Source organism: Lynx rufus, unplaced genomic scaffold (genome assembly GCF_022079265.1).
Source record: "Lynx rufus isolate CCGP_SWC_20201006 ecotype Redwood Valley unplaced genomic scaffold, mLynRuf1.p SCAF_3, whole genome shotgun sequence".
NCBI lineage: Eukaryota > Metazoa > Chordata > Mammalia > Carnivora > Felidae > Lynx > Lynx rufus.
Window position 1 is genome coordinate 161,742,053 of NW_025814845.1, and position 72,089 is coordinate 161,814,141.

General features: G+C 47.0%; 1 long non-coding RNA gene across 1 annotated transcript; it reads left to right on the top strand.

Annotated features, from left to right (window-relative positions):
- The first annotated feature begins 708 nt into the window (after nt 1-708).
- LOC124520150 (uncharacterized) lies at nt 709-9,578 on the top strand. The gene is made up of 3 exons (XR_006964261.1): nt 709-1,040; nt 2,079-2,211; nt 9,249-9,578. It is a non-coding gene; the product is annotated as an uncharacterized LOC124520150 (long non-coding RNA).
- Nucleotides 9,579-72,089: the final 62,511 nt, after the last annotated feature.

Here is a 72,089-nt window from a genome sequence, read left to right on the forward strand (position 1 = left end):
AAGCTTCTAGAATCTCAATAGACCAAAGAAGGAATATAATCTGAAGATTATTCTTCCCAACCCCTAATGCGGGCAGAACATAATTCAGAGAACCAGGTAGGTGGAACTCAATTTGACAGCAAATCTCGGGCTGTAAAACATATGAACTGGACTAACTGAGTCAAGCAGAGGCCACCTGACACCATCAGCAACCAAGCAAATGAGTGCTGACGCTCTTACAAAGCCTGGAGCCCAGGGGGTGCCCGTAGATGAGCACACAGACGGCTCTGCTCTCTGGCACCCCCTGGCCGGCTCCTCGCCCTTCCCGAGCACCACTCCTCCCTTTCGAGCTGCGGCACTCACTTTGAGGAAGCCTCTCGTTAAGGACATGCCGGTCCCTAACCAGGATCCCTCCGGGGGTCCGTCGCGGTCGGCTGTGGGAACAGCTGGGGCTTCGGGACGCGCCGTGCCTGTGCCGGGCCTGGGCCGTCTGGAGCCAGGTGGCCGCAGAGCGCGGCCCTCCGACGGCCTTATCGGCAGCAGAGGCTCCCTATCGGGCTGCCCCGGAGCTCAGCTCTCGGGCGGAGGGGAGGAGCCCGCCTGGGGCTCACAGATTACGGCAGCACCCTCGCCGGCTCCCGCTCCCCCACCCTGGGCGCCGGGCCCAGCTCACCAGGCCGCGAGCGGGGACGGCCAGCCCCTTCCGAAAGGTGCGCCGGAGGGAGGAGGCGAAGGGAGGATCTGCTCGCCACCTCTCCCTCACGGGCCGGCCAGCGGGCCGCGCGGGTCCTCCAGAGGCAAGGCCTCCCAGAGGAGGCTCCAGGAGACAAAAACCCCAGGAGGGGGCAGCGTTCCGTGCATGGGCAGAGGACTTTGGGGGAGCCGCTGGCCTTCTGTGCTAACCAGCCCCTGGTGGGCAGGGGCCTGCGGCTGTGGCCCTCTGTTTTTAACATGCTTTCACTGGACGGCCCCGGTGTTCCTGAATTGCTGATTTGCAGGGAATCTGGGCACAACCTTAATAATATCAGGGCCCAAAATAACAAGGTTCCTGGGAACCAGAGGTGAGTCACCACAAACAGCCGCTTAGAGGGAAGGGGGGCCAAGGCAGCTCCCCACACCACAGCTTCCAAGAGGCGGGGCTGCCCACAGAGCCGGTGCGGGGCCCATCTCAGGCCAAGCTGCTGCAGGCGACGCTTGGGAAGGCTTCTTTTGCAGCATCCGTCCATCACACAGTGGGATGAGGTGGCATCGTCCCAGAGTGGCTTTATTCGTGAGAACACTGTGCCCTGGAGTAGCAGTTGGTGGCTGGCAGAGGGGACAGATGACCCAAAGGATCGGAGCTGAGCTGTAAGGCCTGGAGAATGGCAGTCTCCCTGGGGCCTGGGAGTGGCTTCACCTAGATGGGGCTGCCATGTATGTGAGATGTATCCTGGTTTTCCTCTCAAAAGCATATTGACACCTCTGTGGTCGTCCTGCCCAGGAAGGCTCACTCTGTCCTCGCTCACATGCCTCTCAGCCTCCCACTAGACTGAGGCTGGTCCAGGTCCCCTGACAGGCAACCATCTGGCTTAGGAGCTTTTCTGCAGATCCAAACGGTCCTGTTGTGAGGGCACAGCTGCCGTGGAAAACGTGACCGAGGGCCACTCCATGACCCTCTGTTTTCCACAGCAGCTGGAAAGCACCCCAGTGCAGGCTGGTCTCCAAGCAGACCAGCACCTGACGTGGTGTGGGGAGGGCAGAGCAGGTTCTGGGCCACATTTTGACTAAAAATAACCACCACAATCATTATAGAACAAGTCCTTACAGATGTCTTTTGAAGCATATAATAAGAAACAATGGCTTTTGTTTTTTAAGGGGCCCAGAAGCCTAAAAGATGTGAAAGAAGCCGGTCATGTTAGGCATGACTTCAACCAACTCTACCACAGGACAAATGGTCTTACTTGCCAACAAATATTGGGCTAGCCTAGTCCACCATGCAGAGTGTTGCCCCGCACCTCACTTAGGTGTAGGAATGGGTTTGGAATCGATCATGTGTTGATTGGTACATTGCACATTCTCAGTAAAGGTTTCTGGAATTAATCCATGGTTGTCACCAGCAGCATGATAAGAGCAAGAAGCCATTTCACCATCCAGAGAAGAGGAAAGACTGTTTTTCTCTTCAGAGTTTCCAGTCCCTGAGGAAAAAAGGCCAGCAAGGAAGCATGGAGTATAACACAATTTAGAAAATGCCCTGTAAGTAGAAACAAATGTCAAATCTTTGGCAAGGGTAGACCGTCAGGCAGGCTTGATGCTTTGTGTGAGGTCCTCGTGTGTTACTTCCTGTGGCAAGACAGTCCCCCACAGGTCCCTGAGCCCTACACTCCAGCAGCTGACTGACTCGGGGAGCTGGGGCACCTCAGAATTTAATCCCAGAACCACATCCGCCCCAGGCAACCCAAGGTTCTTCTCTCGTGGATACATCAAGGGCTGGGGGGAAGGCCAGGCACATGTGGGGCAAACTAACAACCAGGCTCAAGGGATCAGGACCCGCCACGCCAGCAGCTGGGTCTCAAAGAAGTGGACCCACGACATGCGTGATCCCCCCGAATTCATCCCTGGAGCAGCGTTCCCTGGGTCAGTCAGGCAGGGATGGGTGCTTTTTGTGAGATGGGCTGAAGTGACATTGTCACTCCCTTGTCAGCAGACTTCTCTCAAGAACTTTCACAAGCTCTCTGCCATGTAATACCTTTTTCTTTCTTCAGTCTCTCAAAGGGAGCCACAAAGCTGTTCCAGCGCGTGATGTGCAAGCCCAGGCTATTTCGAGATTGGGAGGATGCCTTGAAAATTCAGCACCGCCCCCCCCCGACCCCGGGTCTTTCACAAGCCCCTCTTCTCTTTGGTTTATATATTTACATACGACTTTATATCCAGTGCTTACTGTGTGGCAGGCACTGTTCCAAGCACTTGACATTCATTTACATAATTCTTACAATTCATTTGTGAAGAATTATTTACTATCAGTAGGCCCAGTTTATAGATGAGGAAACTGAGGCATGGAGCAATCAAAAAACCCACTTAAGAACAGGCAGAGCCAGCTTCCAGCCCAGGCAGTCTGAATGTAGGGTCTGGAGCCCAACTGGGTTATTGTGCTTTAGGATCAACACTTTAATTTTGTTCATGGTTTGCCAATCCATTTTCCTTCATACTAGTCAACATTAATATATTTTGTTCATTAATTATCAATTAATTAATTTTTCTTAATACTAATATATTCATTCCATTACTAATAAGTATATACTATAAAAATTCAACAACTGTTGGATGTTGCAAGTATTGTTTTGCAAGTATTTTTTTAATGTTTATTTTTTTTAAATTTTTTAAAAATGTGTATTTATTCTTGAGACAGAAACAGAGCGTGAACAGGGGACGGGCAGAGAGAGAGGGAGACACAGAATCTGAAACAGGCTCCAGGCTCTGAGCTGTCGGCACAGAGTCCAACGCAGGGCTCTAACCCACGAACTGTGAGATCATGACCTGAGCCGAAGTCAGACGCCCAACCGACTGAGCCACCCAGGCTCCCCAGTAATGTTTATTTTTGAGAGAGAGAGAACGCAAGAGCGGGGCAGGGGCAGAGAGAGACTGAGAAATCCTAAGCAGTCTCTGCGCTGTTAGTGCAAAGCCTGAGGCAGGGCTCGAAAACACGAACCGTGAGCTCACGACCTGAGCCAAACAAAGTAGGATGTTCAACCGACTGAGCGACCCAGGCGTCCTTCTTGTGTTGGTGTTCTATTTTTCAAAGATGATAAATAAGTCAATAGAAAAAGGTTTTAATAGGTTTTTATTATGAAACCAATAAGACATCCTCATTGAAAAACATACAGTCTTTCATCATCTGGTTCCTTTTACCTCATGTCCCCACCACTCCCCAGACAGTTGTCAACACCATCCCAAACTTTGTGTTCATCAGTCCCTTGCTCCTCTTTCTAGTTTTGCCACCTCTGTATGTATCCTTCTGAACAATGTATTGTTTAATTTTGCATGTTTTCTGACTTTGAATAAGTGGAATTATGGAATAGCTTCTCCAGCTATTTTCATTTCTTATGCAACATGATGTTCCTGAGATTCAGCCAGGAGTGGTTTATTAATTTTCACTGCTGTACAGTATTCCATTGTATGCAAACACCAGGAATTATTTATCCATTTTACTGCTAATGGAATCTGAACTGTCTTCAGCTTTTCGCTATTAAAACATTACCGCCACAAGCATCCTTGTAAGAGCTTCGTGCTGCACGTGTGCAAGATTTGTCTTGCGCACATGGGCGGGAGCAGAATCCCTTCCCTGTAATGTACATACATCTTCACTTTTACTGGATAACGCCGAGCTGTTTTTGAAACTGGCTGCTCAATTTGTACTCCTAATAGCAGGTGGTGCCGTTGCTCCTAAAGTTTGTCGGACTTTTAAACTTTTGTGAAACTGGCAGGTGTAAAATGGTATGTCGTTACAGTTTTAATTTGCATTTCCCTAATTACTAAGGTGGTTGGGCAGCTTTGCACATGTGTATTGGCCACTTATTTTCCTCTTCTGCAAAATTACTGTTAAGCAGCCCTTTGCCCATTTTTCTGTTCTGTTGTTTGTCTTTCTCTTATTGACGTGGAGGAGTTCTTTCTATAGTCTGGATAGGAATCATTTATTAATCACATGCATACAAATATCTTCTCCCAGTGTGTGGCTCATCTTTTTACTTTTTAAAATAGTATCTTTTAATGAACAGAAGTTGTCAATTTTAATGTAATTAAATATAACAATCATTTCCTTTGTGACTGGTGCTTTTTCTGTCATGTTTAAGAAATCCAACCCTGGGGGCAGCTAAGTGGCTCAGTCATGTTGAGTGTCCGACTTCAGCTCAGGTCACAATCTCACAGTTCGTGAGTTGGAGCCCCGCATCGTGCTCTGCCATCGGCACAGGGCCTGCTTTGGATCTTCTGCCCCCCTCTCTCTCTGCCCCTCCCCTGCTTGTGCTCTCTCTCTCAAAAATAAATAAACATTAAAAAAGAGAGAGAGAGAGAACTCCATCCCGAACCTGAGCTCATAAGCACATTTTCCTGTATTGTAAATATTTTAGTTTTGATTGTTACATTTAGATCTTTCAATCCATATGGCTTATTTTTTTTTTTAATTTTTAACATGTACTTATTTTTGAGAGACAGAGCACGAGCAGGGGAGGGGCCGAGAGAGAGGGAGACACAGAATCCAAACCAGACTCCAGGCTCTGAGCTGTCAGCACAGAGCCCCATGCAGGGCTTGAACTCACAAACCATGAGATCATGGCCTGAGCAGAAGTTGGATGCTTAACCAACTGAGCCACCCAGGCGTCCCTCACATGGCTTATTTTTGTGCATAATATGAATTAAGAGTTCTATTTTTTCCCTATAGAGCCTTGATTATCCTAGCACCGTTTATTGAATAACCTGTCCTTTCTCCACTGAAGTACATTGCCCATTATGGTGGTGTCTCCACGTACATGGGTCTGTTGGGGGCTCTCTCCTATTACCCTCTGGCCTGTGCATCTATCTCATTGCCAGTATCATGCTGTCTGCATTGCTATTGCTTTATCTTAAGTTTAATATTGTTCGTAATAAGTCTTAATGTCATCTTGCTTTAGTCCTCTTTAAAAGTATCAAAGCTTCTCTTGGCCCTTTGCTCTTCTACATACATTTAGGAAAATGCCACACACACACACACACACACACACACACACACAAACTCTCTAGGGATTTTGACTTCAACTACATAGAATTTGTTTATCAATGTCAAGAGAAGTGACTTTATGATATTGAATCTTTCAATTCTGTATACTGTGTATCTATATACACATTCAAGTCTTTAATGTCTTATAATTTTCTCCATAAAATATGTTTCCCATTTTTTTAGGTTTATTCCCTGGGATCTGGTCATTTTAATGCTGTTAAAAGTGAGATCTCTTATTCTATTTTTATTTTATTATTACAGTGTATAGGAATATTATCAATTTGTATCTTGAACTTGTAACCAGCAGTTTTGTTGAGTTCTTTTATTAGTTCTAATAGTTTCTGTCCATAATTCTCTTTGATTTTTCTCTATAGACAGTTATTATTCATAAATGAGGACATTTTGGTCCCTTTTGCTCTTTTTATACCCCTTATTTTCTTTTCTTGTCTTATTACATTGGGTAAGACATCCAGTACACTGTTGAACAGAAGCAGCGATGGCAGATGGCAGCATATTTATCTAGTCACTGACTTAAATGTGGCTGGTTTTAAAGCTTCACCATTAAGCATGATGATGTGTAGGTTTTTATGGATACCATTTATTAGTTAAGGAGGGTACTTTCTAGTTCCAGTTTATTAAAAGCTTTTAATCAGGATTGAATGTTGAAATTAAAGTTTTTGTTTTCCTTTTCTGTGAAGGTGTTGCATTGCATTAATAGATTTTTCTAATGCTAAACTATCCTTGTATTCCTGAGTTAAACTCCTCTTGGCCATAATATATTACTTTTAATATAGCACCACTGATTAGAGTTGTGACTTTTTTTTTAAATTTTTTTTTAACGTTTATTTATTTTTGGGACAGAGAGAGACAGAGCATGAATGGGGGAGGGGCAGAGAGAGAGGGAGACACAGAATCGGAAGCAGGCTCCAGGCTCTGAGCCATCAGCCCAGAGCCTGACGCGGGGCTCGAACTCACGGACCGCAAGATCGTGACCTGAGCTGAAGTCGGACGCTTAACCGACTGAGCCACCCAGGCGCCCCGAGTTGTGACTTTTATATAGGATTTTTGCATTCATAAATCATACTGGTTGTATTAATTTGGTACTGCTGCATGACAAATTACTCCAATCTTTTAGAAATGTAAAATCACACAAATTTCGTACTTCACAGCTTCTGGGGGTCAGCAATTCAGGACCAGCTTATCTGAGTCTTTCACGAAATTGCAGTCAACCTGTAGCTAGGGTTGCAGTCATCTGCTCGCTTCACTGGGACTGCAGACTCCACTTCCACAGTCCTCAGATGGCTCACTCAAATGGCTATTGGCAAAAAGCTTCAATTCCTCATCTCGTGGACCTATCCATAGGGCTACTTACGTGTCTTCATAACATGGCAGCTGGCCTCCCCCAGAGTGATTCAAGAGAGCACGACAGAAGCCACAAGCCTATTGATGATCTAGTCTGGAAGCCATCACACATCATCACTTCTACCATATTCTGTTTCCTAGAAGCAAATCACTAAAATCCAGCCCACACTTGAGGGCATGGGCATTGGTCAAAGGAAGCAGATCAAAGAATCTGTGGACGTATTTTAAAACTATGGCATTGGCCTATTATTTTATTTTCTTATATTGTCTTTGGTTGTCTTACCATCTACACTAAACTCATAAATGAGCTGGGGGTGGGGAGCTTTTCTTTCTTTTGTGTCCTCTGCAATGGTTTGTCTAGGAGAGGCATTCATTGCTGCCTACAAAATCATCTAGTTCTCATGTCTTTTTCAAAGAGATAGTGACTATCGGGGAGGGAGGTTGCTGATTTGCTGGATTTAATGTTATACATGTATTCAGGCTACAAGCTTGTTAAGAGATCAATATCTGGGGAACATATTCCAGACTAGGAAAACTTTGTTCTCACTCTCTTAAACCTCACACATCTTTATGTACTCAGCACTGGCCTAAAGTGCTGAAAATTCTCACATTCAGGCAAAATGTAAAATAGAGAAGCAACCTCATTATTTTAAACAAGCACTTCAGGATGAAGAGTTGGGGGAATTGAAAGGTGAAAGAGGTTAAATAATAAGCACTTAGTTAATAAAAGATAACCCAATGGTAGACTCCCACCTATTCTGGTAAATTTAGGATAGTAGCTCTCAAACGTTTTGGTCTTAGGAGCCCTTTACCTCTTAAACATAATTGAGGACCCCACAGAGCTTTTTGTAAATGTGGGCTATGTTTATCAATATTTACTATATTAGAAATTAAAATGGGCAGGCAGCTGGCTGGCTCAGTGGGTAGAACATAGGACTCTTGATCTTAGGATAGTGAATTCGAGCCCCATGTGGGACATGGAGCCTACTTAAAAAAAAAAAAAAAGAACCACTCTTTTGGGGTGCCTGGGTGGCTCAGTGGGTTGAGTGTCTGACTCTGTTTCAGTTCAGGTCGTGATCTCACAGTTCATGGGATCAAGCCCCGTGTCAGACTCTGCACTGTCAGTGCTTGGGATTCTCTCTCCCTCTCTCTCTGCCCCTCCCCTGCCCGCATGTGCATGTGCACTCTCTCTCTCTCTCTCTCTCAAAATAAACATTACAAAGATATATAGATATAAAGAAGTTAAAATTGAGAGTTTTAAAAACTAATATTTACTAATTCATTTGGACATAGCATTTCACATAGCCCATTTCACATTAACATAGATAAAATTTTTATGAAAAAAACTACATTTTCCAAAGCAAAACAGAAATTTACTAAGAAGGGGATTATTGCTTTACATTTTTGCAAATCTGTTTAATGCCTACCTTAAGAAAAGACAGCTAAATTCTCATATCTGCTTCTGCATTTAAGGTGTTGCAATATGTTGTTTTGGTTGAGGTACCGGAAGGACCTGGCCTCACTCAGATATGTAGTCAGGGAAGGGCAGGGTGTTTTCACAGTGTTTTCTATTAATCGTGTACATTCTTGTTAGTACACCAAAACTCAGTCTTCTCTTAAGGTTAGTTGCAATGTGAATCGCATCGAATATCAATGAACTTTTTTTTTTAAGTTTATTTATTTTCAGAGGGAGAGAGAGAGAGTACGCGTGCACACATGCACACAAATCAGGGGAGGGGCAGAGAAAGAGGGAGAGAGAGAGAATCCCAAGCAGGCTCCATGGTCTCAGCACAGAGACCCACATGGGGCTTGATCTCAGGAACTGTGAGTTCATGACCCGAGCCAAGTTGGACGCTTAACCGACTGAACTTTTTATGTTCTTTCCACCATGAGAGAATGAACGGGAAAGGCCAAATGACATCTTAGTAAGAGTGAGGACAATCTTAGCCTCAGGACCTCTGGAAAGACCTGGGGGTGCTCCCTGAGTCCTTTGAAACTGCAGATTTCGGCACTCAAATATTCTCTGATGCTGAGACTCACGGCCCCAGAGGATGAGAGACTGGACGAGGACTCCTGTGTCCTCACTGTGGAAGGGAAACTGCAGCCCCCGACAGAATGGGATTTGTCCAGGGTTGTTGCAGAGCAACGTTCCTTGAGTCCCCTGCTCTTTCCACTACAGGGGGAAAAACCAGAAGGAAGATCAAGAAAAGGAAGAGGAAGAGCAGCAAGTCAATGTTCTAAGGTAGCAGGCCACCACCGACTCCACTTCTGTTGGTTTTATGTGCTGGTGATCCAACTGATTGCTCTTCCAGGCCTTTCTTTGCCTCAGAAGTCCCTTGTTTATGCCTGCATTTGACCTTTGTCTTAGTCGGACAGTCTCACCACCAAGAGACATGAGAAAAAGCCATCAAATTCAAATCAATAAAACTGTACTTCTTATCCTTTTAAGAGGAGGGCTGGAAGAATTAAATACTTGACCATAATAATAATAGCATTTATTAAGCACTTACTACGCACTTGTGTATGCATTCATTCATTCACTCTTTATTTCTTTCCTTCTTCCTTCTTTCCTCCTTCCCTCTTTAGTCTCTCCCCTCCTTCTCTCTCTCTCTCCTTCCTTCCTCCCTCCCTTCCTCCCTCCTTCCCTTTCTTTCTTCTTTCTTTCTTTCCTTCACTACTCACCAAGTACCTGTTATGTGCCAGGCATGTTACAACGTACACAATGGTAGAGAAAACAGACACAGTCCAAACACTTCACATCCATTATTCACTTATTAATCCAACAACAGGTGCGGTAGGCACTGTCAGAATGCCCATTTTAGTGATGAAGTCACTGAGGCAGGAGCGGTGCTTACCGAGGTCACAGAGCTAGTGAATGAATCTGGGTCTAACTCTGCAGCTGTTCCCTGTAAGCACAATAGTATATTGCCTCCAGAATGGCTGTGAGCCACTGGTAGTTTGTCTGAATTTATGCCTCCTGGAGTCCAGCATGGAAGATTGAGTCATTATTGCGCCACCCCTTTTGACTCTCTCACCTTCCTTCCCTGACCCCCTAACCCAACACTGTAACCTTACATCCAAGAGCCAGGATGTGGCTACACAACTTGACAGGAATGGCAGGTTAGAGTCAGCTGTGTGCTAGACCTGGTCGAGTGGTGATGGTGGCGGTGGTGATGAGGACAATGACAGCCTGGGGGAGGGGAAGGGCCAGTAACATCTCTGATCATCTCTAAAAGACTCTGAGGTAAGAGGTGGAAATCTAAGGACATTAACTTCCTCTTATATTTAAATTTGAGGGTAAAACACTGGTCTTCCAGGGGCCCTAGCCAAGGAAAGTCAGATTTGCATCATTGGATTTCCTTCTCTACAAGGGGGAGGAGAAAAAAGGGAGCACTGGTTCTCTTTCTAGGAGAAGGTGGGGTGGAGTGAAAGGGGAGAAGGTGGAGAAAGGAGGGGAAAGGAGAGGGGGAGAGAAGAAGGAGGGAGGGGGAATGGAGCCCTTTTCTGGAGAAGGAGCTTGTTGGGGCCGCTTCCCAGGTCAGCAGCATCTACCCTGAGGCCAGACCATAAAGGGTTTTCTGCAGGGGAGGATCAGTGCAGGGGAGGATGAGTGCCTGCTCTGAGCACAGTGCTCTGTGGCTCTCTGCTACCCACCCACCCTGCACCCTGCACCTTCCAGTCCCACCCAAACTCCCATGAGGTCGTTTCAGTGCTGGAACAACTTTCCTGAAAGCCCCTTGTCATGAAGAAAATACTGGACTAGGAGTCAGACCGTCTCAATTTGAACTGAGCCTTTGTTACCTCAGGCTACAGAACCCGGAACCTGCTGCTTACTCTTTCTTGGCCTCAGTCCTCCTCATCCGTAAAATGGTACAAAAATACCTTCTCTGCCTGCTGCCCGGGATATTTATGAGGATCTCAATAAGTGCTCCATCTAAACGCACTTTATCATCATCAACCTACACCATAATCATGCTTCTAGATAATACATGCCAAAAGTGACAAATGACCTAATTTATGTATTCCCCTGTTCCTGACACTTCACGAAGATGGGGGCTTTTCTGGCAGTGTCCAAAATTGCAGTAGCCTCTCATGCCCACTCACCTCCTTGGGCATCCATGGATTTCCCCAGGTTGACTTCCCCACCCTAGCCAATTGGGGGGAACACACTTATTTCTTTAAATACACAGGAAATGGGAATTTATCATAAGATAAAAGGGTTTGTTTTTTTTATAATCAGATAGTTTGGAAAAATGATAAAATAACTTGTCATCTTACTGTCTGAATATAACCACTATTGCAAATGGAAGATTATATCGAAGCAGGGTCATGAACCCAGGCTTTGGAGTCAGACAGACCTGTGTTCTGCCACTTAGCAGCTATATGACCTTGGGGCACCTTACTAATTTCTCTCAGTCCCAGAGAGAGTATGAATGCTCCCTCCAGTGGGAGATGTGGGAGTTGGGGGGGGGGCGGGAGGAGTAACTGGGGGTAACACATGTGTAAAGCCCTGCCCCACAACAAGTGCTCAGGAAGTGTTAGCTGCTGTTATTTTTCTAGTGATTATCTCTGCAGACTTTTAAAAATGCATACATAATACACATAAGAATACCTATGGTTTCAAAAATAGGAGTCATGACATTTTATAACCTGCTTTTGTTAACAGCATATCATGTTTTTTCACGTGAGAAAAATTCACATCTGTGACATCTCTTAGTGCCTGCAGAAGGCGTCCTGAGGGTGTTTGCTATTTCATTTAACCTGTTCCCTATCGCTAAACACTTAGTTTCTTCCCAATTTTGGGGGGGTGATTTGAATAATGTTACAATTAATATTGTAAATGTTAATATTGTAATTATTAATATTATTAATAATATTAATGTTATTAATATTGTTATTATTTCCTTAGGTTCTTTCCCAGATACTTTTCTAGACTGGCTAACATCCAAGTTCATAAACATTTTTGAGGTTTCATGGGCACTTCCAATTTTCCTCCAGAAAAATACAACTTCCCGCACCTGGCTAGCCATGGGTATTTGTTATTATTATTTTTTTAACTCTTTGATAAGCAGACTTTTTACTGTAGGATTACCATCCCACACCACTCACCCAGCTATGCCTGTCCTGTGAGTCTCCTGCCTTGGCGGTCTGGGGGCCTGACATCAGACCACCTCAACGTGGCTCCATCCGGGGCCTGCACTCCCCTGATGACACCCTTTCAAGAACTGTCCTTAGCTGGACAGTTCTTAGTCCCCACTGTGATCTCCTCCCTTACAGCTTATATCTTCTTTGTGCATATTGAGAGTTAAAGACACGACCACCTGGTTTGGTCGTTCCATATGCTGGCTTAGCAGAGATTTATTTACCTAATTATCCCAGTCCTTCGAGGATCCATAAAACAAACAGTGCATTTACACCAAATACGCAGCTCGGTAAAAAACCTTCAAACCAGCAGGAGGTTTCCGTCTTATGATAATCATGGTAATAATGTACATTTGTAGAGCGATTTGCAACTTGCAAACATAATGACATACACTATATGTGTAATACTCAAAACAATCCTGAGATTTTTATTACCATTAAAAATTATTATTTCTGGGGTACCTGGGTGGCTCAGTCGGTTAAGCATCCAACTTTGGCTCAGGTCATGATCTCACAGTTCACAGGTTCGAGCCCTGGGTCAGGCTCTGTGCTGACAGCTCAGAGCCTGGAGCCTGCTTCAGATTCTGTATCTCCCTCTCTCTCTCTGCCCCTCCCCCCACTTGCTCATGCTCTTTCTCTCTCTCTCTCTCTCTCTCTCTCAAAAATGAGTAAAATTAAAATATTTATTACTATTTCTGTTTTACAAAGGGAGAAACTGCAACTCAGAAAATCATACTGAGTTGCCCATGACTAAAGCTGGAGTCTGTTCTTCTGACTAAATCCTAGATTCTCATTCCACTTTGTGAACATAAATTAACCATGTTATTGAGGGTGAATTGATCACTAGAGTTCTCCTACCGGGTATCCGATGGATGTGTGGGTAGAAGGGTGGTAGTTGGAAGAGAAGAGGAGGAGAAAGAGGGAAACAGAGAGAGGGAGAGGGAGAGAGAATTTGGCTTTGGGTTTCCTAACATTCTAGCTTTACTGCCTATCTGATAATAATGTTTGGGGCCCCTGGGTGGCTCAGTCGGTTGAGCGTCCGACTTCGGCTCAGGTCAGGATCTCACAGTTTGTGAGTTCGAGCCCTGCGTTTGGCTCTGTGCTGACAGCTCAGGGCCTGGAGCCTGCTTCGGATTCTGTGTCTCCCTCTCTCTCTGCCTCTCCCCCACTTGTGCTCTCTCTCTCTCTCTAAAATAAATAAAATGTAGAAAAAAAATCCCGAAATTTAATGATAATGTTTAAAGTTGAATACTCTGTCTCAGGGTCATTCTGCAGCCCAGAAGGCATTTTAGACTCGTAAACTCTTCAGCTTATGCTTTCAGATGCGGCACAGACAGTCTGATTATTTATAGTCTGGCATTTCCTAAACGAGGCAGTGTTTGGGGAGGAAGTCAGCCATCCTGACAAATGCTGAATGTTCAAAATTCAGCTGAATAATCAACGAATCTAAAGTTTCACGTTAGAAGGTATGAAGGTGGAAGGCTGGTTTTTATTCTCCTCTGAAAGGTAAGTCCCAGGCTGTAGCCGCTCAGACTTGCTCCGCCCTTCCCTCGGGGCGCGGATCTGGCCTCTCTGGAAAGGAACTGGCTTTCCACAGGGAAGCCATCTGTAGCTCCTCCACGGAGGCCACCCTGAAGCCAGATCAGTGTCCCTCTTAATGGCCCTCAAACCCGCCGTCTGCATGCAAACGGACTACAGGCCCTTCGTTTCACACAGGATCATAGAACTCAAAGTGGGAATGGACCTCAAAGGTCATCTAGTGCCGGAGTCCTTCTGACATCCCTGGCGGGTAGTGGGGCTGCCTCCCCTTGACCTTCCAGAACAACATTGTCCCAGAGGCTCAGAAGGTCCTTCCTCGCACACAAGAGCTCCCTCCCTTTGGTCCCGGTTCTGCCCACCACCACCTTCCTCTTGGCTTCAATCCCCACAGAGGGCGGTGGCTGCCCCACATCCCTCAGATGGCCTCCCTTCCAGACCAAGAGCCCAGGCCCTGCCCAGGGTGGGTATTCCCACCTGGAGGACGAAAGGAGATCATGCATGGACAGTGCTCACCATGGTGCCTGCACATAGTATGTGCTCAGTAAACCTGGCTGTCTTTATTATCTATTCTCATTTCTCCAAGCAGACTTTTAGCGTGTCCACATTTCTCACGGTCTTTCATCAGGACATCCTGACGCAACACTCCAGATACGTGCTAACACCAGACAGAACACAGTTATGATCTCCGTGTCTGAATACATTTAATGTTCTACCCCCACACACATAGTTAAATAAATATGCTGTGTCTGCAAGCAAGCAGTAAACTGGAAGGTTAACTAGTCCATGGCTGCAGAGGGGCTCAGCAGCACATTACTGGAACCCTCTGTGGGTTGATACGGGCCCATGCACCACGGTGGGTATAGGTGTCCAACTAGTTAGTTGTTCAAGTCACTTAACTATTATCGCCCAACCCAAATGTCTTCAACTTATTTTTCATGTTGTCTACAAAGACATTATGAGAGACTCTGCCAATATAAGACATATACAAAATAGAAAATCAAAATTTTATATTAAAAGATAACTATAAGTAGAGCTCTCGTGTTTTCTTTCCTTGCTAAATGGACGGTAGTTCTGTCAGGAGTCCCTGTCCCTACAGTAGTCTCCTTTTGCTGAATGCTGGGCCATTTGTTTGTAATATAGTCACTCTGTTTATAATATAACCACCATGTGGCACTTAAGAAATACTTTATTTTATTGTTATCTGTGTACATGTTTGTCTCCTTTATTAAAAGGAGAGCTCTTTGGAGACAGAGACTGCGATACGTTCATCGCTAGATGTCATCCAAGCACAGAGCTCTAAGCATAATAGATCCTCAGTAATTACTGGTCAAGTGGACCATGAATGTATGCATGCACACCCAAAAAATGAATGAATGAATGATTTCTCTCAATAAATTATTGTCAGGCATTATAAAGTAAATGAGTTTATTTTGGCATGACTCATTCCTGGTGAACCCATGCTAGGTGCCAGAGACCATCTGTTTAATAATCCATTCTAAATTTTTGTCAGGAATTTGGCATTGTGAAATCTGCTTTCTTGAAGAGACACCTAACCTGCTTCCAATCTCCTCAGCAGTTCTTTAGGACTTTGCCAATAGTTCCAAGAGTGTCTCTGCAGCCACGTGCCCAAGTTTACCAGGCACCGGGAAGGACATGGTCTGGACAAGGAGACCTGAGCCCATTCAACACTTGCGTACTAACACAATGGCTGGTCTGAAACAAGGTGGATCAGTTCAGCTGAGCGGAGTCTGCAAAATCTCCAAACTTTTTTTAAACTGCACACTCCCATCAATAAAAATATTTTTGAGCATACACCTTCAATATATGCATCATTTATCTATAAATCATATACAAGTAATACTGTGAACATACTATGTACATTATAAAGCATATGATGAAATAGAAAATCTTAAAAAGATGAGATATCATCTTGCTACCTCTTCTTGCACACCGCTGGGGTACATGGATCCCACTTTGGAGACCACAGGACCAAAGCTTACCATCAGGGTAATGAGCCAATTCCCCTACAGGGAACCACCATGGGCTTGTATCTTTAGCTCCCCAGACACCTCCCAAATGTGTGCCACTGGTCACACATTTATCAGAAGCACAGAGAAAGAGCATGGGAGGACAGGGCCATCTGGGTGTGAGCCCCTTTCTGCCATGGACTGTGATTGGGGATCCCCCTCCCACGGGCACCCAATCCTGGGCAAGTTGCTGAGCACCGCAGAGCCTCCATTGCTCATATAAAACAGGAAAGCTGATACCTATATCTCAGGCCGTTATGAGGATTACATGAGGTGATATGTGTAATGAGTGTAATGAGGCACAGAACTGGTGCCCAACCAACGTCCGTCTCCTCTCCCGTAGGGTGCCTTCTCTTTTACTTAGAAGATGGTGACTACATGAAATAACGCCACTTGGATCTCATCAAGAGCCTCCATATTGATGCATGGAAGTATTTTTCTTCTAGCAGGTAGTTGAAGATATAATTACTTAGAAACGCTGGAAGGGACAATCTAGGGAGAGAGAATGGTTGGTATAGATAAGAAAGGGAGTGGGCGTTAATGAGCAAGATGAGAAAAAAAGCATCCAACTTAGGGAAGAAACAGACATATTAACTCAACTTTTCCGCCCTCTACTTTTTCCTACAGTGAAGCGATCTTTATATCTGAGATATTTTTAAATGTAGTTTTATTTATATTTAAAATGTATCATGCAATATTTAAGACATACAGAAAAGGACAAAGAAAAATACAATACACAGCTATGTAGCTAGCACTCAGCTCAAGAAATAAAACATTGCAAACTGTTAAATCTGCCTTCTGCACCTCCCTCCCCACCCAATTATATTGTGTACTTATCACTCCACACCCTTCTATACACCTTTATAACATATGTATATAACGTATCCCTCAGCAGAATAAAGTATCATTTTGAGTATTTTTTATTAAATTATTTTAATGTTTATTTATTTTTGAGAGAGAGAGACAGAGCATGAGTGGGGGAGGGACAGAGAGAGAGGGAGACATAGAATCTGAAGCAGGACCCAGGCTCTGAGCTGTCAGCACAGAGCCCAACACGGCACTCGAACTCACAAACCTCAAGATCATGACTTGAGCTGAAGTCAGACACTTAACTGACTGAGCCACCCAGAAAGCTCTCATTTTGAGTATTTTTAAACTTAAAAACTATGTCATGTTATTACATAACTATTATCACTTTGGTTCATTAACTCATCCATGCAACATGTATTTATAAAGCACATACAATGCTTTCTGCGCAGTGATTAATTGTAATATAAAAGAAAATCCCCTCACTTCCCAGTCCTCGAAAGATGTCAGCACAAACTACATGAAAAATGATTCCTTTGCAGAATTGTTTTCAGACTTGCAAATTCTTACTGCTTTCATTTCACTATTTCCACAGAAAACTCACTGAGCTGTTAGGAGGCACAGCAACGACAGATACTGTGATTCCAGAGTGGGGCATAGTCACGAACGCCTGAGTTCTCCCCAGAGACCACGGATGGAATGTGTTGGAAAGGCGGGAAGTTCAACACCACCTTCATAGGTCTTATTTTCTAGACAACAGCGTTCAGAACAGAGCCCTTGAGTCCCATCCAAGGGAGTTTAGTTATGGAGGCATCCGCGTAGGAGTTCATGCTAAAGAGACTGCAAGCCTTCACGTTTCTGTCCACACACAGCCGCTGGCGGGGAAGGCTGGCTTCAGACCGCTCCATCTGGCTCCAGGGCCTGCGTTCCCCACACAGGCTGTCTACTCAAGGGTGAGGGCTTCTTGCTGCCCACTGGTTATGGTGGGTGCAGCAAGAAAGTGAGGCAAATTTCACAAATTACAGGCAGAGTAACCCAATGTGACATTTCAGCCATTCCAATTTTCTGTCACACAGGCTTCTGGCTAAAAAGATTTTCCAGTTCACGGTGTTCTTGTCCTTTGGATTAGGTAAATAAAAACACTTCTATGAATATGAATGATCAATACTCCATTATTCTTTCATTGCAGCTGCTGGTAAGTTGTGGAGCTCCCTCAGCCTCTGCCCTTCCCCTAGAATTAGCCTCTGGGTCACGCCTTCCCGTTGATCACGCTCATGGCAGTGATGCTCATTGATCGAGCCTCCATTCTGGGTGGGAGAACCACCCTTCAGCACCCACTGTACATGGGTCAGAGTAATTTTTACCTGTTAAAATGCAGTGTTTTATTAGGCCTTTAGATGGATGCATCTTGGTAGAGCAAACGTGTCCCAGTCAGGTGAGCAGTGGTGTTAGTACTGATTCTGTCCTAAGCAAAATGTGGCCGTGGTACCCCTTTCATACCTGGAAATAGCCATGTGATGCCCAAGAGGGCCCTCTCTGGATGCAGCCCCCCATGCCCAGTGTCACGGTGTGGCAGCTGCCCTGAGAACCAGCTCCTGTCGGCCGAGGCAAGCTTCCCAGAGAGCCACTAGGCACACGCTCAGCACTAGAGAACAACCCCACCTTTACAGGTGGAGATTTTGGACAGGGCAATGGGATCTCACGTCCACCTCACCCCTTATCCTATCCACTAGTGAGTATACACAGGAGATCACCAGCTCATCCCTCGAAGTCCCAATCCAAAGAAACCTGCCAACTTGAGAACTGCGTGCTGATGAGGGCATCCAATCCTAGAGATAGGAAAGGTCATTTCAGGGCCTCTCAGGGCCCCTGATATGTCCCTTGGTAGATTCTTTATCCTCCCTTTCCTGCCTGTGAGATTGTCCTAGTTTTCCAGGCAGGTTTCTCTGGCCCATCTCACCATCTGTGACCCTGCTGGGGCCCAGGGTTGGAGCCCCACCCTGGAGTCTGAACCATTCACTCTTGTCAGAGCCTCGGAGCAAGCCCTTTCCTCCCCAGCTCTCCCTGCTCACTAGTGCTGAACAGGGCTCCACCGAGGAACCCACCCGCCCACTGGCCTATCTTCCCGCTGCCTGCAGCTGGCCTTTCCAGGCCCCAAAGTGCCCGGTGCTGGGCTGAGTATCTCCCCAGGCACACCCTCCCCAGGGCGGCTGCGTACTCACTGCTCCACCGGCACCCGAGCCCATCCCTTTCTTAATAATGAGCAATGGCTTTGTTTTTTTTTTGTCATTATACTAATAAATCATTTCACTGGAAACAGAAGATACCAAGCAAAAGAAAACTGAAAATTACCCGTAAATCCCTCCACCATGTGATAAACATTATTTATATTTTGATACATTTGCTTACAGTCTTTTTTCGTGGCATATGAATAAAACATATTTTTTCAAAATTGGATTTACACCATGTATAATAGTGTGTATTCTGTCATTTTTTTCAAGCCTCACTACAACAGTAAACACATCCCTCTTATTCTCGTTTCTGTATCTCAGGCATGCCATTCTTCTCATATTGTTCCGTCCTCTCTACCACCTAAACCTTCCCCCCACCCTCAATTCCCTGTCCTGATAGCCTTGCTTAATAATCTCAGTCTGTACTAATTTTGTTCCTGTCAATATGTTCAGCCTTCATTATACAGATTGCATAATTCGGTGCTTGATATATTGTCTTGTCTTTTCTAATAACTTGGAGAATTGGTCTTATGTCCCTAGAATTAATGGAAGCCCCTAAAGGTCAGCAACCATGTCTCACACGGTACTTGCTGATTTTCAGATCATTTCTTATTTTGCAGAGTCCATGACCTCCTCCCGCCCCCACAACCCTCCACCTCCACACCCCCACCCTTTGGTGTTGGTGTTTCTATGCTAAAGTGGAAATTCTCAGAACCGCCAGAAGCTGGAATAAAGACCAAGCTCATGGTGCACTTTTGTCAAGTGCTTCCTAGAAAAGCATGAGTCTCACATCTTGTAACTTCATAATTCAACCCTTCCCTTGGCTAGTGTAGACATAGTGCGGTTCCCTAAGGAGCATTGATGGAAGGCCAGAACCGCCCTGGACCCGGGCTGGACTTGTATCACGGCTGGGCCACCCTGGAGCCGAAGGATTCGAGAGTCAATAAAAGAAGTAAGAGGCAAACTCTCCTCACACCCTTCACAACTTAAAAATAAATAAAAGTAAAAGGTCTTTAAAAGAAAATGTAGGTTAGAAAGGATTGCAAATTCATGACAGTTATTTTCTAGCATTAAAGTGGCATTTTTCTGGCCCCATTTTACAAAGGCGATTCCCTCTGCTCCCAAACATAAATGCACACACACACACACACACACTCACACACACGCACACACATGCACTCACACACACATACACACAAACCATCCCCCCACACACACCAGCTGGAGTAAGAAAGAGTGGCTTCCTATTATTATTAATAGCTTAGTGAGATCATTCACGAATCCAGTTCAGTCCCAAGGTCCCAGAAACTGAAAAGGACACTTTCTCCCTCTCTTGCTGGGGACATTCCAATCCCAGCCCCTGGCCATCCATTTGGAGTTACCAGTCCTCTGTCACCTCCTGTTTAATGCTTCACTGCATATCAAAGGCTGTGGTGCTGGAGGAGGAAGAGGGGACAGGAAGTGTGGATGCCTCTCCCTCTCCCTCTTCCTTCCAGAGCCCCCACCATCCCCCCACCCCCCCCCACCCCCGGCAAACTGCTCCCCAGCCCTGACCCTGCACTTGCTTAGCTATGTGACTTTGACAAGTCACTTTACCTCTCTGGGCCACTTTTCCTCATTTGCACATGCACTGTGGCCTCCTTTTAGCTCACGGTCCAACATTCTGTGAAATACCTTCTTAACCTTCACCATCTCCATATTCCAAATTTGAAAGTTCCAATCTAAGGTGTGCGATGGGGGTGGGGGATGGCAGGTTCCATCTGTGCGGCCATCAGCCTCTATTTCCTGCCTGACCTCCCTTCTCTTAAACAGCTCTGGCGTCACTTCTTCCATGAAGCCTGTCTTTCCTTGTAATTCTCATCAGCATCAGCACCATCAACACCACCAGATAAATGAGTCTTCTCCTCTGTGCTCCAAGTACATTTTGTCTATTCCTCTGTGGTGAGTCTGATACAGAGGGCACTTGTGTCCTTGAAACAGTAGCACAGTATGCCCTTGGGTGCCACCATTAATTGGATTATTCCTGCTCACACTGCAGTGACAGAGCCGGGGAGAGGGCACTTGTAACAAAAATAGGCATTGTTTCTCCTGCACGCTTCACAGTCCTTTACATCTTTGCTGGGGGAGTTACTTTTCATTTCCCTGAAGTTGTTCCACAAAAGGTTGGAGAAAACCATGCATAAGAGCATCAGTGGACACTATAAAATCAGTGCAGGGGAGGGAAGGTGCTGGCAGGCTGCTAATCCCCTGGGGAACCCTGAAGACAGCAGGCAAGGACAGGCTCCAGCAGAAGCCCTATTGGCTTGGCTACCTGCCGAGACCCACAGGGACACTCCTTCCCTTCTCTGGTCCAAGGGCAGAGCCCCTGCTCACCCCGACTCTGCCTGCCCTCCCCAGAATGCCCCCTGGCGACTACTGGACCATCTGGGTCCCAGTGACCAAAAAGCTGGGGCGACTCAGTGTTTAAAATAAAATAGAATAAATTATATTCTGACCCAAATTTAGAACAGTTAGTGAGGGGTTGTGGTGGGGAGTGAGCCCTGCTCGCTGCATAGCTTGCCACTGTCTTGCTGATGTCACCTCCGAACCCTCCTTCACTTTCTATGGGAACCACCGTTTACACATCAGGGGCATTTGAGGAAGCACCTTCCTGGATCTGTGAGTCGGTTTTCAGAAGCTTCCTCCACAAGGCTTCAAGGGAAAACCTCAACTGTCTCATTTCCTAGAAAAATAAATCTGAGGTTTCTTCTTGTGGCTTTGTGATCTTAGCCAGTGTTTCTGAGGGGCTACAGATACATCACCTAATCCTCATTACAACCTCATGAGTGAAGCCAGCACTACCCCCATTTGGCAGATGCAGAAACTGAGGCTCAGAGAGGCTGTTACTTGCTCGAGGTTTCACTGCAGTGACTAGAGCTGGATTTGAACCCTGGCATTTGACTCTGGAGTCCCAATCTTCACCATGAAGCTCTACTTTCTCCTTGTCCACCCCATTCTACAAGATCTGCCACTTCCAGTTCCCTAGGATAGAGTAAACAGTCTTCCAAAATTCAGATTCTCTTTTTGGATTCTCAGTTCAATGTGCCCTGGAGGACCTGATCATTTAAAAGACTGCCGTCGCCTAAGTGGTTTTTTACAAGAAAAATCTGATGTGGCAAATTATTTTGCTTTTATAAGTGAGGTTTCCCTCTCTTTGTCTAGAGATTCCCCAGGCGATATAAATGAAAGTATCTAGTGCATTTTGCCTGGCACACCCTGGGTACTAAATATTTGTTGATTCTAATTTTGTGCCTCTACGAATCCAACCGAAAACATCCACTCAGCCATTGCCCAACTCATCTCCAGTCATGTGCCTGTCAAGCTGGGACAGCCCAATATATGCCCCCATGCCAGGCATCTAAAGACCCCTCTCTTTTTCTTCAAAATACACAAACTTCTACAAAGTACATAGGTTACCAGATAAGCATGCAGTTCCTCCCTGGGGTCATCTGCTCCTGATGAGGCTTATTAAAATAGGAAACTATTTTAAAGCAAAATCAACAATCAGAAGTATTCTCCATTCTGTATGGCTGCTTTCCACAGATAATAAAACCCCATCAACTGGCTCCAAAGAAAAAGTGACCTACATAACAATGACAGCACAAATAACAATCCTCCACTGAAAGGCTCAAAAGCTGGGATTGTGGTAAAGCCAAGATTCCCAGGGAGTCTCAGGACCCGGTGTCTTGACTGTAAACTTGGAGCAGATAAAGGAAGGCCTCTCTGAGATCAGAACTTCCAGGGATAGGACAGAAATCCCAAATGGCAGGTGCAAGGCAGATGTAGTCAGAACTGAACAAGACAAAGCAAACAGTATCCGGTGTCCAAGGAAAAACACAGAAAACCAGTGTGTGTCCGTTCTGCTTGAGAAGATCTCAGAAGAATAATTTTGTAGATGAATCAGACAAGAATAAGGTTGCAAACGACTCCATCATGTCAAATAACCAAGGCAAGGCCTGTGTCTGAAGTACTCTCATAACACCTGAAGAGTAATTCAGCTCATCGATACGGCTGTGCTTACATACTTGTTTTTCTTCACCAAATGGATCAATCCTTTTGGTCACATTCCTCATCAGTGGATGGAGAAGCTCAGTAGTGGTGCCCAGAGTGTCCCAGAAAGGGTCTCCCAAGAAAATAAAGTTGCATCAAAAGCTGCTGAAGGAAACTGTAGGTACAAAACAGGGATCTGAGAGGCAGGACACCCAGGTTCTGGCTTGGAACCTGACATTGTCTCTCTTTGAAACTCTGGACAAGTCATTTGGATCTCCATCATCCCTCTGGATCTCCATTTTCCCATCTATAAAAAATCCAAACAGCTCTCATCTGAAAAGTGTGGGAGGCTGTGGGAACCCATCAGTTCCTTCTGATAACAGTCAAGCCCAGAGTTTCTTATAACATTTAACATATACTTAGCACATAACCCGGCAATCCCACAGCTCGGTATACAACCAAGATAAATGAAAATCTATGTTCGCACAAAAACCTGTATGCAAATATTTATAACAGCTTTATTTATAAATGCCCCAAACTGGAATCAACTCAAATATCCTTGGTGGGTGAGTGAATTAACACTGACACATCCATACAGTGGGATCACCACTCAGGAACGAACCATTGATACAACAACATGAATGGATTTCTTTTCTTTTAAATTTTTAAATGTTTATTTATTTATGTAGAGAGGGAAAGAGAGAACATGAGCAGAGGAGAGGCAGAGGGAGAGGGAGAGGGAGAGTCCCAAGCAGGCTCCACGCTGTCAGCACAGAGCCTGACCTGGGGCTCAAATCACAAACTGTGAGATCATGACCTGAAATCATGATCATGATCATAAGATCATGAGCCAAAATCAAGAGTAGGACACTTAACCGACTGAGCCATCCAGGTGCCCCAACAACATGAAGGGATTTCAAATGCATTATGCTAAGCAGAAGCCAGAAACAAAGGCTACATACTGCACGATCCCTTAAATGATATTCTGGAAAAGGCAAAACTATAAGGATGGAGAACAGAACTGTAGTTGCAGGGAGGGGGTGGGGGAGAACTTGACTACAAAAGGGCGGCACAAGAGAATTTGGGAGGAGGGTGATAGGACTGTTTTGTATCTTGATTGTGGCAGTACATGATTCTAGGCATTCATCATGACACACAGGACGGAACAAAATAAGGAGTGAACTTCACTGTAATTAAATTCAAAAAATAAATATTAAAAATCATTTTAAAACTCAAGCCCAGATCCTCCAAGTCTGAAAAGAGAGGAAAACTCCCCAGTGAAGAGACAGACGGAAAAAGAGAAGTGACCCCAATGTCAACTCCAGTTTCCCAGGAGCCACCTACGCCCTTCCCATTGGCTTTACTGGGCACTGCTGCCCATGTACCAACCATGCCCTGTTTCAATGCTCCACCCATCAGACACCAGACCAGAGCATGTCATGTAATTTGTCTAAAGGCTCAGGGCCAAGAAAGGGGAAATAAACCCAGAGAGTAATGCCCAACTCACTGGCTACCTGCCTGGTTCCCGTTCCACGTCACTGAGCCAGAGGCCACTTCTCCTGTAGGAGAAGACCTGTAGACTCAAGAAAGCAAAACCAAGAGGAGCGACATTGGTACAAAGGCCCAGTTTCCCAGCCCAATCTCTTAAATGAGCCCATTCTTCTTGACTGATTGACATCAGAAATGCCCACCTCCTTCAAGGGAGACTTCTCCACCAGGGCTGCCGGAGAAAATATGAGATGCCCAATAAAGTTGAATTTCAGATAAACAAAGAAGACTGTTCTGATAGAAGTACAGTGCAATATTTGTGTGTATTTTGATTTATTCAATCTGACAATCCTGTCCTCCATCCACCGGGGTGTGGCCTCACCTACCACACATCAGAAGGAAATTTGTTACGCTTCCATCAATTTAGATTCACACACCCATATTGTTCATCTCCTAGCACATCCCCTGGGGATTAGAGACCTGGCTCTGTCAGGCAGATCTCTCTAGAAACCTGGCCCCAAAGCAGACAGAGGTGCTAAGGAAGGGGAGGGAAGGCCCGGCAAATAGCACACCCTTTCCAACTTCTACTGCCTCCCAGAAACTGGACCCCAAGGTCAAATGGGAAAAGGCAAACCTAGCCTGAGAATCTATTCATGAGCGGGCTGGAGGGAGGGCACCCAAGCCCTCCCAGGCCTCCCCCCCCCATACACATCAGATCCTCTAAAAGGATATCACAGGTCACCCCCAGAAGACTCCCACAGACGGACTCTGCAAACAGCCCACCTGTGGGTCTTCTGCAGTCACCCCTGGACAACTCACAGCGGTCTTTACACTTTCCAAAGCCCTGCGGTTATAGCAGGTGCCTGGGGGAGGTGCCACCCACAGCCTCCCCCCCCACCCCCCCCCCACAAAAGCAGGTGGCGCTGCCTTTCTGGGAGCACAAAGGAAACATCTCATCAGAATTTATGTTAGAAGCTCCAGCAGGTGCTCAGCAGCCACTCTCCAGGTGTGAGGCTGAAGTGCCAGGGCTTTGGGTGAGATCAGCTATCAGGAGGTGAGTCATGAGAAGAAAGACAGCTAAAGGTGGGCGCGGATCGTCCCCTGTTCCTGGGTGTCTAAAACATGGGTTAGCATTCTCGCCGGGGGTCCAGATGGTGTCTCAAGTCCTCATCTGGTCCCACCGTCCACCGTCCACACAGTTACCAAACATTTCTTGAACACCTCTGCGTTCCAGGCACTGTGCTAGTGCTGTGGTTACAAAGATACAAAACAGCGCTGGCACTCCAGGAGCTCACGTTCTGGGGGCAACCGCCACCACAACAAGCCAAGAGGATAATAGAGCTGAATGTGGGGGTGATGGGGGCACAGAGGGGCAGCAGCAGGCCTGTGGGCGGGGTTTTCTGGAGATCAGGTTGGAGCTGGGTCTCAAAAGAGGAGGGGCACAGCTTGGAGATTGGAGAGAGATAGCACTCTAAGCAGAGGCCGGGACAAAGGCACAGAGGCAAGAAGCTGAGAGCACACAGGGTGTATTCAACAGTATGCTGGGCCAGGAAATCAGGGGCAAGAGATAGGAATGGAGGGCCTGGGGGTGGGGGTGGGGGCGCTGGCATGACAAGTTCAGGGGTTTTCACTCTATCCTGAGCAGACATGAGGGCTTTTAACATGTCAGGGGACCATGTCCAAGGAGCATCTCACAAAGGCTACTCCAGGTACATCCAGGGTTGGGGTACCAATGTCTGGAGCAGGCCAGGGCAGTAGGAGTAGGGAGCAGGAGGCAGATTTGAAAAGCACTTAGGAGGCCATGTATCAGCAGATGTGGAGATTAATGGGACGTGGGAGGTTGAGGTGGAGGCAGAGGAAGGTGAATTCTGGGTTTCTGGATTCCATGGTTCTTCAGGTTCAAAATACCAGTCACCCGGCGATGATCACTTAAATGACCTGAATTTTGACACCAGGGTGCAGCACTGTGGTTTTGTACTAGCAAACCAGGCACACCTCCAGGCTCCCTGCTCAGACCAATCAAGCCCCATCCCCAAACCCCATGACACAAGTTCTTACAAATACAGCTCTCCAATCTGCCGCCTATTCCAACCTCTCCCTGACCATTTCAGCCTTAGTTTCATGGATGTGGCTGGGCCCATATCTATCTGCACAAACAGGTTATCAGGGTCCCGTGTGGACTTTTAGTGGCCACCATGATGATGTCCTGAAGGCATCAAAGATGTCAACCAAAGTACAAGAATATGGCTCCATCATAGAGGAAGCAATGAGGGGAATGGAGCCCCTGAGAAGGAGTCCGGAACCTGCCCCCGCCCTCTGGAGCTCCGCATCCTTGCTGTCCACTAATGAGCATGCAAAGGCCACAGTCCTCTTGGGTCTAAGATCCTGTGGAGGTTGAAACTGAGTATATACAGCTCAGTGCTGCCGCCTACTGTTCTCGTCCTGACATTACACTCATTTAGCGCCAGTGAACACCTCCACTCCGCAGAGGACTCTCCCAGGACAGGGCCGGGACCTAGGACCCCCCAGGGCGGGGAGGGGTGCTCATCCCCAACACCCGAACGTCTGAACTGAAGGCAGAGAGAATGCGGTTAGGAATTGGGTCAGCGCAGCCACAGGGGTATTAGCCAGAATGAAGGAGATGCTCTAGAGACTGCAGGGCCCGCTACCAGTGAGTCCGCACATCCAGTGGCAGGAGTGATGGGTGATGTGCGGTTGCAGAGCTGTTCAGGCTGGGGCCAGAGAACCAGCATGTCATGGGGAGGCTTGGAGGCAAGGGCGGGGAGCACAGACTAGACCCGAAGTGGGCTGCTGTGGCCCGCGAGCCAAATCCAGCCAGACTGTTTATGTACGGCTCACAAGCAAAGAATGATTTTTATATTTTAAAATGGTTGGGAAAAAAAATCAAAGGAAGAATAAGAGTTGTGACAGAAACCATATGGTCTGCAAAAATCTAAAATATCCACTATCTGGCCTTTTACAGAAGTTTGCTAACTCCTGGACTGGACAGCAGTGGAAGTCTCTCCACGCTGAGATGCTGATCGGGGGTCACGCCGTCCCCAAGTCCCACAGACGAAAGCCTCGCCTGCGCCCCGGGGACCCTCACATCCAGCACAAGACCCAGCCGGCCTCCTCATAGCCCCCACCAGGGAGAGAGGACAGGACCCACAGTCTGCCAAGGGTCAGTGAGAGTCAGAAGGAGGCAGAAGGAGAGCAGTTCGGCTCAAATGTGCTGATTCCCAAGGCTCTCTCTGGGCCTGTGCTGGCACAGCTGTTTTACAGGGGGGCTGACGCTCCCCCTTGGAACTTTGTCAGGGATTACATGACTTTCTGAGGCCTGAGAAAAATACTTCAGCAGTTCTGGTAGACCTTGATTTGCCAGAAAGTTCCCCTGTGCCCAGTGCAACTCATAGGACTTGTCAAAATGACCTCCTTTCATGCTGCAAATCCCTTCTCAACAAGGAAAACCTGCTGACGGTTCAGTTCTTTTGTTAACAACCAAAATTAAAAAAAAAAAAAAAAACGAAGAAGAAATAAAAAAAAAAAATCCTTAGTTCCTGCTCCTTCTCAGAGGAGAGGAAGTCATTCGTAACATAAATAAATGAAGCAAGATTTTCACCCTCCGGTAATTTCTTGCTCTGTCTCCTGTCTCCCACAGCAGGTACCATGTGACTGAAGAACAAGAATGCCTGATGACAAGAGTCACCACACTGTGAGCACACCTCACATGCCAGGCCCTCTACCGACATGGTGTCAGCAGGGAGGGCAGGGTTGCTGCCTTTACAGCGGTAGCGGTGGTCCCGGGAGCCTGAAGTATCATGGTGTGCTAGGCCAAGCTCTGTTCTCTGTGCCGGGAGACCACTTGGCCTGTTCTAGGGGCCACGAAGGCCGAAGCCTCCAAAAAGGAGAGTAAGAGGTAGCAGGAGCCACGGGTAGTGTGTGGGGGCCACTCACTGTCCTGACTCTGGCTTCAGCAGCTGTGTGTCAAGTCCTCCAAGACTCTATACACGGATGCAATGAAATAGCCCCGGCAAAATGTCTGCCTGCAGAACGCCCTCAATGAATGTTCGTTTTCCTTACATTTCTTTGACCCCCCAACATGGAGAACACATCACCAGCTCCTTTCTCACAGGTTAGTTTCAAGGCTCAGATGAGATAAAGGAGGCAGTGGAGCCATACAGCTATAAATCTCTATGGTCATGCAGTCACTCAGCAAACATTTCTTAAACACATTCTAGGTGCTGCTTCATGGACTAGGTTCAGGGGTGCTAGGGGACAAGAAGCAGTCCTTGCCTTCATGGAGTTTGTTTGTTTTTAATGTTTATTTATTTTTGAGAGAGAGATACAGAGTGCAAGACGGGGAAGGGCAGAGAGAGAGGAAGACACAGAATCCGAAGCAGCCTCCAGGCTCTGAGCTGTCAGCACAGAGCCCGACGCAGGGCTTAAACTCACAAACCAGGAGATCATGACCTGAGCCAAAATCGGACGCCCAACCGACTGAGCCACCCAGGTGCCCCAACCCTGATGGAGATTTAAGTAACTTTTCATTAATAAAGATGACGTGTTTTTATTACTCGAGGCCAGGATCGTTGTGCTGAAGAGGCAGGGAGCAAACATATTAACCCGGGGGCTTCCTATTCCAATGTTAACAGTCTCATGACCTCAGTCATCATTTATTTACCCGGAAAATGGGATAATGTTTGTGAAAATTGAACGAAATAATGTGCATGAAAGAAAGCACTTAGCATGGTCTACGGCAAATGGTAGACCTTAAAAATGTTAATCAGATGACACCCTGATAAACATAGTAAGGAAGCAAAAGTACATTCATCTTTAAAAAACGGTAATTTTTTTAAGCTGTAGGGGGCGCCTGGTTGGTTCAGTCAGTCAAGCGTCGGACTTTGACTCAGCTCATGATCTCACAGCTCAGCTCGTGGGTTCAAGCCCTGGGTCGGGCTCTGTGCTGACAGCTCAGAGCCTGGAGCCTACTTCTGATCCTGTGTCTCCACTCTCTGCTTCCCACCCCCCATCTCATGCTCTGTCTCTCTCTCTCTCTAAAGTAAATAAACATTAAAAAAAAAAAAAAGATTGAGGCTTCAGGGAAAGCTCAGGTAACTTGAGTCCCCAGGGAACAGGTCTGGGAAGTCAGATGTTGACTCCTTCATACATCCACCCCCTTCTGCCATTGGTCCTCCCTGAGCCCCTAAACAATGCCTTCCACAAAGGCAGTGCCCATGGATATGTTAATAACGTTAATCACTCCCCTTGATAGAGCACTTGCTATATGCTGACACCCAGAATCTCACTAAATTCTCACTGCAAGCCTATAGGGAGGCACTATTGTCATCCCCATCTTACAGATGGGGAAGACGAGGCACAGAAAGTTTTGGTAAATTGCCCAAGATCACACAGCTGGCAGTGAGAGCATCCAGGATTTGAACGCTAGTCCATCTGACTGCAGAGCCCACAGGTTCACCACTGGATAAATGACCTGAATCTCTAGGGGGGTCTGGACAAGGCAGTGAGTGCTGGTGCTACAAACGATCCTAATAGCAGCTGCTGTGTGTTACGCACTATGTGCCACACACTTCTGCACTGTGTCTTAAAGCAATCTCAAAAGTATAACAACATCCGTCCCACCTGCGTCAGCTAGGAACGGCGCTGTGGCTGAGGAACTCACCTGTCTTCTCTATGTGTCAGTGATTTCCCGAGTTATAATTGGTGCTTTTATATATAATACTAGTGCTGACTCTGGGCCAGGAATGCTCTAAGCACTTTGCAGACATTAATTAAATGGGTACTACTGTTACCCTCACTTGGAGGAAACAGGGTCTCTTGGCCAGGGTTACCTGGGCTGTAGGTGGCAGAGCTGGACGCAAACCCAGGCAGTGGGGTTCCAGAGCCTCTGTGCACAGCTCAGTATGCTCCCTCCTTGAGCTGCGCTGGGACCCTTCTCCCCAGACGACTATTAAGTGAACAGTGCTCAGCAGACAATTGCCTCGGTTCCCCCCTGTTCCCGGAGAAAGCTTTACATCTCTGGTTTGCACAGATGAGTGGAATGAGAATTCTTTGATTAAATATTGCCCAAGAAAGGGGTGTATTTCACCCCATATTCTCATCCACTGCAGGACCTCCCCAACATAATATTTGGGCACCCTTGATAGGGGCCTTGCCTTTGCCAACGACTGATAATATCCAAATTAGCCAAAATTAAACCCTAGAAAACCAGTGGATCCCAGCACTGTCAAGGTCATTGGAAACAAGGGGCCTGGGACACTGTCACAGCCAAGAGGAGCCTAAGGTCATATGATGATGAATTGTAGTATGGCATCCTGGATGGCATCCTGGAACAAAGGACATTAGGAACAGACTAAGGAAATCTTAATAAAGTACAAACTTTTAGTTAATAAAACTATCAACACTGGGTCATTAATGTACCATACTAATGTAAGATGGTAATTATAGGGGAACCTGGATGTGGGGTATATGGGAACTCTCTATACTATCTCTGTAATTTTTCTATAAATCTAAAACTGTTCTAAAAATAAAAGCGTATCATAAAAAATATATACTCATTAATGATACTACTTAATTTTACAGCTGTGACTACTTTTTCACATTTCAATTTGTCTCGGTCAGCTTGGCTTATAACAAAATCTCAAAAATCAGGTGGCTTAAAAAACAGACATTTATTTCTTACAGTTCTAAAGGGTATAAAGTCCAAGATCAAGGTGCCAGCAAATTTGATTCTTGATGAGGGCCCTCTTCCTGGCTTTCAGACAGCTACCTTCTTGCTGCTGCGTCTTCAATATGACTGATAATCTTTAGTATCCTTTCTTCTGCGTACAAGGGCACGAATCCCACAACGAAAGCCCCACTTGTTCTAAACCTATTCACCTCCCCAGAGCCTCACTTCCTAACACCATTACATTAGGGGTTATGGCTTCAATATATAGATTCTGGAAGGGCACACTCAGTCCATAACACAGCTGAATTCAACAACAGTGTATGAATGCCCCTCCACCCCCCACAAAAGCAGTCCACTCAAAATTAAAGTATTCCCTCCTATCACCTCGCACTTGTCAGGGTAGCTATCATCAAAAAGCAAAAGCACCAACAGATAGTGGTGAGGATGTGGAATCCTTAGACACTGTTGGTAGGCATGTAAAATGGTACAGCTGCTTTGGAAAACAGTGTGGGGTTTCTTCAAAAAATTAAAAATAGAACTATCTTAGGATCCAGCAATCTACTTCTAGGTGTCTCTCTAGAAAAACTGAAACTGGGATCACAGGGAGTTATTGGCACTCCCTTGTTCCTTGCAGCAGTATCCAAAATAGCCAAAGTATGGAAACAGCCTGAAACCCATCGACAGATGAATGGATAGAGAAAATGTGGTGTAGACATACAATGAAATAGATTCAGCCTTCAAAAAAGATATCCTGCCATTTGTGACCACATGGACAATCCAGAAGACATGCTGTTATGTGAAATAAGTCAGTCATAGAAGGACAAATACTGCATGATTCCACTTATATGGAGTATCTGAAACACTCAAACTTATAGAAGCAGATGCTAGAATGGTAGTTACCAGGGGCTAAGGGGAAAGGGGAGTGAGCGAGTGTTGTTTGATGGGTATAGAGTTATGGTTATACCAGATAAGTACATTCCAAGGCTCTGCTGTACAACTTTGTGCCTATAGTTAACAACACAGTACTGTGCACTTAAAAATTTGTTAAAGAACCGGGGCACCTGGGTGACTCATTTGGTTAAGCGTCCGACTTCAGCTCAGGTCATGATCTCGCGGTTCGTGGGTTCGAGCCCCGCATCGGGCTCTGTGCTGACATCTCAGAACCTGGAGCCTACTTTGGATTCTGTTTCTCCCTCTCTCTGCCCCTCCCCTGCCGTGCTCTGTCTCTGTCTCTCTCAAAAATAAAAAAAAGTTAAAAATTTTTTTTTAATTTAAGAAGGTAGATGTCACGTTAATGTTCTTACCACAAAATCAAAACAAACAAACAAACAAAAAAAAAAACAGAAGCAAAAGCCACAACAACAACAAAACCACAAAAGGACACAAGAGAACTTTTGGAGGCAATGGATATGTTTATGGCCATGATTGTGGTGATACTAAGCCTAAATTCATCTAATTATATACACCAAATGTGTGTAATGTTTTGTATATTGACTATGCTTCCGTAAAACTGTGAAAGAAAGAAAAAAGGGAGAAAGAGAATGGGATCCTTCCTGCCACACCCAGGGCCCCTGTACCCCACACAGGTACAGGGAGGCCCATCCTGTGAGACAGGGGCAGCACACATCCCTGGGCTCAGGACTCCTCCAGTCAGTCCAGCCCTGTCTTACCGGGAGCATCACTTCCAGAAGAAATACCCTTGTGTTCCCAGAGCTGAGGCTACAAGTGGTTTGTTCAAAGCCAGGGATGGTGCTGGACTGGGACAGCCTCCTTTCAGCAGGTAGGAAGCCGTTCTCTGAGCTGGGAGGAAACTAGAAGGCACTGTGCCAGTCACTAGCAAGACTACCCTGGAGGCCAGAGAATGACATTGGGGGTGATGATCTGGTGGGAGGGGGGAGCTCCAGGGGACGTGGGAGCAGACAAGCACAGCGTCACTTCTTGCACAGAGCTGCAGCTTCCAAGTAAAGTCTGCAGTCAAGCCCAGCTTGACCCTTTCCCAGCTCAAGTGACCCTGGGCAAACCACATGTCCCCTTTAAGACTCAGTTTCTTCAACTGTAAAGTGGACATAATAAGACACCTACCTCCTGTGATTGCTGTCAAGATGAAATGAAAACATGTGTTAATATTTAGATATGAAGGTAACTACTCAAAGACCTAAACGGAGAAACAGCTAAAGTAGCTGTGTTTGGGATTGGGGACAGGGGTTGGAAAGGACGAGGGGAGGGATTGTTGCTTTTATTTAACCATGTGCATCCATTATTGGGATAGAATAATGGAAAACATGTTTAAAAGTGAGATCATGCAGGGCGTGTGAGTGGCTCAGTCAGTTAAGCATCTGACTCATGGGTTTGGCTCAGGTCATGATCTCAAGGTTTGTGAGTTTGAGCCCTGCATCTGGCTCTGTACTGACAGTGCAGAGCCGGCTTGGGATTCTTTCTTTCTTTCTTTCTTTCTTTCTTTCTTTCTTTCTTTCTTTCTCTCTCTCTCTCTCTCTCTCTCTCTCTCTCCTCCTCCCCCACTAGAACTCCTCTTTCTCTGTCTTTCAAAATAAATGTTTATTTCAAATGTTTATTGCGATCGTGCAGGTAAAGCTCTCAGCCCTGTGTCAGAGCGCACAGCAAAGAGTGCAAACTGTACTCTGACCTGAGAGTCAGAAGATTCTATCTGTCGCTCAAGGCATTCCCTGGGGCTTCCTGGGAAGACTGAAGGGACGACGATGGGAGTCCAGAAAATCTCAACGAGTGAGACTGATGGACACTAATTTTACCAAGCCTTAGCACACCACAGCAAGCAGATCTCCCTTGAAGTTTGCAGGCCATCTGAGAACAAATTGACAGCAGCTTATAAGTGTATGGAGCTTGCTAAGCCAAGATATGGTGCAGGCTAGAAATCATAGCAAGGGAGGTCAGGAAGGGCTGCCATAAATCTCATATCATGAAACCATATATTTGCCACTGAGAGGAGCCCAGGAGGCTTGGGAGCGTCTGAGGCCATTTGAAGTTGAAGCCTTAAAAGGCAGCTGTGCCCTGACCTTGTCAAACCTCTTTTTGCCAGACCTTGGTACCACCTAGGGACAGCCATATGTGACCTGGTCTAATAAGGATGGCCAGACACAGGCGCAGCTTTGAAGCTGTGCTACACGGGCAGACCCAGGTCAGGAAAGTCGATGGACAAGTCCATAGGCCTCTGCACCTGCCGGCCCAGAACGAGCCGGTACAGGTGACAGTCTCCCCCACCTTCATCAGCAGGGCAACACCCCTTGCCTCACCCCAACACACACAGACACACCCCACTACAAACACCCCGCATCCCACCCCCACACACACACACGTGCACACATGTACACACACTCCCGTGGAGGGGCAAACACAGAATAATTTAGAGGCTCTGGGCTCCAGCCTCACCAGCTGTCAGTAATGACCCGGCCTCGCTATTTAACATCCCTGATCTGAGGCTTCCACAACAATACGCACAGACCTACCTCCAGAGAGCCATGGCAAAGACAGACAGGAGACAACAAGTCTGTGAAAGAGCTATATAAATTGCAAATCAGTTTATGAAATTGTGAGCTGTTATTGTTATTAATTAAGTGGTCGGTGGTGCTTTAGGTTACAGCTGACCCTTGAACAAGGGGGTTATGGGCACCAACCCTCCTGCACAGTCAAAAATCCACAAATAACTTCTGACTCCCCCAAATGTAACTACCAATGGCCTTGATTGGAAGTCTTACTGATAAACATAAATAGTTAATGACAACATATTTGTATGTCATATGTCTTACACATTGTATTCTTACAGTAATTGAAGCAAGAGAAAAGAAAATTTTATTAAGAAAAGAAGGAAGAGTGGGGCGCCTGGTGGCTCAGCCAGTTAAGCGTCTGACTTCAGCTCAGGTCATGATCTCACAGCTTGTGTGTTTGAGCCCTGCGTCAGGCTCTGTACTGACAGCTCAGAGCCCGGAGCCTGCTTCAGATTCTGTGTCTCCCTCTCTCTCTGCCCCTTCCCCGCTTGTGCTCTGTCTCTCTCTCTCTCAAAAGTAAATAAACATTTAAAAAAATAAATAAAAGAAGGAAGAGAAAATACACTTACAGTGCCATACCGTATTCATCAAAAAAATCCATGTACAATCTGACCCATGCAGGTCAAACCCATGCTGTGCAAGGGCCAGCTGTATATAAAATCTGATTTCCTCATGCAAGGAAATAAGAAGGAGTGATTGGGGGCAGGTCCAGAGTAGGAAGAGAAAAGGTCAGAAGCAAGAGCCTCGACAGTGTCCCCTGGGAAGAACTTTCTGGACCTGCCTCAGGTGGGACTAGAACCCGAAGTTTCAATCTGCACCAGCCACAGGATGCAAGGAAGGAAAAAGTTGTCTTTACTCAGCTAACTGACACAGTTGGTTTTTTATTTTTCCAGAGACACCCCACCCCCCAAACAGTTGGGCAGCCGGTGTGGTCCTACAAAGGTGTCATTCCTAAGCCCCTCATTCCCTTCCTCTCTCTTTCTTTATTGGCCTCCCAGCTGGTGCCTATGCCTGCAAAGTTCTCTCCAGGAGGTGGAGGGGAAGCTGATGGAAAGGAGTGAGGGCTTTGAGACCTGGGGGTGTTTCGATGGTGAAACAGTGAGTCACTCCCTTCCCGCTATGGGCTATGGCCCCACTCATTTCGTGAGTGAGGAAAGGAGATGCATTTAACTCTAGGAAGCAAGCTCATTTGCATGATCATTTGCATCCATGTACAGAAGCTATGCCTTCCTATGAAATAATCTGGGTATGCGTAAAGGCAAAAGGAAATGTGCCTTTCTGTTCCTCTTCCCCATCTGTTTTTCTTCTTCCCCTCTCACTACTTTCTTAAACATACCAAACGATTTTAAGCTTTCACAAGCAAAAAGTACACGTCACTGCATATATTACACAGAGATTTGCAGAATGCTTACACATTGGGGTCACCCAGAAGGCCTGCTTCCTTTCCTGTTTCCCCCCACCTCATCCACAAAATCATTTTCACTGCCTTCTCTGCAAAATGGAATGCTTCAGATTTCTGTGTTCATTGTCCACAGAATCAAAGAATTTTTGAACCAAAAGGGCATGTGAGTGGTGAAGCAGACTGAGGGTAGCGTGTTTTATGTGTCTATGGCTGGACAGACAAGACGCCCTTGACCATTGTAGAAAGGAGGAAACTGAGGCGATGGCATGGCTGTGGCGTGACTGGGTTCATGCAGCTTGCTATGGATACCACCAAAGCCCTCACCAGAGTCCAGAGCTCCTTGCACAAGACCACGTTGATGCATTATACTGGCAAACTGGCAGATTAGGCAGAGTCGCCTTTGTGCCCTAAAAGCCCCTATCTGGCAGTATTCACCCACAGAAGAGGAGCACCAGATAAGCCGGGCCTGGAGCTCGGACAGAGTTCCACCAAGGCCTCCATGGGCCTCGGTGCGAGCAGGCATGTGTCACCTGTCCCCATCTGAGCCTGCTCCTGAAGCCAGCAGCTCCGAAGGCTCTCAGGGACTGGCATTTGTCCCAGGAACAGAGGCCAAGGGCAAATCGCTTCTTAATTACTGCTTACAGTGCAAGTTTTTGCTCTGGCCTGGACAATGGCCAATCCCCCAAAACACATTGAGTCTCTTATCAACCTGCAGTGAATTGATCCTGGGAATTGATCCTTGTCTGACCCATGGATTCTACTGTAACTGGAGAAGCTGCCACAGCCACCCCCAGCCACAAGGCTCCTCTCTGCAGCTGGTCCTCTTCCACCTGCTCTGCCTGGACCCCACTTATCCCAGCCCTTCAGGTAGTCCGAGGCCAGGCCTGCCTTCCTGGGGGCCTCACCCACTAGCCTGGTCTGTGCCACATGCCCAAAGGCTCCAGAACACAACAGCTCCTAAGCCCCCCACCCCCATCTGCCACAGCCCGTTGCAGCCACAGAGCACTTTCACCACCCATCTGTCATCAGGTTTTCTACACACCCTCCGAGGCAGGCGAGAAAGGAAAAGAAAAAAGTTACTTTTCCCACCTTACAGTGAAGAAACTGAGATTTAGAGAGTAGAACAGAGTTGCAGGTTCAGAACCGAGAGAGAAGATACATTCAGATAATTAGGACACTCAGCGTTGACAACCAATAACCCCTAAATCTCAGTGCCTTGACATGATCACCTCTTGCTCATATCACAGTCTCATGTGAGCTTGGGTGGCTTTCTGGGTGGCTGTCCTCCAAGGGGACACTCAGGGATGGAGATTCCTTCCATCCTGGGACACCTCTGTTTCTACATTTACCTGGGGAGGCAAATGTGAGGAGGAGGACACAGGTGGACCTATGGCGAGGCCAATGATGGTACACATCACTTTTGCACACAGTTCACTGGCCAGAACTAGCCATGGGACTGCTAACGGTAGGGGAGCCTGGGGAATGTCGGCTTTCTGTGGGTCCAGGAAGAAGAAATGGACAGGGAGCATCCAATCACTTTCTGCCACAGAGGGGACAGTGATACTAACTCTTATCCACAGAGTTCCATGTGGTGAGCAGTGCACCAGCAGCTATATAATCGTTTCGTTCAATCGCCATGACACAGCTCAATGAATATCACTCATCTTTTCTCGCATGAGGAGATTCAGAGAATCCAAAGCCCTGAGTCCAAATCCCCTGTTCTGACATATGAATACATTCTCCTTGGACAAAGATGAACATAGAGAAAATTATAATCCCTTTTGGCCATCCTATCTCCCACCCCAGATCCCTCCCAAATTCAGCATTGTTATCAGTTTGATGCATATCCTTCTGGATCTTTTTGTACGTGCATTTATATGCATGTATGTACCCACAGTGATTATCCAATTGACTTATCATTTCCTTTAAAAAGAACTGTATTATATACATAGCAATGCAACAAAATCAAACACATACCTCCTATAAACATCTGGTGTTTTTTCCACCAGATCATACAGCCTCCCAGATTTCCACCAGAGAATAATTCTTTTGGAATATGGTAGTGTCTCTAGAAGGTCTTGGCTAAAATGCAGATACCTCACAAGGCCAGTGTAAATCATGAGGCACTAATGGTCATTTGCACCTTAGATCAACATCGTTGGTCTCTTAGAGCCAGATGCACAAAGACTATGCACACGGCTGATGCCTTCTCTTCTCCAACAGCCAGCCCTTGGCCTATTGCCCAGTTTGAGGACATGCTCATCTATACCCTAAGACTCTGTCTGATGTTGACAATTTCTCACCAAATCACCAAGGATATTGGGGGCTGAGGGAATGGATTTCTGAGGGTGAAGAAAAAACCCACCCTTTTTGAAAGTGGGACTAGATGAAAGCAACTTGAAAACAGCCTGAGTCTGGATAGTTGAATATACTGTACCCTAAGGGGTACAGTGTAATCCTGATCATGTAATCCTGATAATTGATGTATGAGGAATGCTGTGAAGAAATGTTAGTTCCACACTCCACAGTTGGATACCTCAAGTCCAAAGTGGGGAGGTAGACTGATCAAGGTCGGCATGCAAGCCATTCCTTCACTTGCCCGAGACCCCACCTTCTCAAGTCTAGGGCCATTCCCTGAGTGGGGCCTGTCCTTAAGCCCCTAAAACCCATGATTTTATTTATTAAGCTTCTACTTTCTAGTGCCAGACAGGGCACCAGGGATTTGAACCAAACCTAAAAATGATCCAAAAATCACTCAACTGTATGAACTTTGAACCAAGCTTCAACATTATTTTATTGATCTCTGAATTACATTTGTAGGGACCTGCTTTATATCTCCTACCCATCCTCAAAGACCTAATGGAAACCCCATCTTCTAGGTGAGGTTGCTCTGATGTCTTCACTTGAAGTGATCTGAACTCTCAAGCACTTAATGTCTGTACAATTAATGGATCAATCAATCAGCTTCACCTTGTGCCAACTCTTCTTTGGCACTGGGCTGTTATTCAAATAATTTGCTTTCATAATTTATCAGGAGCTTCTATCCCATATCCCCAAATAGAGAATAATCTCCTTGAAGGCAAAGGCAGGATCCTGACCATGACCGTGAGCCCCACAGAACTCAGCCGGATGTTTTACACACAGAAAGTGCTCAACACACTCTAGGGGACATATATCATTTCAGCATTTTAATACTTTCATATTCAATACTTTCTTATGTTCACCTAATGGGATAATGTGATTTCTAAATGATCTCATATCCTTTCATTAGCACACATCAATCACAATTTGTTCTTATAGGCTCTTAACTCTTTTTCACCAACTGTGAAACTTATGAGAAACTTACTTCATCACCATCATCATCTTCATCACCATCATCACCATCATCATGACCATCACTACCATCAGCATCATTATCATCATCACCATCACCATCATCTTCATCACCATCACCACCACCACCATCACCTTTATCATCACCACCACCCTTATCATCACCACCACCACCACCATCATCATCATAACCATTACCATTATCACCATCATCATCGTTGTCATTATCATCACCACCACCATCATCATCACCATCATCACCATCATCATCGTCGTCATCTAGCAAGTGTCTACTACTGGCCAGACACTTGCTATAAGCACCCAGCATAACAACAATGATCCTCATGTTCCCATCTTACTGTTTCCATCACACCATCACCATCCCACACCAAAGGCTCCCCAGAAACTCTCTCACTGAATCCTCCTAACAGCCCTATGACTGCTCACATGTCTGAGGTCTTCACCATCTTGCAGGCACTGTCTGAAGCACACTACAAGAAGTACATCATTTAATCCTCTATACTGTTCTATAAGGTAAATGCATTGGAAAAATGCATTTTGCAGCTGAAGAAACTGAAGCTTAGAGAGGTTGAGTAACTTATTTGAGATCTCACAGCAACTTCTTGAAATGCTTCATAATTATTGAAACTGAGTGATGGTTAAGTTGGGGCTTAGTGAAAACCCTTCTTCTGTGTATATTTGACATGTTTCTTAAACATTTAAAATAAACAGTTTCTTCAAGCAACAACAACAACAAAACTTTTATCAAAACAGCTTCCGGCTGTAACTCATTCATAGGTAGGTGTTCAGTGGTTATTGAATGAAAAACAATAACCATTTTTTACACAGCTAGTAAAGTCAGTGGCTGAACCCAATATGCCTCATTTCACAGACCACGCACCTATGGCCATGCCACTGAGCCCAGTATGCCTCATTTCACAGCCCACGCGCCTATGGCCATGCCACGTTGCCTTACCCTCTTTCTTAAGGAGGCGTAATGAATCACCACCACAAGGGAATCCCATTAAAGGGATTTCAATGGTCTCTGGAAGAGACATCCCTCTACAGAAATTTTGCCTGTGTCCTCCCACTAAATGCACTCCAGTATCTGAGCTGGCCAGGACACCTGGTTTCTGACAGTACGATGCCTTCCTATTCAATTTCAGTGCTTAGAGATCAATACTGGGGCTTCAGAGTTCACAGAGAGAAACTGATGAAATCTTGATCAATATGGACAGCACAGCGTGGCCATCAGCTTACTCGGCTGCTTCTCTTTCTCTCACTCCCTCTCTCTTCCTTTCTCATTCTCACTCAAAAGTTTCGCCAGGCCCGGGAATAGCAGAGAACATGGGAGAGGTGGAGCCATGGCATACTGCGGGGTCAGCTGGAAAGCCAGAGTCCACCATGCCACCACTGGATCTAGATCTAGACCCAGGGGAACCAGAGGCAGGGAAAGTGTTCTCAACACAAAGGGTCTCGCACAGTGCCTGGCACAGAGTAGGCGCTGGATAACATTCATTCCCTCCTGCCTGCTGGCCAGAGCTTTCCTCAGCACTGCTCTGCCTCTGGAGATGCCTCCTTCACATGCAAATACCCAAAACACCTGCTAAACTGCAAATGTGTTAACTGGCTCTGCTATTCCATTCTTCTGCCATTGGCCCCCAATCCTACATTCAAACTTCACAATAATAACCTATGACAAGGGGCTTTCTGCACATTATCCTTGATCGCCAAAACTTTTTCAGTCAGATATCATCATCCCCATTTTATAGCTAAGGAAACAGAGGCTTTAGGATGAAAAGCAGTGTCTAAAGATCATACAGCTAGTAGGTGGTTGAGCCCTGGCCACCTACCTGGGAGCAAAAATTCGGGTGGGGGGAAGGAGAGCAAAGTTAGGGGTTCTGAGCCTTAAAGGGGAAGCGGGAAGGCACAGGGTGCCTTGGGGAGGCTTCTAGGGTAGAAGGGAGGAGGCAGAACTGCACAAGGAGGCCAGGGGCTGTTGAAGTCATTAGCCAAGAAACAGAAAATGGATCAGTACAAGGGAACAGCCCACCCTGAGATTCTGCCCTTGTCTGGGTGTTTGGTGGCAGGGACCATGGGGCAGTAGCTTGGTATGAAAACTAGATGGCAGCTGTGACATTTAGGTGTCACCACTTGCTAATTGGTCATGGTGTTCTCTACAGTTAATTGGAAAAAATATCACCTGTAGTAGTCTATGAGAGCATCCCAATATAGGGTCAGGAATGGGAAACACAGAAAAACCACACACAGGATGTTCCAGTTTGATCAAAGGGCTCTGCACCAAAAGCCCCCAACCCCACACTGTGGCTACTCTTTATTGAGCAGCTCCCATTTGCCCGGCACAATCTTGTTTCATTCCTCAAGCACTTTCTAGGGGAACAGCCTCAGCCTTATCACAGAGCGGAGGAATGGCTACACGCTGAGGTCCAATGACTTACAGCAGAAACGTGTCCGGTGGGGGGAGGGAACCGGGAGCCCAACCCAGGTCAGTCTGGGCCCAAAGCATCCATCTTTCCTTTCCTCATGCCCTGGCCATTGCAGCACGTGGATTTTTCCTGCTCCTGAAGGTCTATCAAGAAGGACATTCTAAGGCTTCCCCACACTTGGCCCAAGTCTCAGAAATGTTCTCCCAGCCCTCAGCCTGAACCCTGCAGTCTGTGATCGGGACTAATTATCCTTCCTTCCCTTCTCTTGGTCAGCAGGTGGTCCCTGCTTTAAGCAGACTAAGTATACAAAAATCCAGACTTAGAAAAAAATCTTTAAAATTGTGAAACGGAAGAGAGAGAAAGCATTCGCTTAACCAAAAGTCTTCTTTGTTTTTATGGGATTCCCTTAGTACATTCAAAAATAAGACTCAATTTACAAAATTCATTTGACACTCAACTTTTCAGGAACATGACTATTGTCAATTTAGAAGAGAACAAAACAGTTCTCTTTCCTGGCTTTCCTCCTGGTACTGACATGCCAAAGAGAATCAGGGTTTGCTAAAAAATGATTTACTCTATAAAAATGTTCTGGCAACTTTGCTTACAATGTCTCTTTAGTGCAATGTTCAAATAAACTTTTGGAATTTCTGCATCGCAAAGGCAAAATAGGGAGGGAAAACCAGCAAACTTAAAAATGCTCTGACAAGATCAATGAAATATATTTTAGACTTTACCTTCTTCTGGGGACTGCACACTTAATGTTTTTCTTCTCCTGGGTCATTTTTCAACTTGAAATTTTATTATTGATTTTGTTCTAAGTTATATCGATGTACCATTCTTTCTAAAAATCGAATTTATTTTAATTTTTATATCTTAGAGATGGCCAAATGATGAAACTAGAGTAAACTGCTTCTTGTCTTCTCTAAATTCAATCCCCTCTCACCCCACCACCTTGTAACAGTCGCTTATAGAGGATGGGCATTCGCGAAATGCAAGGTTACCTTCCCTTGGGTTGTATTGGCCAATTAAAGGCTACTATGCTCATCCCAGGCATAATACACAACATGGCCCTTTCACATAAAGGGAAAAAATGCTTTCCCCTTATCAGGTTCATAGTATTTATTTAGAAATTAAGCTTGGGTTAAATACTTGGCTATTTATTATGGCTTCCAATCTTGCCAATTAGTTAAATGGCAAAAACACATCTCCCTACAGAGGGTCACTGCTCCCCCACTGGGCCAAGCCAGGCTCTGAGCAATCTCAGGAGAAAGACAATATCGTTCATAGAAAAGTTCACATGAAATGGAGGGAAAGGAAGGAAGGGAGAGGGGACCTAGCTTAAATAACTGCATGATCTAACTCTGATTCTTCTGGTATCCTTCTAACTCAGCTTGGCCCCCAATTCCACTGATCCAGTCAGGAGTATAAATAACACTCCAGCAGAAACTATCTATGTTACCTAATTGTCTGGAGACCCAAGGGATACATCGCAAAAACAAGCATTCTGTGTGACAAGTACCTTCTGCTTTCCTAAAGTGTCTTTATATACATTCACCCACTGGATCCTCACAACAATGCTGAGAAGATGGGGACACATGGCAAGGACCTTGGAGTCACTTCCTCCTCAAAGTGTGGTTTTTGGACCAGCAGCATCAGCACTGCCTGGAGAATTTTGAAAATGGAGAACTCTGAGCCCTACCCTAGACCTACAAGTCAGAATTTGTATTTTAACAAAATCCCCAGGTATCCGTGAGCACATTAACATTGAGGGGCACGGCTCTAATATCTAGAACTCAGAGACTATGGGTTGTTCATCTCTGTATTTCCAAATTGCAGTGCTGGTTAGCAGCTGATACTCAAGAAATGTTAGTTGAACAGATGACAGATGATAGGTGATAGGTAGATAGATGATAGATAGATAGATGAATAATTGAATAAATAAATGAGATGCATTGTGATAAAACACAAAAATGGTAAGTGATCAAAGTCACAAAGATATGGACCAACTAGAATCCACATCATCCTTAGGCTCATTCACTTTCCCTTTTTAAATTTCAAGGTGAAGAAAGTGGCTGCAAACCCTGATGAGTCCCTTTTAGAATGTACTTGAGTGGAGGAAGATATATAACAGCCCCCCCACCAACCCCCAGAACAGAAGCCATCCATCCTCCTGTGGTGAACATTTCAAATCACTGGGTCATGTTTTGAGAGTATTTTTCACACTCCAATTCAATGAAGGAAGCTGTTTTATGTATGGAGGAGCCAACAGATTACTGTGATGCATTTGTTTTTCAACCATTTGGAAATCAAATCATTCTGAGTTAAGGAAGTCAGAGGAAGATCTCTGCCTACCCAAGATAACCAACTCTCTCTTTTTATAAAAGTGAACACGACAACACTTTGGATTATCTGAATCTAGACTTTGCTGTGAGTGCATTCTGCAGCCTGGACATATCCTTCTCCTCCTTTCCCCTGGCATCAGCAAGAATGCTGGAATGCATTAACCCAAGAGGGCAGAGCTTCACTCAGAACCCGCCCTTGCCAAGTGAAAAGTCCTCCAGCTCCTGGCTCCCGTACCGCCCACCTTCTATCACATCCAATTCATCACCTACTACAGGACAGGCCTGGGGACTGCATTCTCTGTGGATTTAGAGCCAGGACATTCTAAACCTAGAGCTTCAAAGGGACTTTGAGACGTCTTTTGACTCTGATTCCCTCCTGAACGCATGTGAAATTCTAATGTCAACAACTCAGGACAAAGCCTCCTCCATGAGAAGTCCATGAATGAAATTTCCTATGGGAATCTCTTTTCTGTACCTCTAAATTGAAAGCCCTTAACCTTTTTCAGAGTCAATGGACACCTTTTGGAAACTGATGAAAGCTACAGTCCCTCCCCACTTCCAGGGAAAACACACATAAACACACTTTTTGCTTTCGATTTCAAGGGAACTTCTTCAGAGCTATTCATAGAGTCTCTAAGGTCCAGAAATTCTAGGTTAATAATCTCTGATAAAAATGCCAGCTTTAAGCCTTTTGCTCTGGTTTTCTAAACACGACTGCACCTCATCTAGTGTTACCACCAACAAGAGCTGTTTTCAATCTTTTGCCTAAATGTGCCTTAGAAATCAGAGAAGAGAGGCTTTATGCAGAGTGGAAACCACATGGGTTATGATCAGAAGAACCTGGATTTGTCCCAATTCTTCATTTAATAGCTGTGCCCTTGACAAAGCCACTCAATCTCTCTGAGTATCGTTTTCTTACCTGGGAGACAGGAATGATAATACTACTTCATGGGGTGTTCAGACAATCAGAAAAGTGATTACTATGTATTATGCCTTATTATTTAATATTATTTTATTGTCCTTCCCTCTTTTTTCCTTTCCCTTAATGAAAATGGACAGACTCCCCAAGAAAGCTTCTTACCCCACAATACTTTGAATCTCCTCTGTGACTCATTCCTTTGTGCTAAGACACTGATGGGCTCTGTTAAAAACCCACCTAGCCAACAGGAGTAACACCTACATTATCTGTCAAGGAACATTTGCTTAGCACTTCATTCCACGTGTGAGCCACCAGGGAGGTACTGGGGGATGTTCCTCAAGTTGTTTGGGGTCCCGCTGGAGAAATGAGTGTAATCCCACAAAAAGACAGTAAGACACAGGTCGTGGATACTGAGTGCCAGGGCAGCCGTTCAGACAATGAGCGTAGACGTTGAGAGTCTGATGATCCAGAGCCCGGGATCAGATGTCAGGCAGATCTAGCTTCAAATTCTGGTCCTTCTACATATCATCTATGAAATACAGGGCAAGTTCATTTAGTTCATCTCTTTGTCTGAAAAAAACAAAAAAACAAAGAACAGCCACAATAAAACCTACTTTATGGGGTTGCTATGTGGATGAAATGACATGCTTATGTAAAATGCCTAGCATAGGATGCAAATTGTAGAGCATTGAATGAATTAAGGCCATTCTCATGACTTGCATGGGGTGTGGGGGCTTCCAGAGGAGGGTGATAATGGGCAATGAAGAATGGAGAGAATTCAGGACAATAAGGAAGAGAGGGAGGAAGAGCAGAAATAGGAGCAGAGAGGGTCCTATCAACCTCACCCATTGTCATCACTGACACCATGTTCAGAGATGGTGCTCCAGAGGAGAAGGACCTTGAACAGGGAACCAAGGGAATCAATTATCCATCCAAAGAGGGCAGGACTAGGTGGTCCCACATGGAGGTTGCTGAGGGCCCAAAATGCACCGATAGAACCTAGAATCAAGGAGTAGGCATGCGTACACAGCTGGAAAGTAAGCTCCCTGGGGCTGGGCGGTAGGAAGACAATGGATTCCAATAGCACCTACAGGAATTTTCTTGGGGCTTGGCCGTCCGACAAGAGTTGAGTTTCTTAAATCTATATTGCTTTAGTGGCTACTTTTTTGACAGTTACAGACCATGTGCTCGATAAACACGTATTGATTGATTGATTTCTTCCTTGGCTAATGTTGCCAGGAATGAAACTATTTGTGCAGTGTTTCAAGCACAGGGTTATGAACTGCCTGCCTGTCTCCCTACCTCTAAGGATCTAGAACATCACAAGTCCAAACAGGGGCTCAGTGGTGGCTGAAACAACAAAAAGGCAGCCTCACAGGTGACTCTGGCCCCAAACAACTAGAAGAATAGATGTGTCCACAGCCCAGATTCTCTAGAAAACTGCCATGCCTCTGAGTGACCTCTGCCACCAAGGACTTCATCTCATAAACAAGGGGAAATGAGGAGGTAGAGTTGGTCAGACAGAAGGATCTGGAGCAAGGACACCTCCCTCCTGACACCTCCCATCAGAAAATAAGACAAGACAGATACAGACAGAATCTGCTCAAACATTTATGACATAAAAGAGGGAGGAGACAAACTGGGACAGGGGAGGGGGGGAGGAAAGCCTAAATTCTAGATGGATGCTTTAACATTCTGCTAAGTCCAAAGCCCAGAGGAGCCAGATCATTAAAATCTTGTCTTTGTGTGCCAAGAATAGCTCAAGATTTATGCTCCACGCTGGATAGCACTGCTCTGCCTGGATGCTGTCCCTGAGCGAGCAGTGCACTCTCACAGGGCTTTGACCAGCTCCATTGCTGGGGTTCACAGGAAAAAGCATCCCAATTTATAAAGGGGCCACATCAACCTTATCCAAGGAAATGGGTCAGTCAAGGAAGACTCAAGGCCAAATCTAACATCGTTTGTGAAAGCGTAGCCAAGACAAAACACTGAACCCCTAAGAGTGCATTCATGAGACACTCAGATGCTAAGGGCCTTACTTAAGGCCACCAGTTGTGGTGGGAACTCTAGCTGTGTGACATGAGTAGGGTTACTTAACTTCTCTGAACCTCAGGTTCCTCATCTGCAAAATGGGAGTAATAAAAGTACCTACTTCATAAGACTATTGTGAGGATTAATACTGGGAACATTCACAGGACAGTGTCTGGAACTGAATAAGCATTCAAGAGGAATTGTTGCTTTTCAGGTAGTCATGCTCTCCCAAATATGGGGAAAATAAAGGAAGTGGAGGAGTCCACAAGTGAGAACAGTCTCCAGGAGGTGGAGAACCCCTCTTAGGGTTGCTGTGGAAGGGACGGATCAGGCCCCTGGAGCCCCTCTTCTGACGTGCCTAGAGCAACATCGAAGGTCAAAAGAACAGATTTCCAAAACCAGGCTGCAAGGATGCCTACAAAAGCTATGTAAACTGAGGCAAATATTCTCAAGCAGTTTGCAGACAGAGCAAATGCTGATTCCAGAAAACCCCTCTGCCATTTTAACAACCTCCAAATGCTTCATCCTAGAAACACTGTCAGGGGTGACCAAAATACTAGCAAGATCCCTTAAACCATGGCTTAGTGGAAACATCAGCAGGAGCTAGGGTCTTGGGCACGGCCAAGGAAGAGGGTTGTCTGGGCTACTACGTATTCCTGGAAGAGACAGACTGACAGATACCAACCCTCGGCTGGAATTAGTTCTCAAGAAGCACGACAATGATGTGCACTGGATAAAGCTCTCCTTCCAGTGAGGCAGTAACTGACGATCATGTTTTACAGAATGCAGAGTTTGACAGAGCCTTTCCCATAATCCTAGAAATTAGCAATCCCCAAAGCATATTCCGTGGAAACTAGTACTACAACATGCTCCACTATTAAAGGGTTCCACGGTCAAAGTGTTTGGGGCACTGCAGAATATAAACCCTATTGTACATTTGCAATGCACAGAGTAAAGGCACCAAGCCCTGTAGTAAAGAAATGCCAAACCTGTTTGAGCATGGAACTGTTTTGTTTTTTGCTAGAACACCACGGAACGCACTTTGGTAATATCAGTTGAGAGCTCTGCCATAGCAGAAGCCTGGTTGGGAGTCCCCACTCTGCTGCTAACTCAGCTGTTAATTCAGTGCTTTTCTTTTCTGGTCTCCAGGACTCCATGTTCATGGTCTACCATGAGTCTGTTGGAGACAGCCAAGCCTATGCCAGACGCTATGGCACAAAGGAATGCAGAGCAAACCCAAGCCCTCTGGACACATAGCCATGCAGAGGAGACGCTCCAGAACTGGCATTTAGAAGGGCTGGAGGGATATAAGGCTTCTAGCCTCTTCCAGGGTTACTGCTTTCCTTGCTAAATCTTTTTTTTTTTTAATGTTTATTTATTTTTGGGAGTGAGAGAGACAGAGCACAAGTGCGGGAGGGGCAGAGAGACAGAACATGAGCAGGGGGGGCACAGAGAGAGAGGGAGACACACAGAATCCAAAGCAGGCTCCAGGCTCTGAGCTGTCAGCACAGAGCCCAACGTAGGGCTCAAATTCATGAACTGTGAGATCATGACCTGAGCCGAAGTTGGACACTCAACCGACTGAGCCACCCAGGTGCCCCTCCTTGCTAAATCTTAAAGGAAACTCGTATTTTACTTTATTAGCAAGGCTTCTTAGAAAAATCATCACAATCTCACCAGCTAAAGGTAATTTCAAAACTATGTACAACTTGGTTACTGTCCTGCCAGGCATTTTTGGTGTGTAAATATTTATTTTCTGATCAAAATGACATGATACAATATATACTGCTTGGTAATTTGTTTTATTAATGCATATTAACACATGCATTTTATTATGCATATTAATATAAAATGGACATTAACAGTGGTTGCTTTTGATAATATTCACAGAATCTTAGCTTTTGGGGGTTAAGGCCCTGGCTAGACTAGTTGATAACTATTCTGAACATCACCTTTGTCAATGAGGTATTATTAGCCCATTTTGCAGATAAAGCAATGGAGGTCCAGAAAGGCACCTTACAAATGTCGTACAAGTTGTAAAAGGTGAACTGGGGCCCAGAGCTGAGGCCTCCTACCTCCTGGAATAGCAAATAATCTTTCTTTCAGACTGTTCCTATGAGTCCTGGGACTGAAGAAGCTCTAAAAGTCAGTTGTATGTGGTTCTTATTACAATAACATTAGGTACAAAGAATGAGTTGGCTTTGTGTTAAGTTCTTCTTTTAAATGTAAGGATACCATTTCCTCCAGAAGCCAGATGGAACATTATTTCTCCTATTGGATTATGTATGGAAAAACCTATACTAGGGTTTCCTTATTTAAATGCCTGGGACACTTGTCAGTGGCCATATGGGGCCGTGGACAGTCTCTTCAGCAGAGGACAGCTGCGAGCGTCTGTGCAGGGAGATCTATTGGAGCTGGTTAGCTCCAGTGGCTCTGAAGGAACCTGCCTAAGCCTCCACAGCCCTCCTCCGCTCATATCTCCCAGCTGCACGTGAGATCGCCCCACATGAGAGCACAGGATTTACCGCCTGGTAACCACGCTCGGCCTGCGTTGTAAGCAACAGCAAACCGCAACTGTTTCTGCCACAGTTATCACATCATAAATAACATAAACAGGACAATTTAAGCAATGCAGAGCCCTGAAGAGAGATTAGCACAGAGAAGGTGAAGCAAAAGGGAAACTGATTCCTCAGACCACCTCATCAGCATAACTATGGTAGGTCAGGGAGCGCATGGGTTGAGAAGTGTGTGCAGAACAGTCTAGGACTGGCGACCTGTGCACCATCTCTCCACCTTCTTCCAGGGCCCCACGGCTCCCCTGAGCCCAGCCACGTGCACAGCAACCCAATACCTGGAGTTTTAGAAAGTGTTTCTGTGTGAACATTCCACAGCTGCAGCAGCTCGGCTTCTCCTGCCAGGAAGGTGCATCTCCTGCGTAGAGTGTGAATCAGCGCGGTAACAGGAAGACAGGGGGAGAATCCTCCCTCATCCACAAGCTCTTTTGGAAGGCTTGGCCCCTCAGGGACCCAGAATATCGTCCCACAGCTGCCAACCCAACTGTGGCCGACCCTGAGGTCTCCGAGCGTGAGGGGCTGCAATCGTGATCTGTATTCCTAAGATCCTCTGGCCTCCCAAAGACTTCCCAAGTTTGAGACCGATGGGCACAGACAGCCTGATGCATCCAGCACGGCTTCATGTGCACGAACGGCTGAGTTAGCGTTAGCTGCAGCAAACTTTCCATTTTAGTCTTGGCAAAAAGGCCCAACTCACGAGGCAACTGAACGCCACCATGCTTGGGAGGGTTAGCAGATTTCACTCCCGTAGATTAAAACATTACAAACTTGGCCAAGAGCCCCGTAGAATTTGCTCTTTTATAGGAAAAATATCGTATATTGTGAAGGAGCCACTAAAGGAGTTGCCATATACCCCACATTTTCAAGGGCTTTGTTGACTCCGCAAGTAGCCCAGGCCTACCTTGTCTGAGCAAGTCTCAGGAGGGACTTTAAGCAACTGTGTCAAGTTGATGGTCTTTTTAAAAAAAAAAAAATTTAATGTTTATTTTTGTTTGAGAGAGAGACAGAGCGTGAGTGGGGGAGGGGCAGAGAGAGAGGGAGACACAGAATCTGAAGCAGACTCCAAGCTCTGAGCCACCAACACAGAGCCTGATGTGGGGCTGGAACCCACAGACTGTGAGATCATGACCCGAGTCAAAGTTGGACACCCAATCGACTGAGCCACCCAAGAGCCCCCAAGTTGATGGTTTTCTTGAAGCAAATTGTGTTTGCAGGGCCTGCTGGGGCTGAGCCTTCCTCCATTGTTATTCCCAGTGAGGTGCCTGGTCCATACAAGGTACTCAACAAATCTCATGTGGGCACATTCGAAGTGAAAGTTTGCACCCTGCTGCGCCCAGCATGTGTTCAACTCCGAGTTGGGGCTCAGCAAATTCTTACTGAATGGATAAATGAATGGCTTCCTCATTCCTTACTGCTCCAGCTATTATCTGTGCTTCCACGTCTCCCAAAACCATGTCTCTGGCCAGGTCCTTTCTCCTGGGTGCCAAATCCATACCCTACTGTCTCCCACAGCCAATGACCCGGGCACCTCAGGCTGGATGGGTCTGCAAGGGTCGTTGCAGTAATTCCACATTCCTCCCTCCCCCCAGCTCCTGGCAACCACCATTCCACTTTCTATGAATTTAACGACTCTAGGTACCTCATATAAGTGGAATCATACAGTATTTGTCCTTTTGTGTCTGGCTTATTTCACTTAACACAATGTCCTCGTGTTCATCCAGTTGTAACAATTCTGTAGGGTCAGAATTTCCTTCCTTTTTAAGGCTGAATACAATTCTATTGTATGGATGTACCACATTTCATGTATCCACTCATCCACTGATGAACGCTTGACTTGACTTGTTTTGGCTATGCACATGGGTGGACGGACATCTGCCTGAATTCCTGTTTTCAATTCTTTTGGGTGTGTACCAGGAGCAGAAATGCTGGATCCTACAGTAATTCCATTTAAGCTTTTTTTTTTTTAGGTTTACTTATTTATTTTGAGAGAAAGAGAGAGCAAACAGGGGAGGGGCAGAGCGAGAGGGACAGAGGGAATCCCAAGCAGGCTCCATGCTGTCAGCACAGAACCTAACACAGGGCTTGAACTCACGAACTGTGAGATCATGACCTGAGCCGAAATCAAAAGTCAGACACTTAACCCAACTGAGCCACCCAGGAGCCCCTCTATTTAAGCTTTTGTGGGACCACCATACTGTTTTTCATCCTAATGTCGATTTTACATCCATTTCCACCACTGATTGCAAGCATGAGGGAGGACAGACCCCAGCCCTGGGAGAGGCAGCTCAGGTGCGAGCTGCTAACAGCTCATTAAGAGGCCCTAGAAAGAGACCTCAGAGGACAAGAGTCTCTGAGAGAAGGGTGAGTGCCAGCCCAGCCCCACACATCCAATCATGTTCCTCTGTCTTCTTGTCTTATGATGCGCTTATTCCTGTTGAAGGGGTAGCATCTGGGAGGCATCCATGAACTACTGCAAAGGGAGAAGACTTTTCTCGTAATAAGCCACTGGAGAGCTGAGTGGAAGCTGTGTGAGCTGTTTTCCCATGGTGTCCAGCTGGTTTCATAACATCCATAAAAATCTCTTGAAATGCTAAAAGCCAGACCTAAGGAACAAAGCTTCTGAAAAGGGGGGTTCTGGGTGCAGCAACGCCCCACCCCCAGTGCTCTCCATTCCAACCACAGCAACAGCCTTGCAGTCCCCAAACAGGCCCCACCCTCCCTCCAGGCCTTTGCATGTGCTGTTCCCCCTGCCTGGGGCACCCCACACACACACACACACCCTGCAGCCACCCATCGATCTCTTGCTTCTGCTGGAGGATTCCATTCAAGTGCCACTTCCTCAGGGAAGCCTTCCTGGCCCTCCCGGCTAGGTTACAGCCTCCTCTAATGCCCCAAGCAGCTCGCCACGTCTGCATCAGGGCGCTGCTTGGTTTTCTTTTTCATCATCCTGCTCTACTGTGTCTGCCTTTATTAAACGCCAGTGTTTGCCATCCCACAGTTGAAGCTCTGCAGGTACTTCCGGACGGGTGAATGGTATTTCTAAAGCAGGTTTTCTTTATATAGTTTTTTTTCAATGTTTGTTTATTTTTGAGAGAGAGAGAGGGCATGTGCGCATGAGAGCCGGGGAGAGGCAGAGAGAGAGAGAGGGAGACAGGATCCCAAGCAGACTCCTAACAGCAGAAAGCCCAGACATGGAGCTAGAACCCACCAACTGCGAGATCATGATCTGAGCCAAAATCAGAAGCTTAACCTCCTGAGCCACCCAGGCACCCTCTAAAGCACGTTTCGATGGCCACAGCAGTGGCCAGAGTACTGAGAGAGGGCCCCTCAACCTTGCCACTACTCACACTGGGGCCAGCGAAGTCTTCCTCATGGGGACTGGCCTGCGCGCTGCAGGAGGCCTAGCGGCCCCTGCTCCCACCCACCCCCCCCCCACCCCCACCCACCGGATGCCAGGAGCAGACCTCCTGCCAGTTGCAACCTAAATGTTTCTAGACTTAGCCAATCAGCCCCTGGTGGGTGGGCAGGGGAAACCCCATTCAGAGCCACCACACCAAGATGATGCACAATGACTTAGGTAAGGTATCTCTGCTCAGGGACCTTCGGAAAGTGTAAGGCCTGAATGCAGATTCCAGACAATGTAAGAAACCTCATCAGAAATATTCACAACATTTATTATCATCTCGTGAATGATTTATAACTTTATACATCTTGTGAATAATTAAGAAATGCACCTGGAACCTCTTCCACCAGATCATCTGGTAGGAATCTTAAATCACTTGCTATAAGATATCGACCCTGGTCTGATTCATTATTTACAAACCACAAAAGCCTGAGGTGAGGAAATGCAGCATCAAAACCGTTCTGTTGAAAGTAAGTTTTAGATTTTTTTAATGTTTATTTATTATTTTTGAGAGAGAGAGAGCGTGAGAAGGAGAGGGGCACAGAGAGAAGGAGACAGAGGATCCCAAGCAGGCTCCGTGCTGACAGCAGAGAGCCCGATGTGGGGCTCGAATATACGAACTGTGAGATCATGACCTGAAGTCAGATGCTTAACCGACTGAGCCACACAGGCGCCCCATGTTCAAAATAATTTTTAAAGAGCTTAGGAAGCTTGGCAGGGAGGGGAGCCAAGTCCCTGGAACAAAAGTTGATAACAACCCTTCAAACATTCAGATGGAAGGAATTTCACCCAAGCCCTATTTAACAGAAGGCAGAGGGGTGAGGCAGCTGCAGCTGAGAGAAGGGAGAAAGAAGAGGAATGGCCAGGACTCTAGCACCCAAGTGAAGCACGTCCTGATCCAAAGGGGCAGGGGGATATTGGCTAAGAACCTTTCATGTTCTGTAGATACATTAAACGAGTGACAGGAGCAAAGTACTTAGCAAAGTGCATGGCACACAGGGGAAGCTCCATACCCGATGGTTTCCTTTGTGAGTCTTCCTGTGCCGAGGACGCGGGCAAAGAATCACAGATCCAGAGTGGGAGAGACCAGGAAATGAATTGTTCCTAATCTTGAAAAGTGTGTGGTTGGACAAGACTATTCCCGCAGTCCCTTCCATGTCTCAAGAACAGCAGGAGCCTCCAGAACCCCCATGGCATCTTTGAGGTCTCAGGCAGAAGGGTGAAGGCTGTTGTTCTTGAACTTTACTGAGCAGAAGAATCATCAGGGATCTTGCTTAAAATGCAGATCTAAGGACCCCACCCCCAGAGATCGTAATTCAGTCATTCTGAGGCAGGCCCCAGATGCTGCACTGTTTACCAAGGGCCCTGCACACTGACGGAGGTATGAGAAGGCCCCTGCTGAGAGGTGCTGTGCTATGTGGGAAAAGCAGCCTGAGAACTCGCGGAGCCTGCAGCCACAGAGGCCTGGCGGTGGGGGGGGGGGGGGAGGGGGAGGGGACCTTCTAACACCTGGAGCTGTGTAGGTACCAGGCAGCTCACACAAGATTTTGATTTGGTGACATCATACCCCATAAAAGCTGGTGTTCAGTCAAACTCATAACTAGGAGTTACGTGTATTCTCCATATTGCCACAAGTTCCAACGTTCAATAATCTTGCAATAATGTTGGTCTCCTAGGGCAGTAGCTCCCAAGCTTCAGCATACAGAAGACTTACCTAAGAAGAGAGGATCCAAAACACAAAAGTTTCTTGAAGTCTACCCCTAAAGAATCCAACCCGGTCGACTGAGGAGGGCAGGACCCTGTATTTACAGAGCTCTAGACAACTTTGCAGTTGTCCGAAGACCACACTGTAAGAAATACAGCACAGCCACATGAGAGGGCCATCTCTTTGTGCCCTTTGTGAAAGGGGGAGGCTGAGAAATCCAGCCAGACATGGAGAGTCACCCCAACCCTGTGAAACCAGGTTACCAAATGACACTGAGATTATGTGAATGAAGATGAGGAAGAAGAAAATGTCTGCTAACAAAATAGATTTTGATGGGCACACTCTTTATGGAAATGTGCCCTCAGTCCCTTCCCAAGGCTACTCCACCACTGACTCAGCTTTATTCATTCGAATCACATGTACTGAGTTCCAGTTGCATGCCTTGCCCCGTGCTGGGCCCAGGAGACACAAGTGTCATTCCCATCCTGAAGAGTTCCCTGTGCCTTCACTGCTGTTACTCAAGGATTCTTGACCCCACAATATCAGTGGCCTCTCGCTAACCCCTAGCTCCCTGGGTCATGGAAAGAGCTGCACAAGAAAGGTCCTCAACAAGGCTGCCGGGGGCCAAAGAAGAATGTGGCCTTGAGCAAAAGCACTGCTTAGAGGCCTATTTCTTGGGATGATGAGCAGACACCAGTTCTAGAGAGAGACAACGAAATAAATAGATTCTGAGCCCACCCTGAGGTGAGCTGGAAAAGACGGGCAGGGGTGGGCTGGCCACACACACCAGCTGGATCCCCAGGCTCCAGCAGCGGCAGCCCAAGCTCAGACCCACAGAGCTTCTGTTTGCGTTGGCGATCAGCTGATCTGCGCACCTGTTTCCGCATCCCAGTGAGCACATGGAAATGGGTACAGCTGGGGGCAGTGGGTCAGTGCCTCTGCTTGGTAAAAGCCCCTTTCAGAATCAAGGACAAGCTGCTTCCCTAGCCCTCCTAGCTCTTGTGTGATCATGATTATTTGTCCTTTCCCATCCTTTTCTCTCATTGCCCTCCAAACTCATGTTCCATGTAGTCACTGTCCTCAAGAAGCGGATCTCTCTGCAGCCCCCCTGGCCATCTCTCTCCTCCCAGAACACACACCAGCCCCTCCCACCAGACAGGGCACCAGTCTTTGGGGGCCCCCTGCAGACATCACCCTCTCCCCAGGAACCCCCATCGAGCCTACTACTTGCCCACTCAGACCACTATGGACCTTAACATAACTTTTGTATTGTTCTCGGGTTCACTTACGAATCTGGCTCTGCTCTCCCCAGTGAAACTGGAAGCCACTGAAGGACATGGCTATGGATATGCTTTCTTGACCTCCCTATGGAATGTAGGCACAACTAGGTCCACAGTAGGTACTTCAGCAAATCCTTATTGATTTGACTTGCTCCTCTTCCCCTTTCCAACCAATCATTGGATACAAGCAGTCACTTCTAAGGCAGCACACAGTGGGAAGCGGAAAGAGAGGGAACTTTATGTAGACTGACTGGGGTCCTAACTCCAGCTCTACCACTACCCGTGTGGTGCCATCTTTGACCAGTTACCTGATTTCTCAGAGCCTTGATTTTCTTATCATTAAAATAAGGATGGAAACTCAAAAACAAAAAACAAAGAACCCAATTCAAAAATAAGCAAAGGACTTGAATAGACATTTCTCCAAATATGGCCAATAAGCACATGAAAAGATGTTCAACATCAGTAATTATTAGGGAAATGCAAATCGAAAGTACAATGAAATACCACCTCGCACCCTTTCAGGTGGCTTCTATCCAAAAAGCAGAAAACAACAAGTATTGGCCAGGATGTGGAAAACTTGGAACCCTTGTGCACTGCTGGCAGGAATGGTGCAGCCACTGTGAAAAACAGCATAGCACTTCCTCAAAAAATTAAGGGGCACCTGGGTGGCCCAGGTGCTTGGCTGAGCTTCCAGCTTCGGCTCAGGCCATTGATCTCATGGTTTGTGGGCTCGAGCCCCGCGTCGGGCTCTGTGCTCACAGCTTGGAGCCTGAAGCCTGCCTTGGATTCTGTGTCTCCCACTGTCTCTACCCCTCCCCCACTTGTGTGCACTCTCTTTCTCGTTCAAAAATAAATAAATAAATATTTTTAAAACTTAAGGATAGAACTACCCTATGATTCAGCAATTCCATCTCTGTGTACATAAAGGAATTGAAAGCAAGGACTTGAATAGGTGTTTGTACACCATTATATAGCAACATTATGTTCACAACAGCCAAAATGTGGAAGCAACCCACGTGTATTCAACGGAAGAATGAATAAACAAGATGTGGTGGATACATACGATGGATTACTAATCAGCCTTAGGAAAGAAGGAGATTCTGACATATGCCCCAACATGGATGAACCTTGAAGACCTTATACTAAGTGGAATAAGTCAGACACAAAAGACAAATTTAGTGTAGGATTCCACTTCTGAGGTAACTGGAGTAGTCAAGTCCACAGAGAGACAGAAGAATGGTTTTTGTCAGGGGCTGGAAGGAGGATGGGGCATTACTGTTTAATGGCTACAGAGTTCAGCTTTGCAAGATGTCAAGAGTTGTGTGGATGATGGTGGTGATGGCTTCATAACAAGAAGGTACTTAACCTGTACACTTAAAAATTGTGAAGACATGGGGCGGCTGGGTGGCTCAGTTGGTTAAGTGGCCAACTTCAGCTCAGGTCATGATCTCGTGGTTTGTGGGTTCGAGCCCTGCGTCAGGCTTTGTGCTGACAGCTCGGAGCCTAGAGCCTGCTTCGGATTCTGTGTCTCCCTCTCTCTCTGCCCCTCACCCTGCTCATGCTCTGTCTCTCTCTGTCTCAAAAATAAATAAACATTCAAAAACAATTTTTTTTTAATTTTTTTTTCAACGTTTATTTATTTTTGGGACAGAGAGAGAGACAGAGCATGAACGGGGGAGGGCCAGAGAGAGAGGGAGACACAGAATGGGAAACAGGCTCCAGGCTCTGAGCCATCAGCCCAGAGCCTGACGCGGGGCTCGAACTCACGGACTGCGAGATCGTGACCTGGCTGAAGTCGGACGCTTAACCGACTGCGCCACCCAGGCGCCCCCAAAAACAATTTTTTTAATTGTGAAGACAGGAGTACCTGGGTGGTTCAGTTGGTTGAGGGTCTGACTCTTGATTTTAGCTCAGGTCATGATCCCACAGATGGTGCCCCTGCTTGGGATTTTCTCTCTCTCTCTCTCTCTCTCTCTCTCTCTCCATCTCTCAAAATAAATAAATAAACTTTAAAAAATCATGAAGATAGTAATTTTGATGTTACGTGTATTTTACCACAACAAAAAAAAAAAAAGAAAGAAAAAAACTGGGAATGGTCATATCCAGTATAGATGTTCTCATAAAAATTAAACAAGATGTGACAGTATCTGGCACACACTGAATGTTTCCTTCCCCCTTCCCTTCCCTTCCTTTCCTCTAGTCCAGGAAGTACATGGACCCACCCCAGTTTCCTCTAGTCCAGGAAGTACATGAAACCCACCCCAGTTTCCAGGGGAGGCACGGAGAGTGAGGGCAAGCACAATGGGCTGGGATTCAGACGGTTTGTGGGCTGCTGCAGGGGCTCCCCCTTTTCAGAGAGTGTTTCCTCCTTGGTGGATGAGAGGAGGTGCCTAACAGCTCTGAGAGTCCAGAGATTCCAGAGCCAGAACCCCACTCTAAGGATGGTCAAGGGTTTCTAGGTGACACTGTCCACGGCTTCTCACCTCCAGGCACACAAGTTCGGCACATCCTACTCATGGGTTTTGGGTTGAATTGTTTGTCCCCCACAAAAAGAGATGTTGGCGTCCTAACCCCCAGTACCATGGAATGTGACCTTATTTGGAAATAGGGTCTTTACAAAGGTAATCAAGTTAAAATGAGGTCATTAGGGTGGGCTCTAACCCAATATGACTGGTGTCCTTACACAAAGGGACACTCGAGACCCAGAGACGCACACAGGGAAAATACCATGTAAACACAAAGGCAGAGATTGGGGTGAAGCATCTGGAAACCAGCGAACATGAAAGGTTGCAGGAGAAGAAAAAAAAAAAAAACACACCAGAAGCCAGCCAAGAGGACTGGAATAGGAACGGATTATCCCTTGGAACCCTCATGAGACACACTGATCTCAGACTTCCAGCCCCCAGAACTGCGAGATAATCCATTTCTGTTGTTGAAGTCCCCTGCTCTGGGCAGCCCTCACAAGCTAACACACCATGCATCCAAGGGCCCTGCTAGAAACGCGTGTTTGAAATCTGAAGTCGCATGGCCCCTGCCATGAAGCCATGGCCCCTGCCGTGGAGCAGAGGGCAGAGGCCTGGTAAAGCCAGCACGGGCACCCCAGGAACCCCTCCCAAGGATCCTGGCTTGGGAGGAGAGGGCTCTGTGTTCCAGACGACAGGGCTGCAGCAGCCCAGGCTGGCTTGATTATTTATAAGCTTCTATCATCACTTTGGTCTAACTCACTTGAAAGAGTTTTTAATATTTCAGAAACAGACAAGCCCAGCATTCATTGCCCAAGCTGATTCGTAGTCTTAGTCATACAAACCCTTCCCCCAAAAGGAGGCTGCAAGATGACTTCAAGCTAAACACGGGGAGGGTGGGGGGAAGCTGACCCCCTGGGGGTTCAGTGCCTCCAAGCAGAGCCCAGACACAGGAGTCAAGAGCAGCATGGCCTCTTTGAGCCCACGCACGGCCCCTCCAGGCCCCGGCCTACGCTGCCACCGCTGTTCTGTGCCAGGCACTGGACCAATTCCTCTGTGCACAGACAGTATCCCATCGACTTCACCAATGCTGCTATTCCCCCATTTCAGACATAAAGAAACTCAGGTCCGAAGAAGTTCAACAACGTGCCACACAGGGAGTGATCTGAAGCCAGGATTCTAATCTACCTCCAATTCCAAACAGATGAATTCTATTTCCCTGCTAACTAAGCCATATTTCTGGAAGTCATTCCAGGTAAAGGGGACAGTGAGAGCAACGGTCCAGGGTCCAGGGTCCAGAGAGCAACAGACCTGAGAGCATCCAGCTGTGGATGCGTGATCAGTGCAACTGGGATGTGTACCAAGAAGGATGGGGGCACTCGCTTCATAATCCTCAGCCTGGATTAGAAAGGGAGTTTAAGGGGTGCCTGGGTGGCTCAGTCAATTGAGCATCTGACTCTTGATTTCAGCTCAGGTCATGATCTCACGGTTTGTGGGTTCAAGCCCTGCATCGGGCACTGCACTGACAATGGGGAGTTCAAGGCTTAAAAAAAAAGGTGAAATGCCTGCAGAAAGGCTTAATAAAAGCCTCTAAGAGACAGGAGGTTTCCCCAGGACTTTGTCTGCAATGTATTTAAGAGACTAGCTGAGGCCCTCCCTTCCCGCAGGGCCCCCCACTATCCCGACCTTAGAAACACCAAGACCGCAAGTCTCAGGGCACACCTCCCCCATGATCTACCCCCAATAATGGGGGACTCTTAGGGCCCACATCTCTGGTGACAAAGGCAGGGATTTTGTGCCAGAACCACAGGTAACACAAAACCAATCTGTTTCTCCGGAAGAAAGATCCCCAAGCGTGCACACTTCCACAGGGTCGAAGCCTGAAGCCATCAATGTGGAAAAGGCTTTGCTTTATGAGACTGTTCATTCTACCTGAGGACTTCCTTACTCTATTGTATTTCATTTCCTTTTGGGGGAAAAAAATCACTATTCTATTTAAAAGAGTTGATTGATTTTGTCTGTAAAGAAAGAATGACTAGGGGCACCTGGCTGGCTCAGTAGAGCATGGGACTCTTGATCTTGGGGTTGACTCTTGATCTCAGGGTCATGAGTTCAAGCCCCACATTGGACACAGAGCTTGGACTACTTAAAGATTTTAAAAAATAATAAAAATAAAATTTAAAAAGAAATAAATGACTAAGTTTTCTTCCCTGTTGCCTCAAAGTTTCATTTAATATCATTATTTCTGACCATGTTTTGGGCGCCTCCTCATAAGAACAGTTTTTTAAATCATATTTGAGCCATCAAATCCTGGCGATGCCACTTTCTCTTTGGGGTAACTTCTCCCTTCGGGGCTCATTTTCCCATTTGTAAAATTAGGATGATAATATCAAGTCCAGGAGTTATACCCTCAGCGTTTTCCACGAACCAGACATGTTACATTCATGAATCTCACTTAATCTCCACAGTAACCCAATAAGACAGGCATTATTAGTCTCATCCCCATTTTGCAGATAAGAAACTGAGGTTTAAAGAGGTTAACTGGCCCGTGGTTACAAGCGGTAGAGCCAGGATTTGTATCCAAGCTAGCCTCACTCCAAAACCCGAGCTGGAATCACGATGCACCCAGAGGGGACTAGATTAAATAAAATAGCTCAGATCTTTGTACTGGCAGACATCGTTGGTTCGTGATAGTTCTAGGAGTGGGGAGGGGCTCCTCTCAGATCAGGCAGCTGTAGAGTAGAGCCTTGTGCCTTGCCTGCTGCAAGCTGAGCAGTGCTGGACCTCTGAGGCCCTGGACACGGCAGCCACCTCTTCCTTAAGCACCTCATGTCTTTCTTGGGGAAACAGGCCACCAGCACAGCAGCAACACCTCTGACTCATATGCTGAGCCAAAGGGTGGTGGAAAGAACATGGCCAGAGACCTTGGCTGGACGTGTGCATCCAGGAGCCAAGGAGACCTAGCCAAATTCAACATCATTACCCTCCCCCTACACACACACACGCACGCACGCATGCACACATACGCACACGCACACACTTGTACATACTAAAAGCTAACCCTTTTGACACAAAGCAGGGAGGAGTGGAGTCTTGAACAGCCCAGATTTTTAGACATCTCTTGCATAAGTGGTAGGGCAGGGGCACGCTCCGGTGGACGAGTCATGGGGACTGTACCCTGAACTGTCAGGGAACACCTTCATTAAACTGCAGCTCCTGCAGAAATACAGCATCTCATAGCCACTTTCAGAGAAAGGCCCACTGGCCCTCATCAACGACCAGAAACTTGGAAATGCCACTGTTTCAGGTCTTGTTTTTTCTCACAGCCATCATAATTTGTTTCTCCTAAATTTAATTTGAGAGGCGGCACGGAGCCCAGGAAAAGGCCAACAAGGTAGGGTAAGAATTGTTTAGCAAAGTAATAGTTTCCCAAAGTCCGGCTGCCCACCTCTGCAGCACACCTGGGCCACGGGCCCGCCAGGACTTCTGTGGAGGTGGATGAGTGCCCATCTCTCCCAGACTGTACTGGAGAGGGGTCATGAGGTACGGGGGAGAAGGGGGGTCCTTTGCCTTTCTCTTTGTCTCTGGGTGTGCTAACAAGGAGGTGACAACAAGGCCTTCAGCCCTCCCTGACTGGTCTATAACCAAGAAAGCCCTAGAGTACCTCTGTCACAGCTGCCCCTCTCTTTAGCCCCGGCAAAGAAAACCAGAATTTTGGGGCACCTGGGTGGCTCAGTCGGTTGAGCATCCAACTCTTGGTTTCAGCTCAGGTCATGATCTCACAGGTTCGTGAATTCAAGCCCTGTGTGGGGCTCTGTGACAGCACAGAGCCTGCTTGGGATTTTCTGTCTCCCTCTCTCTCTGCCTCTCCCCTGCTCATGTCCTCTCTCTCTCTCTCTCTCTCTCTCTCTCTCTCTCTCTGAAAATACATAAATATTTTGGGGGAAAAAAAGGAAAGAAAAACAGAATTTTGCTTTCTGGCTCTGTTCTCATCCCACTCGGCTTTCCGTTTGCTGTCACGACTTCCTGCTTTTAAACTTCTCATTTCTCGGGGCGGCTGGGTGGTTCAGTCGGTTGAGCGTCCGACTTTGGCTCGGGTCATGATCTCATGGTTCGTGGGTTGGAGCCCCGCATCGGGCTCTGTGCTGACAGCTCAGAGCCTGGAGCCTGTTTTGGATTCTGTGTTTCCCTCTCTCTCTGCCCCTCCCCCACTCACGCTCTGTCTCCCTCTGTCTCAAAAATAAACAAACGCCTTAGATGCATGGCCTAGGTGCTGACGCTGGAGAACCAACAAAGTGAGAAGAGAAAAGCTACAATGACCTGGGCGGGTGGAGCCTAGCCTGGACTCCAGATCCATCCAACCCCAGCTCTTTCCAAGGGGCCACTCAGCTTCACCCCCAAGGCTCCATAGTCAGACACCTCTGCACACACAGTAGCAGACGCTTCTTGTTCACCGTGTTGGGCCAGATCTTCAATAACTGCCGACCATCAGTCCACTGGCCTTGCTTCCTAATCACGTGGGGAGTGCAGCCCCAGGCAGAAAAGCACACACATACCTTCCAGGGTGCTGGGGCTGATTCCCACACATCACCAACTCGAGGGCGCCCTCTCCCTCAGAGGGACAGCAACATCTTTTTTGTTCTTTTTGCTTTGCTTTTTGATCAGGTGATAATGCAAGTCCCAGCGGCTGGGAGGCAGCGGGGCAAAGCGAGGCTCAAGCACACCTCCAGGGCATTTTCTCAAAGCTCCCCGGGGGGCAGGTGCCACCAGGATAGGCCTTTGCAGGCAGGTTCCCTTCCCTGGCCCGCCTGTAGCCCTGGCGCCCTCGGGGGTCTTTCCCACCAGACAGGAACCTCCCCTCCCCACCCCTGCCGCCTCCACCCGCAACAGATGCGGCGCCCAGCGGCCCCAGCCCAGGGCCTCCAACTGTCCGCGGGATCCTGGGGAAGATTCTGGATTCTGATCTCACCCGCAAGGGGCGGGTGAGGCGCTGCATGGCCGGGGGCCTGCCTGTGAGGGTCCTCGACGCCGCTGCCATCAAGGCGGGGACGCGCACCCAACCCCCCCCACCCCACACACACACACACTCCTTTCCCTGATCCCCCGTCCCCCAACCCCAGCCAGCCGTCCCCCTCTTCACGCCATGTTTTGGCTGCGCAGCGCCACCTGCCGCGGCCATGGCCCTCGCCCCACCTGGGAAAGGGGCTGCTGTGGTGCGTGCACCTGGGGAGGGGGCTCATTTAACATTTCCTTTCAACCTGGCTGCCACCCAGACAGGTGGCAGAGGGACTGGTGAACAGTGTTACAGGTGAGAAAGCAGGCTCAGATCTGAGCCGAGGCCTAACACCAAAACCTCTGCTCTTTCCTTTATGGGGGAGAAGGTTTGACTCTCCACCTGAACGCTGAAGAATGCAAAGGGAACCTGCTAAAATTCCCTACCCAATCCTCATTGGATTGAGTGATTTTATGACAAAACAAAGATGGCATATTTGTTGGGTGGTGGTAATTCCTCACATTTCTGTACAATTCTTAACCTTTCCAAGTAGTTTTGCACAGGACATCTCATGTTTCTGGTAACAATCTATGGGGGGTTCAGACAAATTTCACGGATTTTTTTCTTTTCAATAAAGGCCACTTGATTGATAAACTTAGTAAAACTAAATGTGATTTAGTGGAAAGAGTCGTGTTTAAAAATTTGCAAATCAAGGGGGCGCCTAGGTGGCTCACTCAGTTGGTTAAGTGTCCAACTCTTGATTTTGGCTCAGGTCATGATCTCAAGGTTCATGGGTTCAAACCCCACATTGGGTTCTGTGCTGACAGCGTGGAGCCTGCTTGGGATGCTCACTCCCTCTCTCTCTGTCCCTCCCCTGCTTATGCTGTCTCTCTCTCTCTCTCTCTCTCAAAATAAATAAACTTTTTTTAAAAATTGCAAATCAAAATCATTTCTGTGTCCAGTTTTTAGATAAACGAAGATACTGTGTGGAACTTCACGTTATTATAGAAGGACCCCAGGAAAGGAATCACCAGGCACCGGACCGCTGTTCGAAGCACACACACCCTCCTGACCAGTGAACTCCAGGTTGGGGCAAGGAGCAGAGAGGCAGGAGAGGCAGGAGAGGCAGGAGAGTTCCTGGTGGCACACCTACGCTGCAGAGCCAGCAAAATCCCTCCTTGCTAAGCTGCAAGACTCTGGGCAAGTCACTGAATTGCTCTAAGGTCTCAGTCTCCCCTTCAATAAAATGAGGCTACTGGTGCCTAGTGTGGTGAGGATGCATCATTTTGTTCAACATAGATCTACTAAGCACCCACGGTGTGCCAGGGATTCTCCTAGATGCTGGAAATAGAGTAGTGAGTGAAATAGACAAGGTTCCCATAGAATGTATTTTTGAACGCAGACAGGGGGAGATGGGTAATAAACCAGACATAAGATAGTTCCAGATAAAAAAGACAAACAGAATGAGGTGACAGAGTGGTGGGTGGGCAGCTGAATGCAGGGTTATGTAGGTAAAGGGTGAGCAGAGACAGATGAAAAGAAGCTAGCTAGCCCTGGAGAGAGCAGTGAGGACAGCTAACTTGAAGCGCAAGGTCCCTGAGTGAGACAAGTTAGGTGTGTCTGAGGAACAGAACACAGGCCAGGCCAGGCCAGCTGCCACAGTCACATGCAGGAGAGGACCAAGACCGGAGAGGCCAGGGCACCCAGCCCTGCAGCCAGCCAGTAGTCAGTGACCCGTGGCTATCAATACTCCTCGTAGAACACAATCCACAAGAAGCACATAAACTAGCATTCTGGAAGATGTGGAGTCCAATGGCGGTACCAGACCCCCACTCCCCTCAAACCCATTATGAGACCTATAAAATAATCCCGAATGCCATCCGCAGCAATGACAAAAACTAATAAAGGATTTAGCCTGCGCTAGACCCAGGGCGTAGGAGTGGCTCTGAATTCTGAATCTTGCTGGGAAAATGCTACCCAAAGACTGATTCTCCATCTAGCCTGGTGTTCCAGCCACAGAATGGCCACAGAATGGCACTTCTTGCCACTTCACCCTCACCTCTGATGTGAGAACCAACCCCGGCATGCACACGTACACACACCTGCCCCACAGCCCGGAGGCAAAGGTGGAAGGAAGAGGGGTTGGAGGCTGACCTGCTGGCCTTCTTCACAGAGGCCACACAGAATCTCACCTTCAGACAGGTTTGGGGGAGTTATTTATATAAAAAGAAGCACCTCCGGGGTCATCTGGGTGGCTCAGTCCGTTAAGCATCTGACTCTTGATTTGGGCTAAGGTCATGATGTCACGGTTCATGAGACTGAGCCCAACCCGAGTTGGGCTCCAAGCTGATAGCATGGAGCCTGCTTGTGATTCTCTCTCTCCCTCTCTCTGTCTCTCTCTGCACCTCCTCCACCCATACACATGCGTGCGCATGCCCTCTCTCTCGCTCTCAAAATAAATAAACGTAAAAAGAAAAAAAAATAAAAGCACATCCGGATATCCCAGCTGCCACGGCCCAGATGAAATCACACCCAAGGTTAATTAGATAGACAAATACAAGTGCTAGCCCTTGAAGACAAACTTATGGCCAGGACTGGCTACGGAATTTGCAGAGCCCACTGCAAAGTGAAAGTGAGGTTAAAAAGTGAACAATTTCAAAATGGCCACAGCAGGGCATTAAAGCAAGCATAGGGCCCTCCTAAGAGCTGAGGCCTGTGCACTACTTACCTGCGCAGGAAGAAGCCAGCCTCAAAAATACGGCGGGGGAGGGGGTGTACAAAGTTTTTAAGCTATAGCACTAGCAGAATGGAAGCCACCTAGAAGTCAGACCTGCATGTGACCTGGTGTGACCTGGGGAATGGAACTTCACCACCCCGAGCCTCAGCCTCCTTGTCCAGGGGATCGCGTCCTCTGGGGCTGCTGCCCTCCCGGGTCTGCCGTGAGCTACCAAAGGTGGAGGCGCAGGGGACGGTGAGACACTTCACGAGCATAAGGAGTATTCACCAAGACCGGCAGAGCACTTGGCTTTCTGAAGAACATTGACATTCCCCAGCAATTAAGTCAAATTAACATAATTCAAACAAAACATCTAATTTTAGCTATGCGTAACAATTCCCCCTCACCAGAACAGACACTGCTGCCTCTCATCCAGGAGCGCAATGCCAGAGAGATGCAGGAAGGAAACCAGAGCATTCTGACACCGGCCTCTTACCCAGGCAGGCACCAGATTGTTTCTATTTTCACAGCCGAAAGACGCGCTCCCGGGTTGGTTTCTGTTGCACCCAGCAGCTGAGCATCCTGCTGGCCCAGCTCCTCAGGCTTCCTTCCCTCGGCAAACAGGCAGGGCTCAGCAGTCAAGGCGGCCCCTCCCCACCAGGACCAAAGACACAGGGATGCCCCTGCGGGAGCGGTTAGCAGAAGCCCTGGGACTCTCCCAGTGCACTGGGTCCCACAGTCTCAGTGGTCCTGCCTGTAAAATAGGAGCGGTAATGCCTGACTGGCCTCCCTCCCTCAAGGAGTTGTCAGAGAAGTTAAGGATTGTTATCCTGTGTGTTTCCTGTACGTCACCAGATTCATTCATTCAACCAATAGGTTCTGGGGAGGCAGAGACGACCGAGCTACAACTCTGTGCACAGTCTCACAAGGAAAACAAGCATTTAGCCCAGGGGTGGGCAAGCTGTACCCAACAGGCAGTCCAGCCTGCTGCCAGTTTGTGTACAGCCCCACACGCTGAGAATGATTTTTACATTTTTAAATGGTGGGGGAGAGAGAAAGAATGGTATTTTGTGACTCGTGGAAAGAAAATGACATTCAAATTTCAGTGTCCATAAATCAAGTTTTATTGGAATATAGCCATTGCTTGTCCATTGGTGTGTTCGTGCTATGGCTGCTTCTGTGCCACAGTGGCAGAGGTGAATACATGCAAGAGAGACCAAAAAATATTTACTCTCTGGTCTTTTACAGTAAAATTTTGCCCGCCACTGATTTTAACAAACAAAACAATTAGTTAACCTCAGCCACCAGTGGCTGTTACACTGAGATTAGCGTGCTAACAGGACACAAAGGAGGTATTTCTGCTCAGTAAAATCAGAGAAGGCTTCCTGGAAGGGGTGACATTTCTTCTGGGTTTGAAAGATCAATAGGAGTTCATTTTGTAGCCAAGCAGAGAGGAGTCTCAGACTTTGTGTTCAGCATCGCCAGTATGAACAAGGCCTGAGGGGGCCGTGACAGCATGTAGGAAATGACCCACACATTATTTACAGGAGGAGAAGGAGGGGAAAAGATAAAGCTGAAAAGATAGGCTTAGGCCAAGTATCAAGAGCTCAGTGTACCTGCAAAGGAGCTTTACTTATTCTCTCTTTCCTCAAGAAAGAAGCAGTGAAACAGTAGGTAACTAAGGTAGAGGAGTCACTGATAGATAGATAGATAGATAGATAGATACCTAGGTATCTAGATACCTAGATAGACAGACAGACAGGCAGACTTGGTAACTCAAGAGCAACGAGACCATGCATCCAAATAGTACTCAGAAGGCTCAGGCTTAGGCCCTGCTCAGCCATGCACCTTGAGGAGGTAACTCCACACAGCCAGGCCTCAAGTCCCATCTGTAGAATGAGCAGGTTGAATTTGATGAATGTGTCTCGAAGGCCGGAGATGCACAGAACAAACCAGGTGTTCCCACCAGACCGTGGCTGCAGGCGCATCAGGCCCTGAACACACCCAGAGCAGCACGCGGCACCAAAGCACGCTAAGTAGGCCAGTGGGACGAGGACCAGTTTGGAATAATCTATCCGGGGCACCTCTCCTTCCACCAGGCCCAGAGAGGGCTCAGGCTTTTGCTCCCAAAGGTGGCTCCCTGCAGCTTCCTCCCGGCAGGGGCATCCAGTGGGTCTTGAATAATGCAGCCCCTCGGCCCACGGTGCCAAAGTGCACATCCAATCTCTGCATGTTCTTGTTGTGCTGCCTTTACTTGTGGGGCCATTTCCACTCGGAACAAGAGTAAGGAGCGGCCAGTCAGAGGGGTCCCTTGCCTTCCCTTCTCTCCTTCAGCAGACGAACACCAGCCACCGATGGCTGGGCCTCACTGTTTTCCTACTGGTAGCTGGGCAGGCAATGGATAGACGGAAAAAAACAGAAAATGACATGACTCGATCCACACGCCCCCACATCTGCTACCGCCTGCTTATTAGGGAAAACCAGGACTTTCAGCCCCAGCCTCAGCACCTACTAGCACTGTGTGACACACGTAATCTTCCTTAGCCTCTCTTTGCTCCTGTGTGAAATGGGAGAACTGCTACCTGCTTCTCCACAAGTGAAATAATGTGCTGGATGCTCTGAGTACTAACGGCCGCTGTCCCCGAGGCACTGGCTCCCCTGCTCCCAGGGCTCTCAGAGGCCTGAATATTGAGGGGCTCATTTCCCAAAAGATGCGACCTCTGCAGAAGGTTCTAGCTCAACAATAGCCTGGACTGGACATCGCCTTCCGGAGACAGTCCTCTCCTGCCTGTCCCCAGCCCCCGCCAAGCAGACACTGAAGAAAACGTGACAGGTTTTCAGTACTGGGGGCTTCCATTAAAACCCGTGAGCCCTGCATTCCAGAGAAGGACAGGGCCACTGGGGCACAACCTGAAATCGAAAAAGGACTTCAGTTAGGGCTGAACTGGAGTACTGACCCCTCCTGATAATACTGACTCCTTGGAAACTCAGTCAGTGATGAAGCTGGGATTTTCCAAAAATGTGCAATTCATCTCTAAAAGGGAGTCTCTAAAAAGCCATGATTGTCTGGCAAACCACATGGTGTATCCAACAGCGAACTGCCTGTTCTTCGGACCATGGGTTTGCCTGAGTCTGCTTTCCAGGAAAACACAGGCAGCAAGGCTCCTGGAGCCCCCTCACCCATTGGAGTCAGGGCCTCCTGGGCTCCTCCAAGCTCCACGGGAGGAGGAGGCTCACTTCGCGCATGACCTTGAGAGCAACTCGGTGTGTGACAGATCCAGTCACCTTGCACTGAAAATAGAAGGCTCTCTGCCTCCTGAATTCTCTGTTCACCTGCGGTAGGTACTCTCTGCTCTCTCAGAGGTTACTCTTTGTTGCAAACATAGAAGAAGTTACCTTACTGGCCTCAGGGTGAGGTTTATAGAGTCACAGGGGAATCTGATTACACAGGCTCTCCAAAAACATACACCCAAAGGACCAGATCTGCTAACCTTGAGCATGGCGACCTTCCAACAGCCCAAGTGGCTCTCACACTTTATCGGCACACCCTTCTCTCCTTGACCTGCCCACAATAGTGTCAGAAATAATAGACTGGAAGGGACAAGTATCAACCAGCAGAACCAGAACCCTATGCTGAGTGGTCTTTCACACTTTTGCTAACATTCCTACGCCCTGCAGTCTGGTATCCATTAGAGCTGGACCACAACACAAGACAGCCTCCTCCAGCCAGATTTCTCTGCCAGGACACCTTAGGCCAGGGTAGGCCAGCAGGCATCTAGGAACCATTTTGCCTTGTGGTCTCATAAATTCACATAATCTCTGAATCGCAGATACCCCCTGAAGAGTTTTAGAAGATCTCTATATCAATCCTCTTATTGTATTGTATTGTATTGTATTGTATTGTATTGTATTATGTTTATTTAGAGAGAGAGAGCATGCATGAGCAGGGGAGGGCAGAGAGGGTTGCGGAGGGGGAGGGGGGGGAGTTGGACAAAGAATCCAAAGCCAGCTCTGTGCTGACAGCAGAGAGCCTGATGCAGGGGTGAACTCACAGGCTGAGCCATGAGACCATGACCTGAGCCAAAGTCAGATGCCCAACTGACTGAGCCACCCAGGCAGGCACCCCATTTCCCTTATTTTAGAGGAAGGGAAACTGAGACCCAAAGAGGCATCTAAAGCTACATAAGAAAGTGGAAAGAAGTAGAATTCAGCTCTCTTAACTCCAGGGTCTCTTCTTTCCATCCACAGCCACACATAGTTAATGCTTCCAAATCAGAGGCCTGGTATGGAAGGAAGGAGAGGCTCCATTAATTGAGAAATGCAAAGTGATGATTCAGTTTCATTTCCTGCCTGGGTCCATAATCCCATGTTGTCCTAGGATTTAGTTGAAAGTGTCAATAGTTTTAAAAGGCTTGGGAAACTCCCTGGACCCACACATAGTGGCTGAATGGGAAGGGATCCTGGCCACCACCTCAGCAGCCTCCCTTCAGGGCTGGCACGCCTTCCATAGCAACTCTGACCCAGATTCAGGAGAGCTGCCCGCAGGAAGAGAAGCTGACCCTTGAGGTAGAGTAAGGAGTAGGCTGACCTCCAGAGAGGGAAGGGCATGTGAAGGTGTAGGGGCACCACCAGCCCCAGGAGCGCAGCTTAGGAGGCGATGAGGGATAAGACCCAGTGGCAGGCAGATCAAGAATGGCTTCAGGAGCTGTGGGAGAGAGTTTGACTTTACCCTAATGGCAACAGGAAGTAACTGAAAGGTCCTCATGAAGGGGAGTGTTGGCTAGCAAATGGTCTTTGTAAAAGCATGACTCTTGCTCTAAGGTCAAGACCAGACCGAAAAGGCAAGACTAGAGGAGGTTATTGTAGGAATGATACGTGCTCAAGAGCAGTGGAGAACAGACAGGGCAGAGAAAGGAGGATTCATGGGTAACATCCTTAAAAGTTCTTCCTGAAGAATCTAATGATGGTATAGCTTTACCTTGGTACAGAATCATAACGTTTTTTCCAACTGCCTTTTTAAGTTCTGTCGTGTGCGGAGGCGATACTGATGTGGGGTTAAAGTGCTAAGACTCATCCACATGGCTTGTAGACCAGACGTCCCTCAAATGCAGGTCTGCTCAAGAACAACAAGGTCAAAGGCTAAGGCACAGGTGACAAGCAAGAAGATGATGTTAGAAGACAAACTTTGACTTTGATTTGTTCTACCTAAAGAGGATAGTGAAACACACCTGCCCAAGAGCCCTGCCATAGCATCTTGGTGCCAAAGACACTGTTCAATGTCAGTAGATAGGACTGGGTCCCTTCCAGCTGTCCCGAAGCGGAGAAGACTCAGGGACTGAATCTGTCATGGGCTGGCCCCACCCATGGCACCCCAAGGCAGGGGTAGCTGAGCAAGGGGCCTGCCCTGCCCACCAGCACCACTGCACTGAAGACCAACAGGGCAGCGTGCTGGTTTCCAGAGTGGCAGAGACCCAAGCTGCTCTTTCAAATGGCATTCAAGTGAATTTGCCAAAAATATGTGCCACAGGAGGATCTAGCACATCCATCAGTTCAATACAATTCTACGGACATTGCAGACTTTGAAGCCTTTCTGACTTGAGCTGTTTCTGATTCTTCTTCGCTTTAACTGGAGTTTTTAGATCAGTTTCACATTTCTCCACAGTCTTTCCTAATTCATTTAAGAAATCAGCAGCAATACTAGATGAGTACTACCAACACTGGGATGTAATCTTGACGGCCATCTCTGGAAAGGAACTCACCATATTTATATACAAGGTGAGAGTTTTGCTAAGTGGGACCAGACTTTGGAGCAGGCATTTATTATTGAGTCCTTTCTATATCCCAGGGTGCTTTATATATATTAACTCATTCAATCCTCCCAATAAACCCTGCATGGTTTAGTGGTACATATTATTTTCTCCACCTTATACATGGCAAAAGTG